General features: G+C 44.6%; 1 protein-coding gene across 1 annotated transcript; it reads left to right on the forward strand.

Moving 5' to 3' along the window:
* The first annotated feature begins 16,111 nt into the window (after window positions 1-16,111).
* On the forward strand, window positions 16,112-35,451 carry POLR1D (RNA polymerase I and III subunit D). The gene is made up of 3 exons (XM_052812763.1): window positions 16,112-16,290; window positions 25,909-25,983; window positions 34,082-35,451. Exons 1-3 carry the CDS (start codon window positions 16,265-16,267, stop codon window positions 34,365-34,367), a joined length of 387 nt encoding a protein of 128 aa, XP_052668723.1. The 5' UTR covers window positions 16,112-16,264; the 3' UTR covers window positions 34,368-35,451.
* The last annotated feature ends 36,379 nt before the right edge of the window (window positions 35,452-71,830 follow it).

Genomic DNA, 71,830 nt, shown 5'->3' on the forward strand with positions numbered 1-71,830 from the left:
TTTAATAATGCTAAAGCTTAGTGTATATATCCAAGTATTTAACTTGCAAGAGCTACCTTGTTTCACTATTTTATAAAATTAGTTTAAAAATCAAATGTATTTCATTACCATTCCTGGTAGAGAACCTTATTTAAATTTTACAAGAATAATGAAAATAAACAATACCATTTCATGTTTAAATACAACTTAAACCTTTAAACTTAAAGGTATTCACTTAAACAAATCATACTGCTTCTCACTACAAAATTAGATTCTTCCAGTACAGTAATATTGCTTTTTTGCCTTCCTGCCCTCCCTGCCACCAAAGAAGGCTTATGTTTCATTTCTACCACTGAACAGCCCTTCCATTTGCTGGTATTTCACCACAGAATGTAATTTTGGAAGTGGCAGCGCCTTGCCTTGAGCTTGAATTATTGCCGCCAAAAATCTCATCCTTACAAAATCAGGATGAACAGAAAAGTACAGTCAAAAGTGTTTTTCTCTGCACATCAGCGGTTCAACTACCTCAACACCGACACCTCTGCACAGGACCCGCTTTCATACAGCCCACTCAGATTCTTCAACCCAGCAGCTCAAACATTTGTTATCTTTTAGCAAATACCCGCTACTGACTATTTGCATTTCACAGCCTTTCCCACAGCTTCTGGTTGTAAGAGCAACCTTCAGGGTGGCTTTCACTAGCACTCTCTCATTTCATATTTCAGCAGACCAGGAGAACACGGATACTCAGCTTCCAGGGCTCAGCTGAGGTAGCTTGTAGCTCACAAAACCAGAACTTCTTACACCATCTCCCTATATGTCTGCTAGTGTCACAGCTAGAGGGTTATTTTCAAAATGTCTTCTGTATGTGCATTATCTGTTTCTAATGAAATAAAGAATGCAAGAAAATTATTCAAACAAAATATGAGACTATCTGCCATAAAACTGACCTGGCAGAGAACCTCAGAATTCCTTAGAGACAACAAAGTCCTTAAAGTCAATTTTCTGAATTGAGAGGAATCCATTCTACTGCTACATTTCCTAAGTAATTTCTTATAGAAGAATTACATTAGGAGTTGAGGACAAATTTAGTTCTTTCCACGCCAAAGCCTGCATTCACTTTGTGCCTTTATAAACTCCAGAATTGCTAAATACATGTAAACCTCTTAAATAAATAAATAAATAAAGCACCGAGAACATTTTTCTTCCAGAATTACTTTGCAGTGTAACTAGAATGGTACTTCTCCTTCGCTGCAATATTATGTCGTGCTACTAACTCAAGAGTTCAAACCGTTTTCATTTCTTTATTACCAGTAGCAATCTAGGAAATGCTGCCATCAATAGTAAATCTACATGAAGTCGCACTCCTCTGGTGCATTTTGTGCATAGCAATCAGTTCATAACGCAATCTTGTGTTGTTTAAAATTCAGTTTATTCTTCAATTACTCTGCTAGCCCAACTCTAATTTATTATATTTTCTGGTACATTTGATTTTGGATATTATGACATCCTGGCTCATGCCATTAGAGAGGAAACATAAAATGGTGAGGATGTCTAGGGACAGCTGAGAGTAAGATAGCAACAGCCTGGAAAATTAACAATATCACTGTCTCTGTGCTCAGCTAGACCTCTCCTGCATTAGCGCTAAAAAAAATTTGGCAGTATTTCTCCAATATAGACTTGACATCCAGGAATAGCCTCAGAGGCACCATAAAACCTCAGCTAGTGCGGCAGGCAGCTCGGGTGGTTGGGAGGGTGGATGGCAGCCTCCGAGTCTGCCGGGGCAGCTGAGCTGCCAAAGAAATGAAACACTGGCCCTGCCGCTGCTCATAGCCCACCAAAGAACCCAACACGATTCTAAATGCCACCGATACTATATACATTGATTTTTTTTTTTTTTTTTAGCTTTGCATTGTCTCTGTCCTAGCTACCCTTTCTTTTTCCCAGCACCCAAGGTGAAATGAGAGGCAGCAGCCAGAAGTCTTCTCAGAGCATCTTTCTTGAGAACCCTGGCAGAAGGGAGGGCTTCGCCTCCCCCTCCAGCTTGGCGACCGACTAAATTAACCTTCAGGGCATTATGCCAGCCCCACCTGCTTACTCAGGCTTTTGCCAGCAAGGGAAGCTCTCACCGCACTGATTTGTCCTTCGAAGACGATCCTCTTTTGCTTACTTCTCACTTTGCCCTCCTACACCTGGCGTTTGAACTCCTGCATCCAGAGGATGGAGGGGCAGTCCTGATGGGGAGACATCAGGCTCCTGTATTCATATCTGACCTTTTTCCCCTACAACAGATTCTGACTTCAAACATAAAAAATCCTCATGTGCCTGCACAGCTTGCTCTGTCCCAAGAAATTCCACATTGGGTTTTGAAAAAATTTATATTTCCCTTCTTTTCTCTGTTTTTCAGAAAGCCTGAAGACAGCTTGCCAAAACAATAAGCAAGAGTGAACGCTTTGCAGGGAAACCCAGGCAGCTGGACCCGCGAGAGGCTGCCAGCATTGGAAAGACCTTGCAGCAGGGGAAACCTGGCTGGACCCAAATCCTCACTGATCATTTTGTCCTCCAGAAAAAAAAAAATAAACAAGCAGACTACTTTTTGTCTGTAGGATAACAAAGTTTTCTCCTGTCTCTAAGCTGTATTGTAGCTCAGACAGTATTGCCAGCTCCTTCTAAACCTCATAAGCAGAAAGGATTTTACTAATGATGTAGTTGCTGCAACCATTGCAGTCATTTAAAAAGACAATGTCAAAAATTACATGTAGTAATGTTAAAACATGATGATTCAGGTTGCAAGCTAACTTATGAAATTAAGAAATGCCACTTTTTAGCTTACCCACTTTGAGTTTTCCCCACCCCTCCTGAACCTGTGTTGTAACCCAGCTGCTGGTTTCTGTTCAAAAGCTTTTTTCCTCAGCAGCCCAGTCCTGTGCAAAGGACAGACACAAAAGGGAGTAGCATGAGGGATGCACAAGCATGTTACCAACGTTAGGTTGCTTGATTTCACACTTTAAAAACCCCACTGAAAGAAAGTTATTGGTGCATGAGAAATACGGAGTACAATTTTAGCTTGTAGTCAGAGCAAGTCAGATCAGGCCACGCTTAGGTGGGATGGAGAACTGGGACGGAGGGGCCCTTGCCTCCTGTTAAGCGCTATCCCATGCCCCAGTGTATCACCACCATGATGAGAGAAAATAGCTCCTCTCATTTTGGTGTATGGGTACCAGGAAAACATACTGACTAAGTTCTTTAAAAGCACACAACAACATCAGCTCCAATCACTTTCTCTTCTGAATCCCATATACTCTTAAGTAACTTGTCCATCCTTATGCTGCAAATCAATGTACACGCTCCGGTGTCTGCCTGCACCTGCTGTCATCATCCATGTTTGAAAAAAACCACGAATTGAGACCGGAAACTCAATTTCACTTCCCAGCGTGCAGAGAATAATCATCAATAATTGATGTCAGTCGGCTTCATTTGGGGCACTGCCTCGGGCATGCAATGGAGACTTACGGTATGCACCAAGAAAAGGAGGATTTGTATATATAAAATGATTTGATAATCTGAAAAAATCCTCAGTTAACAAAAGAAGTTTACAGATAATCATATTAAAGATTAGAGTTGTTTTAAAACAATGCAGAATGTATTCGAGAACATCTGGGAAGAAAGATGGTAGTTTTAAAAGCAAATCCTTGGGGGAAAATATCTTTCCCCCCTCAAACAGAAAACAGTAATTCACTTTACGAAATCCTAATCCTCTCCAATTCATGTTAAGGCAAAGCATTTTTGCCAATAAAGAGTTTTATCAATCTATTTAAATGCAATTTTATAAATAAATATTTAAATACAGTTTTAATATCTGATTAAATGATCAGTTATTCCACCTTTTTTTGATTGCTTCCATTTTATTTCGAAGTCAGAAAACTAAGTAAGCTTAATATTAAATAAGGATAGAACTTAACCTCTGGACTACAGAAAAATATATCATGATAGCAAAAGCAATCTGATGGCTTCTTTTTATATGCACCTACCCATCAGCTGGAAAATTAAGAAAATAACTCCTTCCATCTTACAAATGTTATTATTTTTCCATCACTCATTTACTGTTTTCCAAATTTTTGTTGTGGGGATTTATGTGAAAATCCCCCAACAAAACCCATAAATGGTTCATAACGTTTTCTATAATCAATGTTCATAATCGATAATATTTACACAGATCTTCTATTCAAACAACACATTATTGAAGCTCCTCACTGCTATAACTGCTGACAGCACCAGAAGAATAAAATTACTCCACAACTAAGAAATAAAAACTACAGAATTGAACAATAATTAAGTTGGTAAAAACATATTGGATCAGATTTCTATAATGACTCTACCTATTATATCTCAACTTCATTCTTACATAAAAAATACTTAAAGCTAAATTCGGAAGGATTTCTAAGATAAGATCTGAAAAGAAAGAAAAGAGAGCAAAAAATTGTTGAAAGAAAAGAGTAAGTACAGGGCTTGCTTTTTTCCTTTTTATACTGCTTTATTTATTTATTTATATAAATTAATTTTTATATATATACACATATATGTAAAGTAAGCTCAATGACAAGTAGAATGCTAATCAGATTTGTACCAGCAGCAATTGAGCCCTAGCAAAGAAATCCCGTACGGGATGCTTTGCTATAACCACATCAGCACAGCTGTGGCGAATTCAGTGACTTTCTCAGGAGCAGAAGCAGGCAGAAGGACCCTCATTCCCACAAAGGACCCCATGGAGTCACCACTGCAGATTCAATTGTACGGTCAAGCTGTAGGGATAGCTAAGCAGGACTCAGCATGTGATACATCATCCGAAAAATAGCACATACAGGACAGCAACTGCTCCTAACGTGTGGATGCACTGTAGTGAAGTCCCTTCTCTCCTGCATTTCGGCTTAACTGCTTAGCAGGTTTTCAGGTATACACAGCCTCACCTATATCAACGCTTTAGAACAAACCATCTTCTTTATCCTCAAAGTCAGTATTGCAGCTAAAACAGGAATCTTTCCTCTTTGACCCTTTGAGACAAAAAAAAAGTCACAGTACAATGTTGACACTACTGTGTGAAATAAGTTGCCTTCACTAAACTTGAGACTTAAAGACAATACCTGTTGTGAAATCCGTATGGTTCTGATCATTTGAGCAGGTAACATGTCAAGCTGTACCCAAAGTTCTTCATCAAATATCTTCCACTTCATAATGGCACGACACTTAGTTACGAACATTTCCTGGCTTCACAGCTTTTCAAACTTTTCAAAATACAACTTAGGAAAGCATTACACTTCTACAGCATTTCTCTAGTCGATGGCACACATCCCTTACTAACAGTTTCATTTCACACTCCAGTAACCCAAAATTCTGTATTACCGCTCACTTTGGTGTTAATTTTCCCATAGATTCTCTTTTTCTGCTTACATGGCAAGACAGCTCAGGTCAAGTGCACAGACAAGCTGTGCTGCTGATTCTCGTTTTTACCACCACTGAATCACCTTCACTTTTGCTTCACCGGAAAGTTATTTTTCCCTGCAGAAAGCAGGAGAGCCACAGTCAATAGGTAAGTCAGCAGCTATCAGTCAAAATGGATTTCAAAGTGGGGAAAAAAAAACTCCCCACAACTAAAACCGCAGGTATTACTTATGCAGGATCATGCCCACGCTGTATAAATACACCACGACAGGTATATTTGCTGCTGTACATGCGGTGAAGCTTAATTCAGCTTGTGTCACTTCCAGCTATAGACACGTATCAGAAGTTACAGAATATAAAAGTATCAGTGCTGAACAGACACACTGAGCCATCCCCCAGATAACAGGAATGAAGAGTGGTTATTTTGCCAGACGAAGTAGAAAGATACCTTTTTTTACTGGTGATTTGAAAAAGAAACACATTTGGTGGTTGTCACTGAATTCTTATGAAGCTTTGTAATGTGTACGTGAAGATCTAACTTACATACCCTTTTAAGACATTTGGATGAAATGCATGATAGATCTACAAGTACACAAAAATATCTGTATTTTTAGCCTAATATAACCTGGATGAGATTAGCTTTACCTTTAGCATTTAAAAGGAATTAAAGTAATTAAGAAGCGAACCTAAATTCTGAAGGCATTCAATACTGAGCGAATAGCATTTTATACTGGTTTAGTATAAGGCAGGAAACCCTGTGATTTTTAAAGCTTCAATCTTCATTAGAAGCAGCAATGACAGCTTAGTAATGGACTACTTGTAAAAACAGTCCAGGAACTGGCTTGCACTAATTCTTAATTAACATAATTGCAAGATCCAGCACAGACACGGAACTATTTTACTAATTCACTGGGTGAGCCTTCACTAGCTTCTGTCAGTAACAGTAAGTGCCTGAGAAAACTCCTCTAGAGCAAACAAGACATAAAGACAGGAAAAAGAGGCCAGACAGAAGGAAATCCTAATCAACCTGCTCCGGAAGAAGCTCAACTGAAAAAGGTTTTTTGAAAGTTTAAAAACCAAGTTACTTCAATTAACAGTCAGGGAAGCCACAGGGAGCAGAGGGGGTTTGGATGACAGCTATGGTGCATACATACTGTACCAAGGGTACAGGTTACAGCTGTACAATCAGAATGGGGTTGATAGCAAACTCTTGAACATGACCATAAAGTTCATACAACACATTAGTATCTATGTGGTCTTGTAATGTATCAATCAACTTTCACGTAGTTATTTCAGTCTGGTTATATACAAATTTTAAACAACTTGATTAAAAAAAATAAAAAGGAGAAAACAATGATATGTGGCAGGGAAACATCTAATAAAAAGAGGCAAGAACACAAGGAAGGGTGGGCTATTGGTAAATAAATGCATGAACTTGGAAGAAACAATAAGGCATCCTCCTCTGCATGAAGTGGTAATAGCTGTTACTGATTTTTTTTTCTATAATTTTTAACCTCCAAATCTGTAGAAGCTACTTAATATGGTCCATATTTAAGTATTTAATCTATTGCAGATATCTCAGTGCACTATCCACGAGGCACACAAAGATATTAACACCTCCAGTGCCCTCCTTGAAATGTGACTTGCTCTGCATGTAGGCTACCCAGCCGTAAGATGGACTTTGAATGTACTGTTCTGCACAGACTGTCACTGAAGGCAGTGGAAAAACCAACTGTGGTGAAGTCAAAATGTGGTTAGCTTCAGAGCCTTGTGAGGCTTGTGGGTTTTCTTGTTGTTGTTGTTTTGTTTTTGCTGGCATAGCAGGCAGCAATGTCAATTAGGGGAATGATCTGAATGACATCGCCACACCCGCAGAAAACCCCAGTATAGGCTCTATTCTACTGCCTGCCGTAAGAGTACGTTGCTGATACAGCCCGTTTCATCTGGGGACTAATACAAGGTACGCAGACAAAAGCACATTCACGTTATGACAAAGTAAAATGCATGAACGAAGAAGGCTCACTTATACCAGCCAAGTTTTTTTTTTAAATGAAGACTTTGTTCAGGAATGCCAACTAAAACTTGATAGCCGGAAAAATCATGACACGCCTAGATTCAGAAATGTTGCTTTGTGTCAGAAAAAAACCCCACGGGTTGGTCCTTTCAAAGCAAACACAACATTCCAGTGGCAGAACATGACAGCTTATTCGAGCACAATATAGCAACCACTGAAAACCGCTTTCCACAAACTGGTTTCAGTACACAAGTCAGTGACATTTTACCTCCATTAGCTTTGCCTGAATTTCATTTGCTTCTGTTGTGCCAAAAACCTCTGCTGCACCAGCTTTCTTTTTCCTATGCGTGAACTCAGAAACAAGGATTAGCACCAATCTGAAGAACAAAGCCACAGGAAGGTAAGAGCTTAAAATCCTCCATCACTAGTATTCTTTGGTGTTTCAGGGCCAAAATTTTGAAGATGACACTGTATTAAAAGAGGGTTGTCTGTGGAAGGCAGCTCGGATTCAAGCAAAAATTGCATGCAGAGAAAAAAAGAAATCTACATCATGAGTACAACTGCAGAAGTCGATAAAAGCATCAACATATGGGAACACTGACTTGAACCCAATAATAAACTGTGCTTATTACCAATTGTTTTCTAATGAGCCACCTCCCAGGAATGCACGATGCTGGCATCCTGACACCTTCCACTGGGCTTGTGCAACCTGTTCGAAGAAGGTCATGGGGATACACAGTGGCAGTGCTATTTCGGGGGCTGGGGTGAGGAGCACAGCCTATCACTCCCACTGCAAAGAATGTACCAATGCAGAAGTATCATAGAATCATTTAGGTTGGAAAAGACCTTCAAGATCATCGAGTCCAACCATCAATCATGCCCACTAAACCATGTTCTGAAGTGCCTTGTCTACACACTTTTTGAACACCTCCAGGGATGGTGACTCAACCGCTTCCCTGGGCAGCCTGTTCCAATACCTGACAACCCTTTCAGCACAGAAATTTTTCCTAATATCCAACCTAAACCTCCCCTGCCGCAACTTGAGGCCATTTCCTCTCATCCTGTCACTAGTCACTTGACAGAAGAGACCAGCACCCACCTCACTACACCCTCCTTTCAGGTGGTTGTAGGGAGCGATCAGGTCTCCCCTCAGCCTCCTTTTCTCCAGACTAAACCACCCCAGCTCCCTCAGCCGCCCCTCATAAGACTTGTGCTCCAGGCCCCTCACCAGCTTGGTTGCCCTTCTCTGGACACGCTCCAGCCCCTCCATGTCTTTCCTGCAGTGAGGGGCCCAAAACTGAACACAGGACTTGAGGTGCGGCCTCACCAGTGCCCAGTACAGGGGAACGATCACCTCCCTGCTCCTGCTGGCCACACTGTTCCTGATACAGGCCAGGATGCCGTTGGCCTCCTTGGCCACCTGGGCACACTGCTGGCTCATATTCAGCCGGCTGTCGACCAGCACCCCCAGGTCCTTTTCCACCGGGCAGATTTCCAGCCGCTCTTCCCCAAGCCTGTAGCGCTGCGTGGGGTTGTTGTGACCCAAGTGCAGGACCCGGCACTTGGCCTTGTTGAACCTCACACAGTTGGCCTCGGCCCATCCATCCAGCCCGTCCAGATCCCTCTGTAGAGCCTCCCTACCCTCCAGCAGAGCAACATTCCCACGCAACTTGGCACTGCCTGCAAACTTGCTGAGGGTGCACTCAATCCCCTTGTCCAGATCATCAATAAAGATATTAAACAGAACGGGGCCCAACACCGAGCCCTGGGGAACACCACTTGTGACCCGCTGCCAACTGGATTTCACCCCATTCACCACAACCCTCTGGGCTCGGCCATCCAGCCAGTTTTTCACCCAGCGAAGAGTGCACTTATCCAGGCCACGAGACGCCAGCTTCTCAAGGAGTCTGCCATGAGAGACAGTGTCAAAGGCCTTGCTGAAGTCAAGGTAGATAACATCAACAGCGTTTCCCTCATTCACTAGGCGGGTCACCTGGTCGTAGAAGGAGATCAGGTTGGTCGGGCAGGACCTGCCTTTCGTAAACCCATGCCGACTGGGCCTGATCCCCTGGTTGTCCCGGACTTGCCACGTGAGTGCTCTCAAGACAAACCGTTCCATAATCTTCCCCGGTACCGAGGTCAGGCTGACAGGCCCGTAGTTCCCCGGATCCTCCCTCCAACCCTTCTTGTAAATGGGAGTCACATTGGCAAGCCTCCAGTCCTCTGGGACCTCCCCTGTTGACCAGGATTGCTGATAAATGATGGAGAGTGGCTTGGTAAGGACCTCCGCCAGCTCCCTCAGTACTCTTGGATGGATCCCATCTGGTCCCATAGACTTGTGAGTGTCCAGACAGCGTAGTAGGTCACTAACTATTTCCTCCTGGATTACGGGGGGTTTATTCTGCTCTCCATCCTTGCCTTCCAGCTCAGGGGGCAGAGTACCCTGAGGATAACTGGTGTCACTATTAAAGACTGAGGCAAAGGCTGCATCAAGTACCTCAGCCTTTTCCTCATCTCTGGTGGCAATGTTCCCCTCTGTATCCAATAAGGGACAGATATTCTCCTTGGCTCTCTTTTTGTTGTTAACATATTTGTAAAAACATTTTTTGTCGTCTCTTACAATAGTGGCCAGATTGAGTTCTAGCTGAGCTTTTGCCTTTCTAATTTCCTCTCTGCATGACCTAACAAGATCCCTGTACTCCTCCAGAGTTGTCTGCCCTTTCTTCCAGAGATGATAAGCTCTCCTTTTTTTCTTGAGTCCTAGCAAAAGATCCCTGTTCAGCCAGGCCGGTCATCTTCCTCAGCGGTTCGTCTTGCGGTGCATGGGAATAGCCTGGTCCTGAGCCATTAAGATTTCCTTCTTAAAGCAAGTCCATCCCTCCCGGACCCCTTTGCCCTTCAGGACTGTCTCCCAAAGTAGGTAGCTTGTCGCTCATTTTTCCCCACTGTGCTGAATAATATCTGACAGCACTACACCACTCCAGGCAACCTGATCCAAAAGCCCTGCTTTGCCTTTCTGCAACTACTGGGTTCCTCCCTTTGCCCAGACGCATACGGGTTCTCCTTTAACGCACACCACTTTCTGTTGTGCTCTATTGTTAGAAAAAAGATAATAAGTCATAGTTCCTTCTTAGTTTTCTAGAACTACTTATTACTACCATTTACAACATTTTACAACTGGATCAGTTCATATATTGAATATACTCCTTGATCAAATTGTATTTTGCTACAAGGGCTCTTCAGAAAAATTCTGTACAAGTTTGCTGATAACACCAAGCTGTGTGCTGCGGTTGACACACTGGAGGGAAGGGATGCCATCCAGAGGGACCTTAGCAGGCAGGCCCGTGCAAACCTCATGAAGTTCAGCAAGGACAAGCGCAAGGTCCTGCACATGGCTCAGGGCAATCCCAAGCACAAATACAGGCTGGGCAGAGAATAGATCGAGGAGCAGTCCTGAGGAGAAGGACTTGGGGGTGTTGGTTGACGAGAAGCTCAGCATGACCTGCCAATGTGCTTTTGCAGCCCACAAAGTCAACTGTATCCTGAGCTGCATCAAAAGAAGCGTGACCAGCAGGTCAAGGGAGGGGATTCTGCCCCTCTACTCTGCTCTTGTGACACCCCACCTGAAGTACTGTGTTCAGCTCTTGGGTCCCCAACAAGAAGGACATGGACCGGTTGGAGCAGGTCCAGAGGAGGGCCACGAAGATCATCAGGGGTCTGGAGCACCTCTCCTATGAAGACAGGCTGAGAGAGTTGGGGTTGTCTAGCCTGGAGAAGAGAAGGCTCCAGGGAGACCTTACAGCAGCCTTACAGTACCTAATGGGGGCCTACAAGAAAGCTGGAGAGGGATTTTTTACAAGGGCATGTAGTGATGGGACAAGGGGTAATGGCTTTAAACTGGAAGAGGGTAGATTTAGATTAGATGTAAGGAAGAAGTTCTTCACTGTGAGGGTAGTGAGGCACTGGAACAGGTTGCCCAGAGCAGTTGTGGATGCCCCATCCCTGGCAGTGTTCAAGGTCAGGCTGGATGGGGCTTTGAGCAACCTGGTCTAGTGGAAGGTGTCCCTGCCCATGGCAGAGGGGTTGGAACTAGATGGTCCCTTCCAAACCACTCTATGATTCTATGATTCTTCTCTGTGGAATGAAGGAAAAACAGCCAGGCAAAATGCAACATCTGTCACTCCATGCCAAAGTAAACCAACTCTGCCTGGGCAAAAATTAACTCTATATAATATTGATCTGACACATTTAGAATCTTACAATTACTTTTTTACCTGATTTGCTCTGTTTTGCTGTGATGACAGCAAGAAAATTCTAGACATTCTTAACAACATACCACAACCCAAGAGCAACATCACAACTTACTTACTTAAAACAAAAATGAGGCTGCAAATATTGAGCTACATTACCCCAAGCTTCCATTTTCAAAATAAAAATAGTTCCCACTAATTGGGTGGAAAAATTGCAGAAATGCAAAACAATTTAAAATCTTGCATGTTCACAAGTTACCTGATTTTATATCAAACAACTGCATAGTTAAGCTTTTGTTTTCACCATCTAATGCCCAGCTCAGTGTGAGAGACTCAGCAAGAGATTCCCTTCCTCTTCCAGCCCCCAAATTACTTGTAAAACTAACATCAATTGAAATAAACATCTACGAGAATGTACAGGATTGACATCGTGCAAATTTACATCACCAAAAATACTTCAGAAATCAAAGAGACGCCTGCAGTATTGCAAAGCACGTTGCAAGGGTGAAGTCAGCTCAGGTACGGCACTGCTACCCCCTGTAACGCAGCAGCAGGGCTGGGAGCATCTCCGTACGTGTCAGTAGATAAATCAGTCCCCAGTTCCAAAGCAGAAGTCAGCTACCTACATTATCTCATACAGAACAGTCGGTATGAAAACACATGACGGGTTTATCCCATGAACTTTGCGAACATAAATCCTGACCCTGAAAACATTTACATGCAGGCTTAACATTAAGCCTAAGAAAAGACGCACTAATTCCAAAATAAATACTTGGGTGTTTAAAATTAAACATATGTAAGCACAAACATCTACAGAATTGGGGCCAAAAACCCAAAAAGCACACTCCACAATATTATTATTTTTTTATTGCTCCGTAGACATCATGACCCAACAATTACATAATTTAATACTGATATTTAAAAGAATTTTCATCTTCAAAAGTCACTAAACGACAAACTCCACTGACCTAATAAAGCAATTAAGCAGCATGCAATTCAATGGTGTCACATTAAAATTGCTTCTGCAAACCAGATCAACAAAGAATTTTCAAATATCAGAGACAAGCCACTGCTCTATCAAATAGGCAACCAGTCTCCTCTGGTGCCTTTTATACCAGGGAGCATTTTAACACTGAATTAATGCTGTTTTCTTATTAATTACAGCTCTTAATGTCTAACAGCTCTCTAAACAAGCAGCACCTTGCTGATCCGAGACAATAATTTATATTAATCCAACGTCTAGTACACATCATTATCTTTACACATTTCACTTTGATATTGTTGGTATCACTTCTTCATGGCTGTTTTCAACTATTTTAAGATATTTTTTAAGAGTACAGAAAAATGGGATTTAAAAAAAAGAGGGGGATATTCTGAAGTATTTTCAAGTGGACAGTTTTAACTAATAGCTAACAAACTTCTGGTTTTTAGTGATACAGGCCCATAAATAATACCAAGATTGAGACTGACAGGCTGTTCAGTGCAGGTAGAGCCTTACGAAAAAAACAAAGTTTCACCAAGGTCATCAGTGCTTCCACAAGAGCAGACTCCAAACAAATGCCAAAGCTTGCAATGTCAAAGCCAACATTTTTGTAATTACACGACAGGTTTTAGTAAGCTTATTTTTTAACCTAACCTGTCTCAAGAGAACAGTACTTTTCCACCCAATCACCAGCTTACATTCCCCTTGCAAAGTTTCATCCCTAAATGGTAGCTTATTTTTGTTTTTTTTTAAATAGAATATTCGAGTCCTGTGTTAGGAAACCACACTGTGTTTGCAAATCTCAGCCCTGAGTCCAAGGCCCTGGGCTCTCTCTTGCTGAAGTCACTAGGAAAAGTTAAGGGTCAGTACAGTTAGAAATTCAGTACTGAAAACTCTCATTGTAAAATTATGCTTTTTTTTTTTTTCAATATCCAGAAATTTTAGAATTGTAATAATACAAGCACTTTAACACGTAACATTACATACCTTTTTTATTAAAAAAAAAAAAATCTAATGGGCACAATGGTGTTCTTCACAGCCTGCTGAATTTGGAGTTAATCATTTTATATTGCATTATGTTCAGGAAAGAGGATTCCTCCCTCAGTGAGCTGATTGTTTAAAAAAAACCCAAAAGAATAAATGATAAAGGACCCTATTAAGTCTTATGTTTCTAGCAAGTACACCGATACACCTTGCTTCCATTTTGAGGAAATTTGTTTTAATAAAGTCAGGGCAGCATATGGTACTAACATGTTTATTTTCCAAGCGGTAGGGACACTAACCAAAACCATCTGATGTTTCCTCCTAAGCCTCCTTGATCTGCTGCTGGATTGCAGCTTAGAATAAAGCATTGCGAAGCCAAAAGGAATTGGGTAGAGGAATAAAAAAAAAAATCAGTAATTCAGAGTGTTTGTTTAATGAGAGCCTAGCTCAGAACAGTTTCTCTTTTGAACAGGAGCTCAAAAGCATTTATGATGCGAAATCTATTTCCAGAGACTATCAAACGTACCCCAAAGCTAATCCCTACCAGACATTTTTTACTTTGCACACAGAGGCAAAACCAAGCCCACAATATCATGTAATTAAAAAAGGAATTAAATGAAGCTCAGAACTACTTAATAGTGGATTTCCACAGAAGTAAACAATCAGTGCTATGCATCAGAAACACGGCAAGAAAAGTCACAAGGGACTGTCAGATTTGTCACTACCACAGCTCCAGCAATTGTTTTCTCAATTAGCTGACGGAGTACTAACATTCTGTCAAGAGCAACGGTAGTTTTCAAGTATGCCTTGTTAAAGCTTAAAAGACACAAGGTTCTAAGTTTTTAAAGCACATTTTCAGTGGTAAGAGCTAACAAATGGGGGGAAAAATCGGAGAGCCTGGGTCAGAGCACCGAGGACTAGAGTTAACGTTTTGAAATAGCTGCCAACTACACAGCCTTCAGAGGCGTTTTACGTACAGCTCCGAGTTCCTCTGGCGCAGCTGTAAAACACATAACCTGAAACCCGCTCCTGCAGCAGGGGTTTGCTCGCAGCTGTTCTTCTGCCTCCCCCGCACGCAGTAATCTGACTCCTTTGCGGCCAAGCAGCTTCTTCAACAGAAGAGCACATACGCGACAGCAGCACAGGTGTACGTGGGGACCCCCAAAAACGGGCGCCTTCGGAGCAGGTCCCCAGCACCCGAGCCCACAGCCCGGCTTCGCAGAGACGCGCTGCGGCTCCAGGCGCAGCCCCCGCTCACCTCCGCCGGGCCGAGACCCGCCGCCGGCTGCCCCGCTGCCGCCGGCACCCGTTCTCCCGCCGAGGCCGGCAGGAAAACCCCCCCCCCCCCCCGCTCCTCCCGGCGAGGGCAGGGCCGCTCCCGCCGGGGCTCCGGGGCGGGGGAGCCCGCCTCACAGGCGCGCACACTCAGGCACCCGCAGCCTCTCCCGAACTTGTTGCCCCAACCCGGCGTCCGCAGCAGGCCCGGCCCCGCCGGGAGCCCCCCCCCGAGCGCCGCTGCCGGGAAGAGGAGAAGGAGGAGGAGGGAGACGGGGAGGTGTGCGGCCGCCGCCCTGCCCGCCGGCCCTCCCGCCGCCGGCTGAGGGGAGGCTGAGCCGCCCGGCGCCGCGGCGGGGCAGGGAAGTTACTCACCGCCGGCTCCGCGCCGCGCTCTCCTCAGCCGAGCCGAGCCGCGCCCGCCCGCTCCGCCTGGCGGGAGGCAAACTCCGGGCGGCACTTGGCGGAGAGCGTCTCCGCCGGGCCGGGTGCTCCCGCCTCCCCGCCCCGGGGCAGCGGCGCTGCCCAAGTGACAGCCGCGTTCCGCCACTCCGGCGGCAGCCCGGGGCGCGGGGCCGGGCGGCGGGGCGCGCCGCAGCCTATGGGAGCGGGGCCGGGGCGGGCCGCGGCGGAGCCCCGGGCCGGGGTGTCCCCGCCACTCGCCTGATCGCAGCTCACCGCGCGGGGCCGGGGGCGGCGGTGGGGGGGGGGGGGTGCGGGCGGAGATGGGGCGGAGCAGGGGCCGGCCGGGGAGCTGCTCCGTGCGGCGGCCGGCCCGGTAGACCCGTCCCCGCCCGCCCGAGCCCCGTGGCCTGGCTACGGGGCAAACCCCCGGGGGGGGAGCTCCGCCGCTGACGGAAGGCGGCAGCCACGGTCCCGCCTCCCTGGCGCTGGCGCTGCCGCCGAGCCCGCTCCCGCTTAGCGGCGGGCGGGCGGGCGAGCGAGCGGTTCCCGCCCCAACGCCTCCTTCCCCCGCCGTGCAGCCCGCAGCGCTCCCGCCGCCCGGGGCGGGGGTTTACGATGGGTCCCGCCGGCATGCAGCGGGGCGGGCAGGATCCCCACCGGGCCGGCTGTCGCCCCCGTTCTCCCCTCGGGGTGTGTGTGGGGGGGTGGTCCCGGGCGCGGCCGCCGGTGGCCGCAGGTGCCCGGCGGGGTGTGGCGGCGGCGGCTGCCCGGCTCGTACCGCCCCGGCTCCTCCCCGCCGGGGTCCTCGCCGTCCGCCGCGCCTGCCCCCGCCGCTCCGCTCCGCCCTGAGCCGGGCCTCGAGCGGGACATGGCGCCGGCCTTCGCCTGAGGAGCCGGGCCGCAGCGGGGGAGAGCGGCGGCCGCCGCCGCGCCGCCATGGAGGAGGACCCGGAGCTGGAGAGGTGAGGGGCGGGCGGCGGCGGCGGCTGAGCGGCCCGGGGGCTCACGGCCTCGGCGGGGCCTCTCCGCCGATCGGGGCCCGGCGTCGCCATCCTGCCCCGCATCGAGCGGGGCAGCGTTGGGTCTGGGGCCGCCTGCGACGGGCGACGGGGTCTGAGGAGCGGGGGGCGAACCGCCAGGCCCTGCGCGGGCGGGAGTCGGTCCCTGCGTGGCGGTGGGGCCCGGGCCCGCGGGGCGGGTGGTCCGCGGTGGAGAGGAGGGCCCTGAGCCCGGCCTGGCTCTGCCCGGCCCCGCCGCGGCCCCGCTCGCCGCCTCAGCCCCTCCGGCTGCGGGGGGGGGGGGGGGGGGGTGCGCAGCCCGGAGCTGGGTTGCGGCGTGTCCTCGGGGCAAAACTTCGGGGCTTTCGCTGAGGGAGGTGCGGGAGAAAAATAAATGGGATCTTCCTGCGCAATGGGAAGAGCCATGACTTAAAAAAAAAAAAAATCAACCGTTGTTGTCATGCGTGCTGGTACTGTGTAGAAACAAGACTGAAAAGTGTTAGGTGGCTCACCTCCCATCAGTTATAATTTGGTGAATAGGTGTCCTTGGTGAAGTTAACCAAAAAAAAAAAAATTAAACTTCTGTTCTTACAAATTTCAATTTTCAGCGTTGGAGATGGGCCAGCTGACTAATTGTTAAAATTGCCCTGTTCCTTGTGTGGAGTAATACAAAATGCGTGGCGGTTCTTTTGTCAAAAAATAAAATTGCTTTCTGTTTCGCATTTCGTTGGGACGAGAGGATTCATCTTGCTGTGCGTACTGAGTTACAGTGTTCCCAAGCAAACGCTGAGAATTAAAATGCAGATTTCTATATTTGGATACTCAGTCACAGTAGGCCTCTCTTGCTTTTGCTTTAGAAATAGACTTTAGGTGTTTATATCACAAATTTTTGGGGTAATAGTCCTATTTGTAGTTATTAGGGTTTGGGGGGGTTTTCTGCAAGCTTGTATAACTGCACTTTTCTTACGGCTGCTTAAAAAAAATGTTATAGTGAAGTGGTGATCAGAAGCTTTCTGAACTGTTCTCCACGTGAATCTCTCACTTAACTTTTAAGAAACTGTGTCTGAGAGCACTTATAGAAAATAACTTGTTTGTGCTTATATCTGGCAAGTATTTTAAATGGGATAAAAGTGATAACCAGTGGGGTGGTGGAAGGGCCAGATCATCAGTTTAATAACTGAAGCTTCTTTCTATATATGTGTGAATGTTATTTTTACTAGTGCCATTCTAAACTTAAACCTCTTTCATTCATAGCAAGTTGAAACCATGTCACTGTTCTTCCATGCTGTCTGTGCTCTGGCTGCTGTTGCCGTGCTGGGGACTTGGGGTCCTCCAGGCAGTTCAGGGCATAGCTGCTCGCTACCGGCTATAGCTGATGGCTCCACAGTCTCCTTCTGATGCTCTCCTTCCCAGGAACCAGACTCAAAGTTTTATCCTGCCTCATAGCTTCAATCTGAGTTGGAGTTTGCTATTCCTTTTCTGTGGCAGCATGGCAGATAAAGAGGATGAAGCTCAGTATTACTTATCGGGTGGTACGCGGTAGGGTTTAGCTGTGCGGTGTCTTCAATCCATGCTACTGTTCACCTCCATATGTGTTTAATCGTCTCTGAACACGTTATAAGTACAATATACTTGATGATTATCACTTTCTGTCCTGGATCCACCTATCATTAGTTACTTTTTCATACCCTCAGCTTTCATAACAGCTCGCTTTGGTAGTAGCACCCTGAATTCAGTTCATGCTGTATGCATTTAGATGTCATACTTGGGTATTTCTTACTCTAAATATGCTTCCCTGTACCGTCTTCAAGAGTCTAATACAGACCTTTCTTTATCCTTTGGTTTACAGACATTACTCCTTAGTTTCGTATTTGATGACCTGTTGAGCATACTCTCCTGTAAAGAGTACAGCAATGGTAGTTAGGGTTTATACTTTTTCAGCTCCTTATAATATGGCTTTAGCGTACAAATAGTGGCATTTCTGTTCTGTAGCCACAGTGTTAACTATTTTAGGTAGATTTTTAATGTTTGAAAATGGGTTTATTTGGAATATTTTCGGTAGTCTGTCTGAATTCTGGCTTGTCTTGCAATGCATAAATCTTAAATAACAGCTTAAGGTTTTTGTATGTGTGGTTTTTATTTAATTTACCACGGCAGAAAAAGAAGTGTAACTACTTTTGTGCATGTTTTTTCAGGGCTGAGGCAAATTTTGTGTCCCAGCATTCCAAACAGTGATCTGTTAAGACAAGTCAGTTGTCCTATTTTGGGGGGTTATTATCTAAGGAGAGCTCTCTTCATCTTGCTTGTTCTGTTTCATCATTACTGCCACATTTTCCTGCTATTATTTTTCAGTTTTACCGTGTCTGACTCTCTCCTGACCTTGCGTTTTCTGTTTTCCTCACTTTAATAGGAAGTGATAGTCGCTATCAAAGCTGAATACTAACTTGCAAGTTACCATATGACTGTTACGTACTCTGGATTTTAAAACTCTAAAAGCTGTAAATACCACAGGTGTGTAAAATAGTAATATTCACTACATTCTACTGAATTATTTCCTCTGCTCCACCTCACCCGGTAACCTTTGTTGGAAGTATGAACTGACATTTTATCCTGTGAACTTGCTGGTACATCAGTGAAGACCGAGTCTTGAGATACAGTGTGATTCTAAGAAAATTCTAGGCTAAATTCTGTTAATATATAATTAATGGTATTGTGAAGATACGACCCAAGAATGAGTAGGGAAAAAAAAAAAGGTTACAAATCAGCTGCTAGGAAGAGCTTAGTTTGTTTCCCTTGCAAGCACATGTGTGTGATTTTCTTAGTTAATTTCAACTAAATGTCCTTTGGGATATTACAGAGGTCACCATTTTCATCCCTATCTAAAAGAAATCTTTCTTCCCCCTCTCCTTCCTAAATTGTCATCATGGTGGTTCTTTGTGATTGAAGCACAGAAAATATGTCATTTCTCTGTGAATATAAAGGAAGTGGCTTTGTTATACTGTGTGTCCGAATCCTTCCATAATCCATTCTGTCTTTCAACAGCTATGAATATTTCACAACCTTGGATACCATACCTTATTAGAAGTGCCTACCAAGCTTGTTTGGAGCATCATTTACTTGGAATTAAGTGTTTCCTAAGGAGCTGCTGCTCTGAATCACAAGGAATGCCATGATTCTGTAACAAGAGGCCTGTAGCTGAGTTGAGAATCAATAGTCTCATATTTTTGCTGCACAGGCATCCCAATTACACTTTTTAACAAGTAAGCTTTGTGCTTTGCAGAAATTAGTTGATAGTTCTTACTGTTGTTTTTAACAGTCAAAATCGAAGTATCAGGATTCAGCATGCCATTCTTTCCCATGTTCATGGCACAAAAAGTGGTCTGCAAGCTAAAACTGGTGTTTGAAACGGAGTGGTATGTTTGGTACTCAAGCCGGTGAGAATATCAGCACAGAAATGTGCTGCAAATAGCACTCATGGGACTGACAAATAGAATATTTAAATAAGTACAAAGCCTCATCGACAAAGAATGAGAGCATGTCTTTGCCTTTGAACAAACGTTAGGAAGTCTGTGGCGTTTTTCATTCTTGCTTTTAATGTTGTGGCTTAGGCTTTTTTCTTGACATTCCTTTTCTTCAGTTTTCTTAGTAAGTGTGAGCAGATAGGACAAACCAGCTCAGAGGAGTTAATTATAAATAACACTGGCCTTCATGACCATTCCTTTATTGTAGAAGGCAGTATCTTCAGTCCTTTACTTGACAGAAGGTCTTGATATTATTCAGATGTAATCAGAATACCAACATCCACTTCTATTTCCAGTCCCGTGCATGGTTAAAAATAAGTTGTGTAGTCAGCGTAAAACTACTTCGAGAAAATTGCTTAATAAAACTGCTAATTTTTGTCCTGGTCTTGCAGCTTGCTGTCAGGACATAGAGCACCTCAGGAGGTAGGTTTAAGTGTGATTTTGGGGATCACAGTAGCCGAGCAGCCTGGCCTTTGAGCTCGAATAGTAGTGGTATAAACTGCAAGCAGTTATTAATGCTGTCAAGGTCTTTCACGAAAATGTGTTTGATAAAGATGTCCCTTCTCTGACTCTGGGAGATGTTGAATATGAACGCTGCCCTCCTACTCCAGGTCTGTGCGCTTCCGTAGCCGATTGCGTGCTGTGAAGCAATTCCAGTAGATATATTTTCATTAGAGTTCTCATCGGGATCTTTTAATAAGATGATGGCGTGGGTGGAGATGGCAGAGTTTGTTAGGTTATATGCCAAAAGCTCCCGGGCACACCCACGGGAGGACTGAAGAGAGACCATAGTGGATGGGGGAGCGCAAATAGTAGATGAAATAGATGAAAACATCTTCTCTGGGCCCCTCCCAGGGCTGGTCCCAGGAGTCAGCCTCGTCCTCCAGGTGTGACATCCGTGAAGATGAGTCAATGCTGGAGCGCCTTTGGGACTTAAGGGTGTTGCTGCCTAGGGGTGTGGGATGTATTATGGGATGCAGGAGAAGAGCATTTTGAGATTGCGTGAGGCTTATTACGGGGTGTGTAGGGGAGGAACCAAAGGCGGGGAAAGGGGTAGGTTCAGGTGATTTGGGGAGAAGCAAGAGCAGGAAAATAGAGGAATAAGGGGGTAAAAATGTCTGGTCGTGTGTGAATAGGCTGCTGGTTGGTACCCTTGTCTGGCTGTGCCCTGTGCCTGATCAGCGCAGTCTGTCCTGTCTTCCTGTTAAATTCCTTTCTAACTCTTTCTTGGGTGAGGGACTCTATTTGAGGGGAGTGGGTGTACATCTCATTGCTAGCAACTAGAGTCAAACCATGGGTCGGAGGGACTGTGTGTCCATGGTGCCAGCAACTGGAACCGGTGCAGGTCTGGATGCCAGCAGTTGGGTTGGGACCCTGGGCTGGAGGGCTGCATGCCAGCAACCGGGAACACTTCATGGAGCGAGTAAAACCAAGTGTCAGCCACTGGAGTGGGATTGGGGACCTGTTATTTATCTGTGCTGCAGTACTGGAGCAAGTGTGGGTGTGTGAGGGAGCGCGTGGCTGCTAGCAAAGATCAAGCTGGATCAGCGGGTGAGTGGGCAAATAAGGTGGGAGCTGGGAGGTGAGCGTGTATCTCTAAGAGCAAGACCACGGGAGGAGCTAGCTGTTGGAGGCACCAGGGAGTCCTGGCCGGCTGCTGGAGAGGCTGTCAGGTCAGAGGGTCTCCAGGGGTGAGACACGTGTGTGCCTGTGTGTCCCTATGGGCAAAACTTCAGTGGGCTTGGGTACTGGGGGACCAGGGAGTCCCAGCCAGCTCTGTGTGATGGTGTGTACCAGCAGTGCAGTTGGGCTGAAGCCTCGTGCGCTCCAGCCAGAGAGAAGAGCAGGATGAAGCTGTTGGTGTGGGCGCTCTGTGTGTCTGTGATCGGTGTGGCCAGTGGTGTATATGCGGGGTGTGTGCATCTGCCTGCTGGGAGTAGATTTTCAGCCTTGCTGCTGGTTGGACTTGGGCATGGAGCTGTGGCTGTGTGGCCTCGCGGCTGTCGGCTCCAGCATGATACGTCTTCTCCTAACAGAGTGGTCTATAATTACAAACATTGGGTGGTCTCTGTAATGACACGGTGTTTTCATTGCCTGTAACTGTATCAGACATACCTCTTTATTACCAATTATTCATTTTTCAGTCTGTATGATCTTTCGGAAAAATGATGAAGCTCTTTCCCTGAGTGAGGAATAGAAAATATCTCTGGTTTTGCCTGACTTCGGAAACTTTAACGTTCTCCCATTCTTTGGGCACATGCATTTGTGATGCAAGTTAGGATTTATGCAACGGGAGCTTTGCCTGTAACCTTGGAATATAGAGGAAAAGGTCTAATCCCTCAGAAATGTAAATAGGTCTTGGGTGATACTCTTGAAGATAAAAACATCACTGCTTATACCTTCATGTTACTGTAATTCTGCAGCTAAGCTTGATTGCTCAAAAAGGATTGCTATAGGAAGTTTTAAGTGGTGCTTGCTATAAAAGGTGCCAGAATGATGACAGTGTTCTTAAATGTGCCCCTGTCCCTAATTTTCCTTCCTGTCAGTCCCCCAGTGTTTGGGTGTTTCTCGCGTGAAAGCTGCGTGCTGTGTTGTTCCCTTTGCTCACGCTGCTGGTCTTGGAGTTGAAGCTGGCAGCCACAGGACTGCTTGTATTGTAACCAAGCTGTAAAAATGAAGAGAACAAGGAATGCAAAGTCCCAAGAGGCCTCTAAAAGCAAATGTAAAAACCTTGTTTGCATAGCTTTTAAGCTTTTGGCTTACTTGTGTAGAGGATGTAAGTTCAGTGAGTGGAAACACATTATTTCAAAGAGGATCTGAGGATTTTTTTCATTTGTCTGTGCAAGTCGAAAGGGCTTTGTGTAGGTGCAGTGAATAAGATTGATGTTGAAGGACCAATATTAGGAAACAGCGTTTGATAAGAAAGGAAGGTGTTGACTGATAAGGCTACTAAGATGGATTGCAAGTCAGTCTGATCTTTGATATAACCAGAGGAAAAAAAAAAAGTCTCAAATACTTAATGGCTTATAATTCCTACCTAAGTTAATAGAATTGGTGTCACCATATTAATTTATTGTGATGTTTCCCCTAAAACTGAATCATAGCTGCTTAAAAAATGTGTGTGTGTGTGGCTTTTATTAGTGCTTTGTAGCTCAGATACTTTGGTTTATGATTTTAATTATAAAATAATGACAGGTTTTATAACATAATAATAGTGACAGGCTTTTCATCTGCCTCCTAGTCAGGTTTCTCAAAACAGAATCACTAAGTTTGGTAACTGCGGTAAGTAAAAGTCAGACACTTTTTTTTTCCTCTTTCCTCCCCTTTGTCTGACATTGCTGTTTGAAGGCTCAGGACAGGCTTTTATAAAGGCCACGTGTTTCTGCTGTCATTACTATAAACTAGCTCAGGCTGCTCAGGCAGAAAATTCTCGGTCTGGAGAAAAAATAATTTTTGCCATAACTTCCTGGAGACCTATGTATGCAACGTCTCCCACATTCCAGTGGTAGAGCCTGTGTTTCTTACCCTTTTTTTTGTTCTTGGCAGTAGCTGTCCCACATACGCCACTGCTCCTACCTGGGAAGGCAGCAGTAGCTGGTAAGGTTGCTGATGCTGTATTTCGCATCTAGGTGCAGGTAACTCAAACAGGTTACCAACTCAAAACCTGGGCAGATGCTCCATTCCCACAAATGCTCATGCTATGACTGGATATGCAACACGTCCTTGCAATTGAATGTATGCTTCAAAAAGGATTCGAAGTACCCCAAGCCCAACTGCTACTGAGACTAATAACCTTATATGAGAGAGAGACTTCTGTGAGGAACCTTAAACCAATGTGCCATTAATAAACTAGTGCACAGAGAAGCAATACTACAATTTTTGGTGCGTTTCTCTACTGTTGTTTCTGTGGAAGTCTTGGATGCTTTCCTTTGCAAAGCCCTTCCTTTGGGAGTTTGCATTTGAAAAAGTTATAGCCTGTGACTATTTGCATGTCTGTCTGGCACAGATCTCAGCTTTTGCTGGATGGAATGGTTTCCCCTTGGAACAAAGGGGGAATATATATATATATATATAAAAAAGTTTATCAAGGATTATTTATATGTTCTTTGACAGCTAGTGACAGACTCTGGAGGCTTGTTTAGGAATATTTAGCTAAAGTACTGCTTGCTGGAAACTACTATAAAGTGAGGAAGTAGTTCCGTGATAGCTGGTTGTAAGTATAAAATATGAAAACTATATCCAAGCAGAACTGCAGAGTAACTGTAGAAAGAGTAGCTACACCTTGATGCACGTTACACTTGTACTCATTTAGCACCAATTTGTTTTCTGGTACCAGGGAAAACCAAAGCATGCCCAAAAGCAATACAGACAGAAGAAAAAGTGTGTCTGTGTTTATAAAATGTCACCATCCTGTCCTAATGAATGAACGAATCCACGATCACAAATGTGAAGGGAGCCAGTAAAGGCTTACGTTAAGACCATAACAAACTGAAGAAGGTTAGATCTAGACTGACAGATGTAGGCTGCCCTGTAACTGCATGACATTTTCTCATTAGCTACTGAAGGAAATTCTGTACTGCTTATTTTCATTCCCTGTTATGCACATGCACTGTATGCATTTAAAGCTAAGACCTCTTGTGTTTTCTGTGTAGACTTTAATAACCTAAATGGTAATAAACCACTCTGTTAGATGTTCAGAGCCCAGCAATAACTTGTTAGATCTTCACATGGACCTGCCATGTAAATTGCTTGCTTTTCTTCTCAGACCTGCTTCTGCTATTAGATGATGATTCTTGACTTCTCTAGTCTCAGTTTTGGCTTGACAACAAAATGGATACTTAGGCTTTTTTTAATCTGTGGCAAAGCAGCAAAATTCTGCTATGCTAAAATACCATAACAATGTGATAGGACATGGCTTCCTTGAAGTTTGAGTTGAAGTCTGTTGGCAGTTACCTGTTTTGCACAGTCTACACACACACTTGTACTATCAAGATGATTGTGTTGCTCACGTGTGCCAGAATGGCTGCTGGCATTTGGACTATCATAGCTGGGAGAGCTAAACAATAAATACCCTTTTTGTTACCTCCTACCTTCAGTTCCTCAAGCCTTCAGTCTCACCCGTGTCAGTGGTGTTAATGCTTAGCTTCATATACTGGGTATTACAGCCAGGTGCATAGCTTTCCTTTTCTGTCTTGCAGTTATTTTTTGGTTGACATATATAGTTGCTTACAGTTAACTAACTAAATTGTTAGTTTATGCGTTCAATTTATATAATAAATGGCTCGCGTTATCCCTTCGTTGGTTTTCCCATTAACTTCAACCATGTACTGTAGAGCACTTAAGTTTTATTTGAGATTGAAATTAATTCATAAAGAGAACTGAAAGACTGACATTGCAGGAGTTATCTATAATTTGCATAATTTACGCTCTCCGATGACCTTTTTATGTGAGCATAGTTATTTAATCGCTTTAGTGGTAGTCTCGCCAGTTTGTTCTAGAATATGCTGATAATGTAAAAGTGGTTGTTTTGGATGGTGGTGGATCATAGTCACAAAGATGAGCTCTTTTCTTCCACTGTTACACAAAGCTAGTGCAGTTTGACGACTGGTAGTTGCAGGGATTTTACTGTCGTCTGACTGCTTGCTATTTTACTGCTGGTGTTCAGCTGTGCTCAAAATAGGTCTGCTGTGGTTGAAAGACTTCAGGAAGAACCTAAGTGAAGTGACAGCAGGGAAGAGCATTCCCAAGGCAAAGTGATAGGGACTGTGCTTTTCAGTGTAGTACACCAGTTTTGTACACTTTATTTCTACTCTTCAATTAATATTGCAATTGTTGTATTTGCAACAGCTTTAATTGCTTTTAATATGTCAAAATGTTTCTTTTAATCTTGATGGATAGGAATCTGAATGCTCTTAATAAGAAAGTCAAGGTGATTTTGGTAGCCTCTTTATTGCTGAATTCATTACAGTGAAGAAGCTCTCCACTTTATTTACATAAGTGCATAAAGTGGCAAGTTCTTGTGTTCCGCAAGTGGTAACTTTTTTCTTTTCCTTATATTTAGGAAGGCTGTGGAAGAGTTACTCAAAGAGGCAAAACGTGGGAGAACCAGAGCTGAAACAATGGGAGCTATGGGTTGGTAAGTTGTGCCAAGAGGAAATGAATTCTGTGACCGATGCCAAAATAAATTCTATATTTAATGTGTGACAGAAGTCTCTATCTTTTAATTTGCTTCATGTTTAAATAATTTGTCTTCATCCATGTATTAATTTGTCTGGGCAAAAATTTGAGTCCAGATAAGAAAGAACTTCAAGTAAATTCTGCCTGCATGAAATTGTGTGACTGAATGTGTTGAAGTCAAAGCAATTGGAACACTGTAATAGTGTTTCCTTATAATAGATGGAATTGCAAAGTTTGAATTGGAACCTCGTGAGTCTTTAAAATACTGGGTAGTTTCAGTGTGCATTTACTTACATACTGGCCACATGTTACTGGCTTAGATTCTGTTTAAGTTAACAGAATTCATAACCTGACAAAGAAACCTAAACCCTTAAAACAATAAAAATAATAAGTGATCCTCTAGTAGAGAATCCATGTGTAAATTGCAGCCAAAAATGAACTCAAAGTATAATCCAATTTTGGAAGGAGGTATTTTTTAATACTTAAAAAAAAAACCTAAAACCCAGGGGCTAATTTGTGTAGCAAGTGGGAGAAGAATCACAGTATTTAAATCCTAATAGAAATACAGTATTAATTCCTCAATGCAGTATTTCAGTGTTTACAGCTAGATTATTATGGAATGTAATGCATGTAATTGTAATTAAAGAAGTAATAACATGCTGAGAAGAGTCATTCATCTTAAAATAGTGTGTATGACTTTGATAAGAAGCTATTGGATCTAGGGATGTTCACACAAGTAGTACACCAGCTGACTGCATTAAACTCATTTGTAGATAAGGTTTGGCTTCCTCCACCAACAGTAGTAAAAGATAAGCCTGCACTGTTAACGAAGTTCTCAGCTGATTTCTTGGCTGTGTTTGTTTTAGTAGCTCTGAAGAGATTAAAACAGCGTCTTGCTGAAAAAATTTAATCCTTTATGTTTTCTAAACAAGTTTTGGGGTTTTTGTATATTTTACCCAGTATTTCTGCTAGGGATGCAGTTTACGCTCTTTATGTTAAAATAGTTAAATTGGTTTAATCCCCTGGAGTGGTTATAGCTATACTGTTGCAGCATGCTTTTACCCTGTCAGCCTTGCCAAATGGCCAGTAAACCAGTGCAGATAATTAGTTAGCACTGTGAAGTGTTGCATGCATCCAGTTACTGTGAATTTGCAAGTTAATTCCAGGTATGGAGACTAAAGATTTCTGTTGGGAGATAACCAAGCATCCCTGTGGAGCTTCGCTGCCGCTTGTGCAGTCTGGAATACCTGCCAGGAGTGCATATGGGCTTCTGCTCCTGGCTCTGGCTACTTCTTATTCCTTCTCTGTAAAAGAGTAGTGGTCCTGCGCAGCTGGCTGTGATGGTCACCTCGGGGTAACATGCAGTTTGCTGAAGCCTTGTGCCCAAGACCTGCCAGAGGAGGGGATAGCCAAGGGTGACCTGTTCTTCAGAACAACTGCAGATTCCACTAGAGTGAAATAGTGTGTGGCTAGGCCAGGGTTGTGTTAAAGGCGTAGGAGGAGAGGATTGTCAAGAAGGCTTCAGGCAGAGGAAGAGTGTTGACGTAGGGATTGGCGTGGTGATATCCTGAACTGAGACTGTTGAAGTAAGGATCCTTTCAGCTGCAGAGGAACGTGAGAATAGCTATACTGGGTCAAACAACGGATCCATTTCTGCAGTGCCCTGTCTCCATCAGTGGCCAATACCCAGCACCTAGGAAATGGAGGAAGAAAAGTACAAGAAAGTAGCAGTATTTCCTCAAGGTACTATCCCAGCTTCGGGCAGCTTGCAGCTCAGGATATCCTGCACTCAGATGATTTTTTTTTTTTTTTGTATATGACGCTTCTCCAGGGATTTTTCCCTCTCTGAATTTATCCTTAAGAGAGACTGGTAGTAATCCCATTTGTCACAAACCTGCTGCCATAGAGTTTGGCATAGGCTAGTGTACAGCTGGTGTATGTGGCTGTAAGGAAGGTATAAAGCCCCCCATAGGCAGGCTCCCAATAACCTTTGGTGTCTAGTTCTGCAAGCGCAAGAGAACAGCAGCTGGAAGCTGCCACTGCTCTCTTCCCTTTAATATTTTTCGTGCTCCATTGTGCTGTTCTGGTCCTTCTGAACTGGCCCAACAGCTAGGTATTGCATATTTACGTGGGAGATGAGATAACTAGTAAGATATTTGGAGGGAAACTTTAACTATGCTCAGCTGAGTATCACACTCCAGCAAAATGCAATCAGATGTAACTGATGCTATGGTAAATCCTGAAGGGCTTCAGAGATTAGATCCAAGACTGACATGTAACCTTGCAACTGTAAACTACTGAGGGGAAGGTAACTGCTGCTCTGAGCTCTGTGGATAGCAAATGAAATGAGCAGAAAAGTTAGATCATGAAAATGTATATTAGTAGACCAAATCCAGGAAAGCATAACTGGTAGAAGCAAAGAGACAAGGTCATCACCAACTTGTCTAAAAGCACAGTCTTAACAGGTGAAACGCAAAACCTTCCTTCCTTGCCAAACTCAAAATGCTTACAGGTGTGTTTCATGAGGACTTCTGGGATTTCCTCAGCCCTTTGTCAGAGGAGTCCTGGAGAAGAGATGCACAAACCCTGGAGACATCTAGTGTAAGGCCATCAATCCTGCATTGGCACTGGATAGTTGAAGCAACTCGGCCTATGAAGAAAAGATTTGTTCTGCCATCTGTCTTTGGGTAAGGAGAAGCAGAGGCTGCTACTGCTCATACTTTGCTGATTCCAGTTTATGTTGCTCTCCAGCAGCTGTTGAATACTGGGAAATACATTTCTGGAGTCAGTGGCATTTGACAGGAATTGGTTAAAGGGAGGTGCGTGGGGAGGTGGCATTCCCGGGGAACTATATTGTACATACCATTACAAAGGAGTAGTGTCTCCTGGTGGGTGTTGATGGCAGCAAAATCTTAGCCAGTCTCTGAACACTGTTTTGGGACTGCTTTCAGGTTCAAGCCACTGCTCCATTAGTGTCCAGAGTGATTAGTTCTCCATAGCTCAAGTGCGCTGTTTGAAGAAGTTCCCCAAGCACCCCTACCGAACTTTTTGCTGCCTCCTCATGCGAGATGGATAGTCAGCTGCTGTTTGAGCCTAAATTACAAGCATCCAAGCTAGCATAGCTGACAGGTACTGAAAAAATGTACCAAGCAGTCATCCTTTAGCCCAAGTCTCTAGTACAAAGACTCAGCCTTGAAATATGGGACAGTGTTTCTTCCAGTTTGGGAATGTTTTGCCAGTGTTACATTGTCTTACAAGTTTGCTGTGGATGATGTGGGTAGGTGCTGCAACCTGTAGGGGTTAGATGCTAGTAGAAGAAAGGCTTGTCCCAAACAGGGAGGTTGGTGGTGATATCAGGCACGAGCTTATGTGTGAAGGGAAATTATCTGAGGCTCCCTGGACACGGAGCAACTGTCAGTATCACCAGTGGGCTACATGAGCTCTTAGTTGGTTAGGAGTCTTAGCTCACTGGCCTCCATGCTCTCAGGACTGCTCAGATTGGCAGTATCTAGGTCCATGGCAAATTAATGCAAGAAATACTGGATATTCTTATTTGTAGATACCACGTTGTTGGCTCTTGAGTATTGACTTATTCCTTGGATGTCCTCAAGATTTTTGCTCTGAGCACTGCCGTGTTTCTAGTTCCTACAATGCTCCTTTTGTACGTACTCTATGGCCATAGTGATTCTTGTTGGGGGTCTCCTACATCCTTATGATACCATGTGGTGTAGTTCCTGCTGATGATGTATCTGGTTCAAGCGTTAGTAGAGCTAATCACAAGTAAGAACATGTGTGAGAGAAGAGAAAAGGAAAGGAGGATCCTCTTTTGAAGGTGTCTTAATCCCGGAAATGTTGAGCAAAAGAGAGCAGAATCTGTGGCTGAATCTCAGTGATGCTGCTGTGATGCTGGAACTTCTGAGATGAGAAAAGACATCAGAGCAGCTGTCTGGAAGTTAACATTTGAAGGGCCAGCTGGATCCAGGATGGGAAGTTGTGGACAGATAGTGTAAGAACACTTGAAATGGTTAGATAAATTTATCCTTAATTCATCAGAGAGTATTGGACACAGATGAAATAAAGCTATAGGATATTTGGGATTTTCCATCATGTGTCTAGGTAAAATCAAACTAAAAGCTCAGCTTTCCTTAAGTGTTTTTGTTGGTCCTGTGTACATAATTCATAAGCTTCTTTATAGCAGTGGAGTTAGGTCCCATTTTAAATGGTTCTGCTTTAATTGAGAAAGGCAGTTAAAATGCCACAAAAGCTACTGTGTTCTAGAGGCTTTTTTTTTTTTTTTCTCCAAGGTATCGGTCTGGTCTTCAAAGATGCTGGTAGCAAGTGCTAAGGCTGAACCGAATGTAATCTTCTCGGCTTACTTGAAATGCTTACCTAAAATAAGATACGGAAAACAGGATATTTTGGGATGGTTTGTTCAGCTCTGCATTGTAAGAGCAGATGAAATTGCAAAAAGAAGATAAATTTTGGAAGCATTAAATTATTTTTAACCTGATTTCTTGTAAAGCAATCCTAAAATTGCTTTTGTTCCTACAGATAGCTTTCTGTTCAATACCAAATCTGTTAGAAGTACTGCAGAATACAAAATAATGAAGATGAGGCCGAGGTGTTTGAGGGCACCGGAACTGCGAAATGCTGTGTTGCACCTTGTCTTTGAATGGGTGTTGCATGACTGTGCAGAAACACTGCAATGTGATTCCGCTACATCTCTTTCATTTGAATGTGAAGAGGAGGAGAAACAGGGTGCAGACAGAGATTGCAAAGTAAATATGTTGAAATCTTGTGATCAGAGCACCGGTTCCCATCCAAAGTCCTGCCAGCTGTATCTAGCTGCCAAGTCCATACATAAAAGCTTGCCGTGTCCTCCCAGGCATCCTGTTTTGTGAGATCCCCTGTGAAAGGGTAACAGCCTAGATTAGTTAGTTTGGCAAAACAACCTCTAGCTGCTTTTTTTTTTTTTGCCTTCAGTCACTCTTCTGCTAAGTACTGTATTTTCCATGGCACTTTGGAAGTGTTAGAAATGTACTTGTAAGTTCATCCATAATGAACTTTGTTTCCTAGAAAGATGTGATTTACTCTATATGCTGAGGCTGACGGTGCCAAACCTGTTTGATATGTGCAGTTACCCAGCAGAGAAAAGACTGTGGTGCATGGGACCGTACTCTTGTGTCCTAAATGGTGTCAGCATGTTTTACTGTTAAGAATTTGCATGGTACACTTCTGTGTTGAACTGCACTGCTACACTTGATAACAGGTATTGGCTGGAAATTCTGTGTCATTGCACAGAATTTGGCTTAAAATGTCAAAAGTAGAGTTAAGATTTGACCTATGTTCTCAATAACAGATTTAATCTTTTTTTCTTGCTCAAAATGCAATGTTGACTCTTTCTCATTGCATAGTGGAGAGATTTTTGGGGCGTGGGCGACTTACCTGTGGAGGGGGACAAGGTTATGTGGGTAAGAATAGCTTGGTTTAGCTTATTGGAACATGCAAAGCAAAAAGTGAACCCTTGCATTGAGGGGCTATGTTGTTACAGAACTGGAGTCCATTTTGTAGACAAGACTGCTCTAGAATTGCAGGTTGTGTGCTTGCTTTGGTCATGCCTGCAGCCCTGCCTCAGGCACGTTCCAGTTCGGAACTTTAATGTTCTTTTAAATTTTTTTTTTTTTTTTTTTTTTAAGAAAAGCTTTTAAAATCTGTTCTGTGGCACTGTTTACTAGTCAGCAGTACTGTGCTCCACCTTGCACAGGCTGAGCTTGCCTCCCAGCCCTTCAAAACTTACATTGAGGGCAAAGCTGTCATTCAATTGAGCGTTGCAGGATCAGACCTACAGCAAGCCAGAGGCTTGTCTTTGGGGAGGTCAATTTTCTCACCATTAGAAATGCTCTCAAAGATATCAGTGGATTAATACAGTTCACTTTCAATCTTCACAGTTCCATATATACCATGGATATACGTAAACATTATGGGCTTGTGTGTGTGCGTATGTAATATAGCACGTGCCATACATCTCATTTCCTTTAAGACTTAAAGGCAGAATTTGCTTTGTTGAAGTCTGAGGTCAATAAAACTAAAGACTAATGTTTCTCTTCAGTGCCATAACTTACTGCTGCTCTGTGAAAGCCCGGTGGCTCTCTTTTATCACTGTATGGTGCTGAACTAATGGCATCTCTTAGCTGAGTCTGAAGCCCTGCATTTCTCATCAGTTTGCATTCTTAGTATAGCTCAGGCAGCACTCATAGTGCCAAAAGAAATAAATACTCCAGCAAGGTGAACTTATTTAGGGCAGATTGTCTCATTTTGGTGCTATATATATTAGTCAATATATATTAATCAATGCATTAGCTCTTAAGAAAAAGCAAGAGGAAGGAGACAAATGTGAAATAGTTTTTGTCTGGATGTGGCCTGGAGAAAGCTGCCCTTCTTGGTAGGAAATGTGGAGGTACAACAGTTTAATGCTGGCATAAGACATACAGAGGACTTAAATGTTGGCTGGTTTGTGTTATGTCTTGAGTGTAACCTGTGCCATGTTCAGCACCATGTTCATAGCTGATACAGCTTGAAGTAGAAACCCTATTCTACTGACATACATTAGCCTTGTATTTTTACTTCATAATACAATTAATGGATAAATACTGTCTCCCTAATTTACAAAACAGCTATACTAGATAACAGCTGTAGAGGTTTGGGGTTTTTTAAGATTTTTTTTTTTAATCAGGATTTGAGCAAAACAGTGTAGATTTGTATGCAGAAAGTTTAGAAAACTCTAAAATAACTATGCTGTAGAAATGTGTCAGGAAATACCGAGTGGAAATAAAACAATGTGGCTGTTTAATGTATACTTCTAAAATTACTCTTGTAAGTTCTTTGAGGATTTAGGACAAGAAAAATTATCAGTAATGCTTAGTAGGCAGACCTGAAGCAAAACATAATGGTATATGCCATGTCCAGTTACAAGTCATGAAGTATGCTAAATAATCAGACGTGATCTTCACTACAATTTTCTTGTTGTTCTGATACCTCCGATTTTCAGAGGTGTCAGAGGTTTTTAAACGGTCAGGGTATAGTTTCTACACAAAATACTCAAGTAGAATAGATGATCTTAATATTGTGGTGTTAGGATTCATTGACTCCATAGTTGATTCAGTAAGGGGCACTGTGATCTCCAACAGCTCTGCTTTTTTAGAGTAATCCCATAACCTTATTAGTATGCAGACTCAAAAATGTTGTGAAGACAAACACCACAGTGGCTCCCAGTATAAACAAAGTCTTCAGAGTGATTTCTGCTTACTGCAGGAATATATTCAAACTTGTTTTTTCTCATTCCATTCTTTAAGAGATGAAATTGGGAATAAGTAGAGTACAGCTGATATCTACAAGATAAATGAAATGTACAGTACTTGTTCACTAAAACTAGCTGATAAACTATGTGCAAAAGTGTTAAGCTGCAAGAGGAGAAAGTCAGAAGCAATGGAGAAGAGTTGGATAAGTATCCTTTCTGTTTAAGAAAAAGAAATAAAACATTTTGTTTGGTGGTTGCCAGATAGAAGTTAAAATTGGTATGCCTCATGTTTATGTTTTATCGCTACAGCTGTTTGGTTTTTCATGCAAGTGTATCTTTCACTTTCTGAATATCTCAGTTCATTAGATAATGCTGACTTTAGTAGATTATGATCTTGTAAACCGTTCCAATTTGACTTGGAATATGTTACTAAATATTTGATTCCTGAATACCCACATTAAGCACTGTCAACCTTAAAATATATTGTCGTCCTCTGCTTCCCCCTGCACACACTACCTTGTGAAAATCATGTGGATTTTCACTGTGTTGGAGTAGAATAATTTTCATCCTATAAAGAGTAAGATAAAAGGAGAATGGAGATAACCTTAAGCATATCTTTCTGTACTGAGAGTTTACACTAGGTGGCATGCAAGGAAAGCCAAAAGCACAAACCTGTCTTAAAATTATTTAAGTTAAAATCTCAGAGTTGCTTCAGGATGTTTTTATCTTGTCCTTTGATCACTTTTAAATGTCTTTACAGGTTGAAATGTCCTCTTGCTGGTACAAATAAAAGATTTCTTATTAATACCATCAAAAACACGTTACCGTCTCAAAAAGAACAAGACCAAGAACGTGAGCAAAAGGAAGACAGTAAGGAGCCTGAGCCAAACAAAAGCAGGAAAGAAGAAAAACCAAAGAAATGCAGAATTCACCCATATACACCCAGCTTTCAGTCCAGAAGGAGAGTCAGCTGCTCTCCTCCGAGGCACCGAAACAGGAACCAGCACACAAAGGATAAGCATGAAAAGCGGTCAAGCAGACGATGAGGAGAGGAGAGTGACGAATACGTGTTGTTACAAGCCACGAATGTCATTAAGTGTCAGACTGCAGGGATGTCTCAGTTTTTCAGGAAAAGATGCTGTTCAAAATTGAATTTTGAACCAACTTGCTTGTGTGAGAAGTAACCTTGAGGTAGCTTTAGAAAACTTTTCTTTGGGACCTTTAAGAGAAAAACAAAGTGCAGCATAAATCTTCCCGTCGTTTTAGAACAGACATTCCTTTCCCTTTGCTCCGTTCCTCTCCCTTTCTGACTAAGCTTAGGGTCTTGGTGATGGAGCGTGATACGTGTGTCACTGTCCAATACAACTCATTTAGTCATGTCACTCTTTCGGAAATAAATTTAAATTAAGCAGAAATCTATTTATTGTGTAAAGTTCGCAGAACTTCTTTGCTGCTAACCAATAAAGAAGTTTTGCATGTTTGCGTTAGTTTAGTTTTACAGAATCTAGAAGGGAAAGCTGGTCTGTGCCTGGCCAAGCACAGGCATTTTGTATAGAATATAAGAGTTTGCTCTCTTTAGTATAAAAAGAAAAAATTTAAAATGGGCAGTGCTGGTTTTGCTTTCCGGGAGGAGCTACCAGGAAATACTGATTTTGCTTGTTATTGTATATTCATAAACCTGTCATAGATAATAATAAACATTACCCCTAAAAAGCCATAACTGCAATAATTGTCTCTGTTTAGACTTCCCTCTGTAAGGAAGTAGTTTGAACAGTCTGTTGTCATGGTGCTTTCAAAACAAGCCTTGAAGACAAAATTATCATGTTCTCTATCCACTGCTAGGAAGTTTCCAAGTAAATGTGTAATACTAGAAATGCAGAGGTGATACTTAAAAACAGTCAAATGCTCACTTTCCAAGCCCGTGTGACAGTTCTGTAGTGGTACGGTCCTTAAACTTGTGACTTGGAGCACATACAATGCGCATCGGCATATTCTACGTCTCACTTCTGTTTGCGTTACAAACTTCCGTGTGAAATACTTTGTATTTCAGTACTCTCAAAAAGAATTGTTTTGAACATAGGTTTCCGTTTTTAAGTGTGTTGACAATAAAATCGAAAATGTTCATTAAAAGTGCTTTGTGGAATTAATGCTTCTAATGGGTTTCTTCGCTGACATGGGCCTCTCTCCTGTAAGGGAAGGTGAGGACCAGCGCTTCGTGGTCCTTCAGTGTTGTGTCAGGGCAAGAGTGCCACCTATAGGCTTATCTATACCTCGTCTTGCTATACTTACCTGTCTCTCTTGGAAATTTCATGTTAGCTAGGAGATGGGGAGACCAAAGTGGAGATCCTCTGTGGCTGAATTTTGATGCGTGAGCTGGGAATTACTCTTCTGAGTAATGAGAAGGTAGTTAAGCAGGCGTTAAGCCCACCGGTGGCTGCCAGGGTCAGTGTATCCAACGAAGTAGGATACTTTTACATTTCCACTGAGGATAGCTTCTCTGTTTCCCCGCAGGAACCATAGCACTGGAATAGAAGTCCCAGCCTTTCAGAAAATTTCCAACAATTTAAGCGGTATCAACGAAAAAATAGTATCTTTGGAGAATGTAGGACTATCTTTGGTTTAAATAAACAGATGTTGTTGGCAGTCCTTATTTTGCTGGACACTGGTTGTGTTCTCCTTAACAATCCTTTTTGGAAGGACAGCACCTATAATACCGGCTGGGCTCTGCTGCAGTGACAGTGCTGGATGGATGTGGCTTTGCAGCAGAGCATTCATCTCACAGTTGGTCAGGATTGGGGCTGGAGATGTTCCACAGAACAAAGCCGTGTGAATTCTTGCTGGTCTGGCTTCTGGGGATAATATGGTGTCCTCAGAGCTTTCCATGCTCAGGCCTTCAAACACCACTTTAGGATAAGTGCTGCTGTTGATGCTATATTAATTTAAGCCAGGCTTTCAGGTAGGGAAAGTGATTAGAGTATGCTTTCAAAATCAGTCTGGATTGTTGATAGAGAGTGCTTCCATACTAGAAATGCTCAACTAGAGGATCTGACATGACCTAAACTAGATAGCTGAAGAAAGCCTGTCTTCATCAGTGGTGGTAGGTTCAGATCTAATTCCACTCTTTTCTGACTTACGGAACATATATGAATTATTAATCTTTCATTGGTCGATTCCATATTTTAGTGGTTTCATAAGTGTACATAATAAAAACAAAAAACTGCTTCTCATTAACTGTTCTTAAGGCAAATCTTCACCTGCTGATCACTTTTTTAATAAAAAATTGGGTGCATAAAGCCAGGTTTGTATTGTGTCTGCAGTTGCTCATACTGTGCAGCACCAGCATCACGTTTGTAAGGTATCTTAAAGATAGGATTTAAAGCCTGAAACTTAAAGCTTGAACATGACTTTTCAAAATGTGTTATTAACTGCTGTAACTCAGAACACCTGTTACTCATAAAAGTGCCCAGTCCTCAAAATAAATACATACATACATAAATAAATAAATAGTATGTTCTTGGTCTCAGCTTCCCATAGCAGTGTGTTGCAGCCTAGCTGCTTACATGGGAGGGGACTGCACCTTACGTTAATGTTGCTGCACTGATACTTCAAAGGTGTTTCTTGTTTATCTGTGAGCTACTAATGTTGTCTTTGTTTAGTTTCAGTGCGCGTTGTATGGATAACAGAGTTTATTCAGGTGAGGCTATTCTCTTGCCATAGCCACAAGAACTTGTTAATTAGACTTTATTATTATGTTGGACAGAAGTCCTCCAGAATGTTCATTTTCATCAACCTGATGCTGAATGTAGATCACAAAACAATGTGAAAGAGGAGGAGAAAACATTTTATGATTGGGCTTTATGAAATACTTTTATTAGTTTTGACTGTCAGGGATATAGTAACGTGCAGTTCTTAGGTTCATTGTACAGCCTCGCCTCTTTTGTAAATCCAATTTGAATTATTTACAATGAATCATGAACGTCCAAGAAAAGCCCAACAGATTTCACATATAACACGACTTAAAGGCAAAAATAGACCCTGTTTTTCAGACTGATCCAGTCGAAAACAGAAGTTTCTTAAGGTGCGGTTTTAAGAGTGTTCCTCAGTGATTATGAAATTTCTACAGAAAACTAGTTAACAAAGGAGATGTAAATGTTTGTAGATCAATAGAATAATGTAGCAGGAGGGGGTTGCTTTTCCTGCACAAACAGAACTGGTTTTTGTGTTGGGGCTGCAAGTTGATCACTGAGGAGCATGTTTCCTCTCCTGCCCTGTCGGAGCGCTCATTAATAATTATGTGTTTTCAGTTAATTAAACTGGAACAACACAAAAGTAGACTTGCTTGGGTAAGTAGCAAGAAAACATATTTGGATTGTGTTTGGAGAAGGATTTTATTCATTTTGTCAGTGGAGTCACAGATCCACCAAATCTTTATTCATGTGAGTGATCTTTGCACTTGCAAATAATCCTGTTGTAGCTCACATCTATGAATGAAACTCTCATCTGCATTAATATACACTCTTTGTTTTAGTGTTTATCAATAGGAAATAATCAAAAGTAAATGTTAAAGAGGGCATAGCTCCAATTAAAAAAAAAAGCCTTAAAAAATTTTGCAAACTATATATACTCACACCCTCATTTCCAGATACGATAATCTTAAGACAGAAAAAAACTCAAATACTTTTATGCCAAATATTTAGCAGCCTCTCAAAGTCTCAAATGAACACTATGCATCCATGTTCCTTATTTATTTTACATTGGTTTGGTATTGCTTAGACTCTAAATTTACCAAATATGGTTTTAGTAACTCTCAGGCCATTACCCCCCACCTTATAAAATGCTTCTAGAAGGCTGCATCTATATTGAATCTCAAAACATTGAATTGCCATCTGTATGCAACAAAAATAAACATTTGTAAGGGAAAGCAAGAAGAATATGCTGTTTTACACAAAATTGCTGTTCATACAATATTAACCTCTACCCAAAATGATGAGCCTTGCGTTAGGACTGGAATGTTGAGCCAAATAGCTTAAGCTAAGGAATGGTGCAAGTTTTGCGTAGTTCTCCCAGGAGCGTCCTGTGTCTTTTATATTGTGATCGCATAGGGCAGGGGATATAGCCCCCTGTAATATTGGTATAGGTCTCTGGGGAAGAGAGTTAAGTTCCCCATCTACAACTTCCATGTAGGATCTTAGGCAGGTTTTCTCATTGGTCTGGGTATGTCTGTACCATAAAGAATAGGTTTTGCGTGGTCGTAAGCACTGTAGGCTCTGTTCCTCGCCCACCTTCTGTCCTCTTGGCTGCTCTGCGGATGGCCATCAGCTTCCCAGCGTGGCCGTGTTCGATAAGGTTTGATAAGGTCCCACGGGCTTCTGCAGCCCTGTGGCCTCCAGACCCGGTGGGCACCACTGCCACGAGCCTTGACTGTAGACGCGGACAAGCCATGGCCACCGCGGCTTTGGCGGTGAGCAAGGCAGAATTGGGGCTTAGTTTCTTCCCCGAGGTGTGGGAATACCCAGCATAGATGCATAGGGACGGTTTGAGAAAAAGGCATCACAGCCTCATGGCGATAACCTCAGGCGCTCTGTGTCGCCCGTGAAGCACCGTTACGGTCTGGAGTATGGCGTGACACACAGACTCGTGGTCTGCCATCTCCGTGTCATCGCGGGCTGGAACATGGTCAGAGAAAGAGCGTTGCAGGGATGTGACACTACAGTCACAAAGGCAAAAATCAAAACTTTGTCAGAAAGTGAAGGCAATGGCATCTTTGATGGTGTGGATGAGAAAAGGCTGTCTCACAGTAGAAAACCAGTGTAACTGGGGGTTGAGTTGGACTTTACCAGAGAGCCGACACAGGCTCTTGCTAGCGAGGAAATCCTGCTGCGCTCTGCCACTCTCCCACCTGCACCAGTTCGGCTTTGGGTGGGAGGAACTGTGGCAACCCCATTGCACCCAGTTCATGTTCCCTTGGGCAACAGACGCAGCACAGTGAGATGGCAAAGATCCTTAACGTTTGTCAGCTTTAAGGCTAAAGGCGCAAGCCCTGGAACTTGGTAGAGTTGACTCTGATGCTTGTCACAAAAGTACGGTGATTAGAATAATTCTGATGCTTGTCACAAACGTACGGTAGTTAGAATAATAACAAAAAACTAAGGTATACTGTAGCTACTTAACCATTGATCCTTTAAAATTCTACATTTAGCAGTTTCAGTAAAGTTCACCTTGTGGAGATCCTTCCTTGGTTTGTGCCTGCGTGGTCACAGCTCCAGCGGGTTCAGCTTGGGGGAGTTGAATTTTGTCATGGAGGACCTGAAAGAGGAGCATGAACGTAGGGCCATGGTATGAAAGGGAGAATGCAGGGACGTGGCTTGGTGTTTGCTTGGGCAATCGGCAGCCAGAGTAGTCTTAGCACAGTCTCACTTCTCCCTCCTGCCGAGCAGGAGCACTCACGTTCACCTCCAGCCAGGCATCTCCCTGGTCCTCTGCTCGCCATGAAGCCCATGGCCCAGCCAGGCCGTCTGTGCTTTCCTGGGGCACGCGGACGGGAATGGGGAAAGACTGCAGAAAGTGCTACAGGAGCAATATTACATGCAGCTTAATATCAATTGTGTAAATACAACCAAAGTCTGCTTTTGGGAAACGTGGGTGGGCATTCTGCTTGAGACTCTGTGTCTTCTGAATTCCCCAGCTTTTCCTGGAGAGGAGCTGCCTGTGTCTTTTAAAACATCCCATGAGGGATGAAAGTTTGCCCGCTAGTCATCCAAAATGTCTCAGAGAGAGAAAAATGCCAGCAAGCATCTAATCCATCAGGAACACCAACGACAGACAGTTCCTGGTAATGAGCTATTGTTTAAGTTCAATAATAAGAATATTAAGAAAGGAGTATAACACATGAAGGAAAGCAAGGCTCTACATGAGCTATTGCTTTGTCTGAATTCTGTATATTATATTCAAACACAGTTTTCTTCCCTACCGTGTTAGCAGACACCAGAGTAATAGCAAAAGCCAAAAGGAAGGTAAGCAAAATAGTTGGTGTTGTCAATCTGGATGTCTAAACTTGGATGGCTCTGCCTACAGCAGACCCCTAAATCCACTGTGTTGCTAAAGCAGCGGAGAGACGGTGTTGCTGGGATTTCATGGCATTGCTGGTTCAGTTTCTAACGCTCCTCCAGCCAGTGCTGGGTAGTTAGAGCCTCTCTGAACCCCTCCATGCAAAGGCGGCACTTGCAAAGTCCTTGGAGGATGGAATATATTTTTTCTAGAAAAGAGTTCGAGTTTATCTCCTCCTTTCTCTCCTGGTCTCGACTTACTAAGCTGGGGGATGCCTCAAGGAGAGGCAGGTGAAGTTTCCCATGGTCTGGCCCTGCACCTCCCTCCCTGCGGGCCCCAGCAAGACGCCGTGTGGGGCTTGGCTACCGCAAAGACCCCCTTCACGTCAAACACCTGAGACCGTTCTGGTTAAATAAATCTCTGGGAGAAAGCGTAGGCTCCTAGGAAAGCGGCTGGTACCGTGTCGATCAGTAAATCCTCACCTGGTACGAATCGGTGAAGTCGTGCTGCCGTCAGCAGAGCTGAGCTGGTTTGCGCCAGCTAAACGCCTCGCTCCGTCTCCATCGAGGCAATGACGGGTAGGTTGAAGTGGGAGAGAAGCCAGCAGAGCAGTGTGGGATCACCAGGAGCTCCGACCGGCCCCAGTTTTTCCCTGAGGCTCACAATTTGGGCACTGCTTCCCCCAGCCATCACAACTGCCTGTCCAGCAGCAGGATTTCGCATCCCCTTTTTCTTGCGGAGAAAGACCGCGAGGCTCGAGGCAGGTTCTCCCTAAACTAAAAAGGAAAGGGGCTGCAAATGTATTTTCCCTCCCTATCACCAGGCTTAGATTTAGGGTGGTTGGTTACCTTCTTGAAAACTTTGTTTCTATAGTGTGCTTTGCAAATACACGCAAGGGATCGCAGTCCTCCATGCTAACGCCCGGCATTAGCGGGGCGTTAGGCCAGAGAGGACGGAGCAGCTCAGGCTGAGCGATGCTGAGCGCGGCTTTTGGTCTGCCCTCAGCTCCTGCGCGCACCCTGCCTGCAAAAACCACTGTAGATCTGCAGGTAGACGTGCAGCTCCTTGCGGCGTCTGCCTGGCAAAAGGACCGAAGATCAGCCCCGCGCGGGGGAATCCCTTCCTCTGGGTCTGCCTCACCAATGGGTCCCATTTGGACTTGGATCCCTGTGGGAATCTTCTTGCAACAAGGAAGGGACTAGGAAGGCATGGCGCTACCTTTCCGTACCAAGCCCTATTGCGTCCTGCCCACTTGGCTCCCTGCTGTCTGAGAAATGAGTGAAACTAGCAATAAAAGTCCACAGGAATGAATTTTACCTAAACTTCGTTTTTCTTTGCCTGTTGAAAATAATTTCCCAGGCACCTCCGCCCTTGGGAGGGAGCAGAGAGCCCCCACCGTGCTCTCATTACTCGAGATTCACCTCCAGCCGCCGCTGCCAATTTTTTTTTCCTTTTTTTTCTCTTTTCTAGGTTGAGGTCTTTAATAATTTTGTGTCTCTTTCAGCCTAGGCTCCAGCCTGGGAAAAACAAACCTGCTAGCCTGGCGAAAGCCAAACACACACGGCCCAATTACCAGCTTCCCCACTGTTCCTTTGGGCCGGCTGGTATTCTCCCTGCCTTTGTTTTCCTGCCTGCTCCCTGCCTCCGAGCAGCTTCCTTTGACTCCACTCCACGCAGCCGGGCAGAACGAGATCCAGCAGGTAAACTGAGGAAGGGCTATTGTCCGGCTACCCCTCGCCTGCGGACCGCTGCGGTTTATCTGCCGGCAGAGCTTCACGCAGGCGTACCTCTGTAAAGAGCTGCTTTGCTTTTTAATTAGGGAAAAACCTGTTGTTCCTTTGCACTTAAAATACTTGGGCGCGGGGAAGGCAGCATTGATGTGTCTCGGTAACAGCAGACCGTGTATCGCAGGTTGGGTGTTGGGGCCGGGTCGCACCGTTTCGGCTCTGGCCGCGTGGTGGTTGTCTGTCCGGCAGCCAGTGCCTTGGTTGGCGTTTGTCCCGGCAGCCTTGGGAAGAGCCGGGGAGGATGGATGAGGCTGCCTCCGCGGCCGTACGCTCCCGCAGCTCTCCGGGACGAGGGAATATGCACGGGAGCAGTGCTGTCGGGACCTGGCCCGGCTGTCCTGCGGTGGGGAGAGACTGGTGCCCGTTGTTACCAGTCAGAACAAACTGGGAGGTGGGAACTGGCAAGGATGAGCCACTGCTGACCCCCAGGGTAGGTGCTCACCACGGCAGGGTCTCGGCTCGTGCCGCCGCCAAGCTCCTCCTCTGCAGCTGCAGGGACATCCACCTCCCATTTTAGAGGAGGACAAACTATTCCCCAAACATGCTTCACCAACTGGGGTCCCCAGAAGAGCTCCTGGGGGTGAGAAGGAGGAGCGGCCAGTCCTACGTCCCTTTCTCAGGCAGCACCAGCTCGTCCCTGTGCCCCGGTTACCCCGTCTTGCCGGGACCCGAGCGCCCAGGCTCGTGCCGAGGACCGGCTTTCCGCAGTTAACATCTGTGCAGACCCCCATCCCCAGGGGCTTTGGGCTCACATCTGTCTGGCCGCAATCCTTTAAGCAAAGCAGCCCCGGGCAAGCTGCCCACCCTGAGCCCGGGCACCCAACCGGGGTGACACCAGCCGGTGGAACCAAAGCCGTGCCAGGGTGGCACTGACCGAAGGCAGTGCCAAAGAGGCAGGATCGGGGTGAGGTGGGTTTCTCCCGCCGACTCAGCAGAGCAGGGTACGGGTGCGAGGCGTGGGGCACCCAGCTGGCCGCTGCGACCCGTCCGCGAGAGCAGGATGCTCCGGGAGATGCGGTCCCTGGGATGCGCAGCGGCTGCGCGGCTGCTTTTTGAGTTAACGGCTAAAACTTGGCTTTGAAGGGTGAGAACTGACCGGAAACAAAATATCTTGCTCGACTTTCTTTAGCACGGCTGTGGCTACGAATGCGCTCACCCTGCTCAAAGGATTTACAGTTCGCGAAGGATTTGTGTGTGGGGAGAGAGCCGGCGAGGCGAGCACTGGGGAGAAGCTTAAAAGTGAATTGTTGGAATATATCTCCATCTCGGTGCTCAGTTTATAAAACAAATTCTTCAGGCAGGTGCTTGAATTCACAGCCTCTTTAGAGGGAATTTATCAGCCCCAGGAATATGCTGGTTAAGAAAAAAAAAAAAAACAACTATGCCATCAGCTGCTAGAAGGGAAAAGCTAATCATCTAAACTTTACTGCGGGAGAGGTGCAGCTGTCAAAGCAATAAGGTAAATGAGTCTGAGGCTGAAATGGTTTTTGCAGCAGAACTCTGCTCCCTGCTAAATAGGGGAGATTGAACTATAGCACCATTCCACTATTCCCTGGTAATGCACCATTTTGGGGCTGACTGGGTGGTCTTAAGTCCATTGCCACAGTGGCTATATCGCTGATACCAATCAAGGCCCCGCAGCTGAGACCCTGAGTGACCTGCTTCAGCAGCTTTTTTCAAACCCCAATTCACTCATTTGTGTGGGATGCTTTTCTGCTACTTTATTTATGGGATTACATAAATGAGCCATTAAAAATGTAAATCTTCAGAACAGTTGAATAATAAAGATTTAAACAATAAGCTCAGGGCGGTACAGTACAGAAACTTCCCCGAACCAGCAGTACTGCACCATCGTGGCTATGGCAACAATAGCGGGTTAAGGGAAAGAGAGAGCAAGGAGGAAAATAAAACGTCCCGGCATTGTTACAGTCACTGGCACCACAGAAAGATTAGGGATTTTTTTTTTTTTGCAGCGTATTAGAACAATAATGAAGATGTGCCATTATACGCCACAAAGGAGACCATGCCATCCCTCACATAGTGCAGGTGTCAAAACAATCGGGCTGGCCACAGAATTGAGTTTAAGTGAAGTTTGTCCCACCTCACCACAAAGCGTTTAACCCTTCCCGGGCCAGAGCCAGCTACAGACGTGCCATGGCCAGCGCAGGCTCTTTTCTCCTCTCTCCTGTGCTGTTAGGCATCTGGTCTGAGCATCTTTCTTCATCAGCAGCGGCAACGAAGCTGTACACTGTATCTTACTGAGGAGGAACTGGCTGCCGGTTTTATTTGGCTTTCCTTGTGCTTATATCACATTAAAGTACCTGGCGAGACAATAACACAGTGAAGAATCGTACTGAGGTTTAGTTAAGTCCCACTGCAGCTTTCTCTCTGCAAAGGACAAAGTGATGGAAGTAGCTTCTAAGCTCTGTTAAGCTCAAAATTTGTGAGGCAAAACAGCAGTCTACTGATTTTCCCTGTGCAGCTGCGTATTTTAGGTGTCACATAATAACCTTCACATGACAACTGTAGTGAAGAAGACTGAGGTTCCCACGGCGTTTTAGACGTGCACACCTTGAAGGCAAGCTCTGGACCACATCAGTGCTCTCCCTAGAAGGGGATTACAGCATGTGATGCACTATTTTAATAAGTTTTTCCTTTTGTTCGGTTCTGGGAACTGAGTAGGTATTTTGTATAAGTAAATTTGGGAGTTTATTTGGGAGAGTAAATTTGGGAATTTATATAAAAGACATATTACCTTCCTGTTCCAAAGGTCAGTGCTCTCTGGATTTTAATATTTCTAACCTAGAGGCAAACTTATACCCTTACCATGCTAATTCCTGCACCGTAAGAAGGGTGAGGCTGGGGCTGAGCATCCATTGCTGCCCAGTGAATCACAACTCACTCGCAGAAAAGACGATGATCCCACCAAACCTGAGCTGTGTTCATAGGTCTGACCGTGATGAAAACAGCTGCACTCAGCTACAACATTTTGAATTGCTTGGGCTTGTAAAACTTATAAATTAAGTGCCACGTGGAAAAAAAAAGTTAAATTCTTCTGCAAATAACATAAGTAGGCAAGATGTGATATGGCTTGCAAGTGAAGTCTTCTACAACAACGGGTTTTCATGATGACTATTTGACTGACCTTTAAAACATCTTCTTATTTCAGAGCTATGGGACTTGGGCAGGATTTCCTTCTTACATCTGTGCAAATCCAGAGACATCAGAAGAGTTACTGTGAATTCATGCTGGTGAAAATTAGAAGTGAAGCTGTTTGGTAATCTCTGTTATCCTTAAAGTTCAACATCCTGTGTCAATTCTTGCTTTCTTTACTTTCTGAAGACTATTTATAGTAGTGTCCCAGTGTCATAAGGAGTTTTTAGCAATATTATAATAGCCAGCATTCAACTTAGCATCACAGAGGGTTTGAAGTTGGCAAGCACCTCTGGAGGTGACCTAGTCCAACCCCCCTGCTCAAGCAGGGCCACCTAGAGCTGGTTGCCCAGGACCATGTCCAGATGGCTTCTCAATATCTCCAAGGAGTTGTGAGTATCTCCAAGCATCCTAGCGTTACATTATCATATTGTGATGATTTGTTATAGGTGCAGCTTCTATTGATAACAATAGGACTGATTTCACTGTGTGTAGGCAATGGACATCATAAAAGCACGCCAAGCCCCTAAAGTTTTTTACCTGCTGTAAGGGGAGAGGAAGAATTCCTGGTAGTGGGAACGGGGAAATATTTAAAGAATACAGTAAAGTCAACTATGATAGCGTGATGAAGTTTATTTTCTAAATGGTGGCTCTCCCTGTGGGGTTGTGTGTTTGGGGCAAGGGAAGGGAGAGATGAAAAGGGAAAATGGATTTATTGGCAAAGTAGAGAGGTCACAAGAATGCTAGATGTAGACAGCTTTGTGTTGAGGAAAGTCTTTCATATGGGTTGCATATGAGACTTTCTGAGATCACTGGATTTATCTCAGGGCAGAATTGGGATTTTAGGATCGCTAGATCCTGCCCTCAGTCAGAGTGGTGAACGTGGTGGTATTTCCAGATGCTCCTGCCTTATAGTTTGTGATGCTCTAAGGTACAAGTGGTTACAGTATTGGTTTGTGCGGCCGCGGGCACTAAGAAGGCAGGTCATGGACAGCAGCTCCATCCAGTCCCAGAGCAGAGTGACCAGCCATGCCCACTCCAAACCAGCTGCCTGTGCGTGACAGAAGTCCTCTCAGGTGGAGCAGAAGGATGTGATTCACACCTGAAGCGTATTCTGTGTTGCATTTAGTTTCCACATTCATGTCCATGCAATGGGCAAGGGATACAGGGCTGCTGGAACCCAGTGCAAACGCAGCCTCGTGCAGTGCCACCCACCAGGTGGGTAGCACGTACAGAAGAGGTGCACATGTTGGACAACCCCTTCGGAAGTCCCCACATTAGCTTTTCCACTTCTGGGCACAAAAGCGAGGGGGCAGCGCAGAGGAGAGCTGGCCTTGAGGAAGATCTTCCATGGGTTGATGAGTCATGTGTTCGGGCTTCTTCTAAGATATTGTGGCCGGAGTGGTCCGGATCCAGGTGCTTGAGCATATTTAAAGTAGTCATGGGCTGCAATCCTGTTTGCTTCAGGGAGATAGCTGAATATTAATCTTAACCTTTACAATCTGAAAGCAGGTTCTTCATGAAAAAATAGATACTTAAGAAGTTCAGCCACTCCATCATCCTAATGTACATGATTTTCTTTTCTCTTCATTCTACATCAGCTTAATTCCTTTATTTCTGAGAGGGGAAAAAAGGCTGATCCTGCAGTAAACGTGACCAAAGAGATTCTTCCAGTGTCTTATCTATGAACTCTGTGTGGCCAGAGATCCTAATCCCCATTCTGGTTCTTAGTGGTGTGACTTGTAAGTGCCTGCAGGGCCACGGGGTGAGCTGGCGAGCTCCCCGGCATAGGGTGCTGCCTTTCTCGGGGGCTGGCTGGGTAAGGAACTGCAGGGGCTGGCAGCTGGTGGGCAAAACCAGCTCAGTCCAGGCAGCTCCGTGGTCAAACAGGTCAAATGGGTCATGGCCGTGGTCGCACTCCAGCCTGGTTAAGGCTGAAGCCATGTGGCAATATGGGACGTGCTCACCAATCTCTCAGCTGTGAATCCACTCTGGTATGGAAAAGCAAACCGAACCAGGTTCCAAATTGATTAACGACATATACTCCTTGCAAGAAAAATCTCTCTTTGAACCACCAGTTTTGGTTAATGATGGTTTTGAGTATTATACCATTGCTTCAGTCTCTATGTGAAAGCAAATAATTTTATTTCATTTCCAAAGTTGGTAGAAAGATACCTGCAGTCTTCATCGTCTTCTCCTACATCTCACTGGCAAACCAGGATTTAGACCCTGAAGGTATTAGGACACAGGGTTGAAGAAGGTCTGGTTTACACAAATGGCAGGTTCGCAAAGTGGAGTGCACAGTGAATTAAATGTTTCCGAATAGTACATATGTCTAAGATTGTAGCCCCCTTGGTATCATCAAAATGGTTCTCCTCTTTGTTCCCTCAGTCACTAGCACTGAAGGAAGATTTCAGGTCCTATCTAACTTGAAACCTCTCTTATGATTAGGAATGAAAAGTTTGGACCTCACGGGGAGGGAGGGAGGGAAGGAGGCAGCTTTTTTAACGACCTGATATTGTGTGAGGCAGCTTCTCTCCTTCAGGCAGGATCTGATACCAAGCTCCAGGTCTTTGCTGCGTGCCAGTGTCACCAGGAGCACCCTCCCTCCTCATCTTACTTCTTCTCCAGGCAGCTGTGAGGCACTACAGAAGATCACCTGCACCAAACTGCTTCATGCTGCTGTCCTGGGTCGGGGCAGCTCCTAAATATGAGCTTCAGTGGGGGAGAAAGATCAGGGTGACTGTCTAGGAAATATTTCAGGGAAAAGAAAAGCCAAATTTCACCTCTGGCTTTATAGAAGGGAGGCTTCCCTTACAGTCTTCCCAACGTGCAAGATTTTAAGTATTTTGGCTGGTATTTAAATGGAGCTGGAAGTCTTCAGTGAATGCAGCATCCTAGGTCGGAGAGCTGCATCAAGATAGGTCTGGGAGTCTCTCGAAGCCCTTGCCGCAAGAGCAAGAAAGTCCGGAGAGGATCTGGTGGAAACGTGGGACTTGCGCCTGTGTCCCGAGTTCCTCGGAGGCTTCAGGGCAGCCCTGGTGATGGGGAAGGATCCATCGCTGCCCAGTTAAGCCACGGTCAGCTGAAAGCCGGGGTGCTTTGGAGTAGCAGCAGCCGTGGTTAAGGGGTGGCCTGGGGTGGGTGCACGCAAAGCACAGTGTGCAGGGAGCGGTGGTGTCTGCCGCAGCCTGGAAATACGGGAAGATCTTGGAGGGGCAAGTCTTTCTTCTGACCCAGAAAGGAGACAGAAACCTTCTCAACCCGAAGTCTGCAGCTCCTGTTTCAGGTCTGAAGAAAAGCTCCTGTGCTTGAAAGTTTCTGTCTCCATCTCTATCTATTGGTCCAATAAAAAGCTTCCACTATACTGACATAAGATGCTGCTTTGCTTCTTTCTCCTTTCTTTTTTAACCTGTTTGCCCCCAAATGAAAGTGATAATTTGACACCCCAAATAAAGTTGGATTTCCCCATCATAAACGGTGAATGTAATCGCAGGAACAATGTTGACAATCACCACACGCTTAAAAAAAAAAAGAATCAAACAACCAAAAATAACCAGTGTGAATTCAAAGCGAAAATGACTGGAGTCTGCCTCATTCATAAATGTCATACGAGACTTCGGTTAAAAAGGCAAGCCTGTCATCCCAAGGCCAGCAGCTGTTGTTATGTTGAACAAAATGGATACAAATGGGTATTATTTTAAAGCGAAATGCTTAATCCCAGGCCTAACAAGCCCACTGTCCTCTCTGTAACCCTGTGTCATACAAGCCATGATCTCCAGTAGAGGGCTTGATTGCACAGGAAATAAAATTCCCTGGCTGTGCCCTACCAAACCGACAAACACCCTGGCAATGTTTGAGTTACTATGGCAATCGCAAAATAGGAAGGCCTTTTCTTCTTTTCCCCATCTCTGCATGCAGCCGCAGGCTGCTCCTGAATAGCTCACATCTGCAAAAAGTTTTAACACGGTACTCAAATAAAGAAAAGGATCCCAAAAATGGGCATTGACCCGTCTCAAAAAATGTTGCAAATTTTATATACAAGAATTGGGGAGCTGTGCCACTTTGCGCAGGTTATGTCATAATGTGAACAAAAAGGGATAAAAGCTGATGAAGGCTTTTGCTGTCAAATATGGAGAGAGGGGAAAAAGCAGAAGTAAATGACAGCTTTAATGCAGATGTAAGAAGAAAAGTCAAAGATGGGTGACAGAAAGTTGCTGGTCAATGAATAAGGGAAAAATTTCGAACACAAAAACCAGACAAAAGAGTAAAATACAATAAAAATCTCACTATAGAGAATACTGAGAAAAGTCCCAAAAGCACAGTGAGCAAAATCTTGGAGCTATCAAACCATGTGAAACAGACATGTGGTTCTTTAGAGCGGCCCATTTCAGGCATTAATAGCTCCCATTATAAAGGGGGAACCTGATCTCTGGCCTGGAAAGCTTTCAAGAAGCAGACTTTTTACAACAAAATTGAAAAGCAAAACAAAACCGAACCTTTCTGCCTTGCACAAATTAACTAGGATTTTGGTCTTTCTAGACAAATTTGGTCCTGCATAATCAACTGTTACACATTTTACCAGTTTTCCTTGGACAAATGCTTTCTAGTAATGGAGAATAATTATGTATTTAAATGGAGATTTGCTTTCTGGCAATCTTACGATCGTGCGCTTTCTGACAGTACGCTTTCCACCATTAAAATATATTTATTGTTGATAATAGAAACTTACCTTTACCAACAAGCTGATTTCAACCACCTAATTTAGATGCCTGCGTAGAGTACGTGAATGTGTGTTAAGCGCCTGACGGTCTCACTGGGCTATTTAATCCCGGTGAGAGGAAAGGTATGAATCCAGAATTTAACATACAGGTCTGCTGCTCTGAGCTCGTTTTGCCTCAGATATCTCTATCTGTGGTGTGGGAGCTGGGAAGTGCCACCACCACCTCCACGTACGGTAGCTCCATCTCGCAAGAAGGTTCAGTAAGAGCAAATTTACTCTTAATTTGTTCTTAATCTTAGGTTCGATTGACATGTTATAGCTTCTGAAAGTATCATTGCACTTTAAAAGCTCTTACTGACAAGTCACATTAATCACTAGCGTCTGAGAAAGGCTTAATGGGGGGAAATGAATGAAAATGGCATAAACAGTTCACAAAAAAAGTCCAAAGGGCCGAAAGAAGCCCCAAATCCAGTAAAAGTGGGACTGCATTATACATTCATTGACTCTTGTTCTTTTGGGGGTGTTTTGGTATGAAAAGAAAGAGACAATAGAAGACAATAGCGGTACCTTATCAAAGTTCATTCAAGCAGCTATTTCAAATACTTTTAACGGCTTGTCACTGGGTCTTGCAAGTCCCCGAGAGTCTAAACACTCTGTCACATTTGTGTACTAACCACTTAAAGTGCTGCTAAAGCCTTTTGACCTGGACTGACTCTCCTTTATCTAGGTCAAAATGCAAGGCAAAGCTTTTGTGTTCCACAGCCTTCATTAAATTCATTGATTTGACCTGTATTTTAAAGACCAAAAGTCAAATGGAATGGGAAGTTAAAGTTCCCATACAAAATCTTCCACCGAGCACTTCACTGCCTCCTTGAACTATGTAACGTTCAGAAAAGGCCATCTCACGGCCATTTGAAGTGTGGGCTATAGCTGGAGTGGCAGTTTTGTCCAGTTTTTTCAAGAGCATTGAAGGGATTCATCAGAGCTTTCCCTCTCTTAAATGAGGACAAAAAAGTTGAAGCTTGCAGACAGTCCCACTGACCGTTTTTTCTTGCTCCGAGTCATCTGTTCAACAGGGCATAGCAAAGTTCGGGTAGATAAATATTATTTAAATCTCTTTAGCATATGGACAGGCAAGGATGAAGTTTGTTGCTTTACATTAGATTCTTGATGTGCTCATGGTCTACTGCGCTATCGGGGAAAAAGAAGCGATCAGCTTTTACGTGTCAAGAAATAAACCCTCTTCCGCGTTTGGAGACCAAATTTCAGAACTAGCGTTTACTCTTCCTGGGAATACAGCATCAAACCCAAGGCCTTTAGAGAAAAAACATAGGTTTAAGTCTTAATTTAGTTTTCAGCTAGGTCACAGACATCAAAAAGCTTGAAACCTGGGGGTTTCAATCATCCTTACTAAAGAGTACAGCCTCGGACCAAGAGAAGTTTCTGCATGTGGGTGACCCAGCTGATGTTGCGGGTCGGAGAAGGAAGAGACGGCTTGTAAACTGCCAGGGGCAGTCCAGGCTGACCAGGGAGGCAGGTCCTGCCCTGTGGGGATGCGGACGAGAGCAGATGCCAAGGGCCCTGGCTTGCCTTTGGGATGCCCTTGTGCAAGGCTGGAGCGGGCTGGTCACCTTGCCTTGCCTAGCTGAGGTTCATGGCTTATTTACAACAGGAAGAGTGGAGTGAAAGAAAAATAAATTACAAATATGAAAGTAAACTTTAGCCAAATGACAGGCCACACAGATCTTCCAAAACAACAGCTTGCCTTGAGAAGATCTGCAAGTTTATAATTCCAATAAAAATGACCATGCATGATCCAAGTATTTGGCACAGCTTTCCAGAAACGATTATTTTCATGACTGGCATTAGGAGTGGGATTCAGCTGCCTAGAGGCGTTAGGTTATGTGACTGAAGGCTCATCTCTGTCAACACAAAGAAGCACAGAGGAAGGGTGATGACAGGGCAGGAACCCCCATAACCTAGTTGGAGAAAACCAAGATAACCTAATTGAGAAAACCTGCCTTTCCCAGGGCTGGCACAGACAAAGCATCAGCCCCATGGTCTGGGGGTAACAGCCCCCGACCGGGAGGCTCCCTGCTCACCTTACAGACTGGGGGGGTTGGTGCTTATGGGGGCGTGGGACTCCATATGGGAAGAGGGGGAAGAACACTTCAGAATTGTACAAAACTTGCTGCGGGACCTATAAGGAAGGGACTAAAGGTGAGGACAGAGAGGGATGGAGGTGCTTTGGGGAAACAGGTGTGGGAAAACGGGGAAAGAGAATAAAAAGGGCTGGTTGTGTGTAACGAAGCTACTGGTCTGTCCGTGTGCCTGATCACCGCAGCCTGTCCTATCTTCTCTTTAAACTCCATTTCTAGCTACTCTCCTGGGCACGGGGGCTCTGTGTGCCTGGGCGTGCGTGGAGGTCTGAGCACCAGCAACCGGAGCAGAGCTGCGAGCCTCCCAGCCCATCTGCTACCAACTGCACCAGCATCTCAGATAGTCCTGGCCACCTGAGTCAGGCACCTGGATAAAGCCTTGTAGCTATCTGAGCGTTGTGCCCAAGGCTGGATGCAAATCTCCTCCTTGCAGCCGGTCGGGTGCCTCGCCGATATTTCCACCCCCGGGACGTGGGGTGGCTCACGCGTCCAGCCTGCACATCGCCCTGCACACAGGGTGACTCGCAGACTTGCGGGATGGGCAACGGGATGAATGCGGTTCAGAAATGTGGGTGAGCCTTACTGCTGAAGAAATCAGCTGGCGCCTGAAGAGGGTGGCTCTTGGAGTATATCTTCACAGGATCTGGAGAAGCCGATTTTCTTTTCCAGAGACCTGACCATTCATTTTCCACATCTCACCCACGTGAATCTTGAGAGCTGTTTGCAGGCACGAGCAGCTCTGAAGTTAAGAGATGTTAAGGCAGCGTGGAGTCTAGAGACACGGTGGTGGGAAGACAGCAGAAGGAATGAGCGGACGGGAGAGGTGTGGGCAGTGGTGTTTTTGGATTCCTGCTCAGCAAAAGTTTGGCCATCCCACCCTTTCTCCTCTTCCTCCCCGAACACAGCTACCTGCTTTTGGTTCCTTTGGAGCAGCAATGCTCTCAGAAGCTTTGAAGTGGTTAAAATGCTTTCTCAGGTGCTTCCAGCAGACTGCATCCAGCTCTGAGCTGATGCAGAACCAGGGCAAAGCGGGTGCTTTAATCCACAAAGCAAATGAACTCAGTAAACACGGCAGCTCACACAGGGATCACTGATGAATTATAATGTTCAAAAGAAAGTCCAGGAACAGGTAAAATCCTCATCTAGCAGTAGATCTCTGAAAGAGTAGGTTCTACTTCTATTTCTAGGTTCACATAATTATGATTCTACAGATCTCACCACCTAAAAGATGTAGAGGAAAGGAAGCAGCAGGAACAACGCATGGAAAGCCTTTGGTGTTGGGTAGTGGCAGGATGTCACCTTACAGAAAGGCTGGCTGGAAAAACAGTGGAATAAAGGTTTCTTTGGCTTTTGGATGAATTCTGTAGTTCCCAGAAAGGTCAGTCTGACATCTTCCAAGGGCGTAGTGTTCATTCAAAAGAAGCAATTGTAAACTTAACAAAAAAACCCAATCCAGATCTAAAATAGCCCCCTGAGCCATTATTTTCTATTATTCCAATTTTGCACAAAATCAAGATTCTAAAAGCTAGAACAGGACTCCTAACCAAGGCTAGTATATTTGACATTTTCTTGTTTGCAAAATTATATGTAAGAGGATTGCGTTTGTCTTATTTATTATTCACCTGTAGCGATTTGCTCAGCAGTTGGGCAGTCTCTGGATTGTCTGCAGACTCCTTGTCTATTGTTTTGTGCATTCCTAAGATGCTTTATTTTTATGTTTTGTGACTGGGCCATAATTGGTAACTTAGAGACACTTTTTTTCTGATGTCCGATTGGGCAATTCCTGGAGCTTTGAAGATTTACCAGATGATCCTTTCCTACTGTGACTCTTCATGGAGGAGCATGTTTGCCAGAGGCTCTGTGTCCATGAACATCCTAGCAAACCATGTTGCCCTCACATCTCTGGAAAGGAATGAGATGAAGAAGGAGTTGAATGCCACCAAAGCAGACTGATTATTTTGTATTTGGGAAAACATTTGCAAAAATCTGTTTGGAGTTGGCTGTAAACAGAGTCACTCTAAAACAGTGTCTCTATTAAAGGGGTATTGTTCCCGGCCACCAAAGCAGAATAAAAGTAACTCCAGGACCACATTCAGAGATGTGGGAACCATCTAGTCCATGGCACGTTCCCCCTTCCTGCCAGCCCATGGTGGTCCCTTTGCAGTGAGACCTTTCTCTGGGCTCTGGGAAGAGCAAGAAGGTGTTGGGGGGGAGAAACTGCAGAAGGTAAGCTTGAGAAACACCCCGCTGGGTCGGAGCAGTGGTCCCCTACCCCCCTACTCTGTCTCCGTTGCAGTAGGAGCTGCTTTGAGGGAGAGCACAGGAGTTTTACCACTTGCTGTAGTCCCTGTGCACTGCTGGGAGCCCCCAGCCCCGGAGGTGATGGGATGTTACTGGGAGGGACCTGCCCGGGCTCCTGAGTACCACCTCACGAGCCTGCTGTCCACGGATGTGTCTAATTCCCTTGTGACCCTGCCGACACCATTCACCTTTGCGGCCTCCCATGGACGTGATTTCCAGATGTTTGCTACCAGCCATGCACTGGCCTGTTTTAAACCGATCTTCCCGAGTATCCCTGAGTGCTCTCTGGTGCTTGCTTTAAGGGCTTTGGTGAACAGCAGTTCCATGTTGACCTTACCCATCACCTTCATGGTTCTGTGAACTTTGTACATATCCCCTCAGCCTTCTCTCCTCTAAACTGAGGATTCTTTTTAATCTCTCCACATAAAGTGGGCGCTTCACCCCGCAGTCATTGCCATTGCCTTTTTCTATATCTTCTGACTTCACTACATCCTTCTTGAGATGCAGAGACCTGAACTGCACCCGACACTCAATGTATGGGAGAAATAAGGTTTTCAGCCTCTCTTCATTCTAAAAAGAAAATGAACAAGAATATAAAATGAGTTAAATGCAAACCACATTATGCACTAAATAAAGAGGATTATGTTATACCATGAACTATAACATAGTAGTCTCGCTAGTAGTGTCCTGTGAGTAGCCTTCGTTCAAACAAGGCTCCCAGTGGGAGAGACTTTGTCCAGGCGAAGTCTGCCAGGTGCTCTGGTGGCTGCAGCACACATAAACTGCCTCCTGAGGCAGAGGCTGCTTAAAAATACGAGCCTGATTAACAACCCCTGAGCTTAGGTCACCCATCTCTCAAGTACAGATGCATGGGTAAGCTTCACACACTCCCCAGGTAGGATGTGTGGCTGATAGGCTAAGCTTTTTTTTCCATTTAAGATAACAATTTTGATGTGCTGCTTTATTTTAGTACTTGCTGTCTTTACTTGGAAGTTTGAAGTCTACATGCTGTGAAGATTATAGCTAATTCAAACTATGGCTGTTCGAGGGTAGAAAGGAAAAAATGAGGCATTTAAGGCTCATTTTACTCTGACAAACCACAGTCAGCACTAGAGGCATGTTATAGTGATTCAAACACGTGGCAGGAAACTTTCCCTGCTCGAAGAACTTGCAACCAAAATGGGCAAGGGAGGAAGAGGGGGAACAGGACCAGCGAGATGAAGGGTGATGCCACATGGGGGACCAGAGAGATGTAAAACCTGTCTCTTTTCTTTCCAGGTCTGTAGTCTTGAGAAGAAAGATTTTACACACAAGGAGAGTATCTTCAAACATTCCTACCTTTTCCCTCCCTGCCCCCCCAATCTCCTTGTCAAAGCATCTCACAGCTCTTTAGAAATGCTCATGCGCCCTCCAAAGTCACCTGATGAGAATCCCACAGTTATTCCTGCCTTGCAGAAACACCCAGCAAAACGACTCACTTGGGGTGGACCTGTAGCTCAGACTGCTAACCCCCTTCATCCAAAAACACAGCACTGCCAGGTCCGGTTCCCAGCTCCCCGGGCTCAGTCGTGGTCCCAGTACAGGCTGGTGCGGCAGGGAAGTGGATTTTGGCCGCAGCAGCCGCCCCTCTGCTCTGCCGGCGTGAAGGCGAGGGTCACCTTTGAAACCACGCAACCTTTGAAACCATTCAACCACTGCCTTTGAAACCTGGCATGGCAAACAGCACGCGGGACCGTAGTGGCCGTGGTCACAGGGATAACTGCACCAGCAGCGTCTCTGGGGTTGCTGGGGGTTTGTACCGGTGTTAGAAGAACAGGCTTTTAGCTCTTTACAGACCCTTAGAGCTTTCTCTTTCGCCTTGGTTTCTCTTCTCTTTTTGGTCCCTCTCCAAAGGTATATGGTTGTACTTTTACAAACAGCAATCAGCTGTGTACAAAACCGGCCATCCTCTGCAGTGTACCGACACATGAGAGAGTAGCTCACATTTTCAGTCCAACAGCAAAGCAACAGTGCTTGAATGCCAGCATAAGCACCTGAAATGGTCGTTTCGGGCTGTGCTGCCATCGTGGGAGTTCCCACAGCTCCCGCTCCCCCGTGCGCATCCTCCCAGGCCGCCTGCGGCAGCCTGGACGAAGCCCAACAGATACCGCAGAAGCGCAAAGCCCAGTTATTTTACCTTGTCACCTTAGCATTCACAAGGGGAAGGTGCTCCTTGCGAAGCCCCAACAGGTGGGAGCCCGTGGCTTTTTGTATTAAGGAGTTCAGGAGAGTCGTATTAATCCGCTGAACGGCCACGTCGCCTGACAGCCTTGTTTGCCAAGCTGCGAGCGAGCGAGCGAGCGGCACGAAGCGTACCAAAACCTAATGATGTACTACCAACATCCACGCCAAAGACAAGGCCATTTAGAGCAGAGAGACAAGCTGAGTTAGCATAAAAGAAGAGGCATCAATCACCATTCCCCCAAGACAATGGCGATAATTTAATGGCTGTTTTTTAAGAAGAACTGACGCTATACAAAGATTGAGGAGAAAGGTCTGGTAGGCTTCACCTGCAGCTGAGAGCTATTTGTTCCCATTGTGCCAACCAGAGCGAGGTTTGAAATGGCAATTTCTGCAGCTGGCATCATATGCATCAAGATATGCTTGCAACTAAGGGTTTACTTTAAATTGCTAGATTTTCTGGCTCAGGCTGTTATTAGTCAGGCTTGAGTGACTTTACTAATGAATTAACTTTCTGTTGAATTTTAAGCTAAACTACAGAGTTCTGTAGCATGATTTTTCATCTGTTAAAATCATTTAGCTTTTTGGAATTATTTCCCTTAATCTACTAATTGACACTTTTTCTATCAGGTTCACAGAGATTGAATTCAGACTTAGGATAAGAATTTGAAAACCTATTATATTTAGCTGAGTTGTATCCACATACTGTGGCCCTGCATTTGACACTATTTTGCTTTTTAGAGGGATGAACCAGTGCAGACATCCTTACACATGGGTATAAGGTGACTCTACATAATCAAACCAAAAGTATCCAGAGAGCAGAAGTCATCAAAGTAGATTCACTCTGAAAGGTTACAAAAAAGCAAAGTATCAGAATAAAGCTGGAGGGGTTTTCGAGCGGTCTTTTAGTCCAGACCATTGTCACAAGACACTATCCCCCTTACCTGTCAGACAGAGGTTTCTCCAAGCTGTTCTTAAAGATTTTGTGTGATGGACAGCACACACCTCTCTAGCGCAGCTCCACTCCTTCACTGTCCATACCATTAGCAAGTGTTTCTAGTGTCTTACTTGAACCTCTGCACTGCACCTAAGTATGTTATTTCTTGTCCTATATGGGCATGAAGAGCACTTTACTCCTTCTTTGCAGCAGCTCTTGACGTATTTGAAAAATATGATCAGGAAATCCCTGGCATACACTAGAGCAACCCCAGTTCTTTCATTGCACGTCACACTTTCTGGACTTACTGTCATTCTCCTTGTCCTCCTCTGGGGTCTCTGTTTTGCCCACAGCTTCCCAGATGTGCAGGTCCCAGGCTGAGCTCCAGTGCAGCATGGACCAGTGCTGAGCAGGGAGGGAGGGTTAGGCAGGGTCCAGTTCAGCCTGTAGCTCTCCTTGCCAGACGTTTGAATAAACATTTCCTGTTTTGCCTGAGACCTTCTTGGGATTTCAGCATAAACAACAAATTTGGGCTTTTGCAGTCTTCAAGGAAAATGTGGTAAGGACACTAAAATGCTTTGAAACAAACTGAGAAACCAGCAGCTCTCGGGGTCCTGCCGTGAGAGCCGACTGGACTCACCAGTCCCAGAACTGTATTTAGTTTATCTGACAGCTTTTAGTTTTATTCCTAACTGTTCTTCAGAGAGCTACACTTCATACCTTGAACGGAGTCTTTGCATTTCCTCCGGCAGCTATGGCCTGTGCTCCGGTAACCCTTGTTAGTGATCACTGCTGGAACGCGTGCCAAGAAGATCACAAGCCTCTTTAAACATACTGAATGATTTCTAAAGAAATTGCTGGTTTTCACAGGTGTTTTTATTTTTTTCAGCTTTTAACTTCCATTTCTACTCTGCTCATCCAAACTCCTCCAGCAGGAACTTCATGAGCACGCTGGGCCGGAGAGCAAGCTCATCTGCCCCGATGTGGCTATGGGCATCTTGCAGGGCTTAAGAGTGGGACCCACAAGGCCCAGCCTGCTGCTGCTGTCATGTATGGTACGTTGAATTCAGTCCATCTACAGACCACAGATACCCCAGACAGAGAGCGGCAGCAACAAGGCGAGTTCATGCAACATTGAAACGTGAAACGGGCAACTTGGTGGTGAGCATCTCACCCACACTGCAGATGGGACAGCACTGGGTCAGCGGTGGTACCGCTACAATTAAAAAGCTCCAAGTCCACCTCAAAATTCTTTCTTCTGCCTTTTCAGTATGAAGAGGAGGCGATTTTGGGTTTACATCTGGATTTCAAGCACCAGTCAAAATGTAGCTTAAGCACTGCCTTGGCACCAGGGCCTGCCACATAACAGTTCTAGCACCGAGCTCCTATTCAGTTGCAAAGTTGGATTGTATCTGCACTGAGAAGACTCCAGAGAAGACAGAAACACCCATATCTGTGAGTAAATTTGTTGAAGTGATGTCAAATGTCCATGCAGATCTTTCTAAGTCCTTCACTCTGCTTCATTGCTGAGCCCACTGCTATTTCCAGGGGAGCATCCTGCAGTGAAGCCATTGCTACCCCCACTGGGAAGAGTTTTAAACTTCCTCGGGGGGTTCTCATGTGCTTTAGGATTTAATGTAATCAGTGCATCATCTGAATACTTCAGCCCTCCATATGTTCTATCAAGTCCTCTCACCTCCAGGCACCTAAACGGGTAGGAGAATGCATGCAAATAAAAGTGTTTCTTAACCAGCTTGTTCATTCAAGCAAGCCAAGACCACTCCTACACAGTGTGTTCGACCCCTATGAGAGAGACATTGCCCACAGTCAGCATCCTTCCCTTCTACAGCAGAGGGCAAGCAGGAGTATTGGAAACCACATCGAAAGTACTGATCTCTTCCTGTTTTCCAGAGATGATAATTCAAGGACTTGCAGTGCCTCTGGCTCTTTCAGCCACCTTCAGCGTGGACAGTGGCTATGCATGCTGCCTTATGGTTCTCAGGTATGATTTTAAGGTGTTAATCTAGAGTATTTGGTCTTCAGAACCACATAAATCTTGGCTCCCTTATAAATATTTGTCCTATAAATTGCCCTAGGTTACTAAAGAAGCCACTACCAGGTCAAGAAATGGAGCTAATGACCTATCATTCTTCCATTCTTTCTTAGCTACTGAACTGCTAACAGGGGCATTAGGAACAGTTTGGGACTTCTGACTGTGCTGGAAATGTAAATCATCCCAACCTGCTTTGCATAGAGGACTGTGGACAAGTGCTTTATGTAAGCTTTCTAAAATCAAAGCTCAAGAGTGACTGTCGTAACCATCGGAAGGAACAAACCTTGAGATAACTCGTGGTTGAATCACTGATGCCTTGGAAGAAAAAGACCGGGTGTCTGTCTGGCTTGTAGCAGGTATGTTTGGGTCACCTTGGTGGTGTTCTCATGCAGCTGCTTAGCAGTTGAGCTGCCACAAGTTGAACCAACTGCAAGTCCTCAGAGAACCAGAAGGAGCTGAAAAATCCCAGATCTTTCTGTTCCTGCAGGAGCTGTCAGAGTGCCCACACCGTTGTGTGGCTTTGTGGCTACCTCAGGCTCTTTTTATCACATTTCCCCAAAGACAGAATTCCTGGCATGAAAACAAAAGACCATGTAAGCCCAGTAATCCAAGGGGGTTAGTCCAGATTTACACACACTTTTACGCAAGAGGAAATCGGCAGCAATTCCCCTGAAGCTGCTGGGTTTGGTTCCCCAGGACTTGCACTGGGAAGACTTGCGTGTGCATGTTCAATAACTATCCAGACCAGAGGGGTTAGCACACTGCTGTTTGAGGCAACATAACTATCTAGCAAGACTGCTTATACAAGGAGATGAAGCTTCACCCTGACTAGAGTAATGCTGGTAGAAATGAAAGAGGTAAAGGGCAGCACCTTCCCGGGTGCAACTGGAAGATAAGAGATCCCCAGCCATTTGCTTCAGCTCCCTGTGCTACTGAGGTGTCATGACAATTTATGGCTGAAAGTTTGCCCTTATGAAAAACTTGGTGTAATACGATTACAGTTATGTTTCATATCTTCCAATGAAGTAGATATGCCATCAGCTGGCCCTCCATGAGGTTGTGGCAGTCGCTCTGAAATGTTATAATCTCTAAGGTTACAATGCAGAAGTAGGTGGAATCTGAAGTGCAGTCATTTTTATTAGAGTTTTAACTAAGCTTTCAAAGCAAAATAAGTGAAACCATGAGCAGATGGTGTGGAATCACACATCACTTGTGCAAATATCTAAGCTTTGGCCAAACGAATAACAGTGACACCAGTATTGTTCATTTGAGCAAACACATGGAAATATTTGGCTTGGACAAATGCATAGCAAATCATTTTAGCTTTTTCTAAGGAAATTTATCAGATTTAGCAATCAATCATCTAAGTTGACCAAGGATACAGTGTCTTTGCAATAAATGTTCATGCTTGTCGTCATTAACATCATTTAGATTTTAGACTTTTTCTAATTAAGAAAGGTTCCCACCAGCAACAGCAGAAATCCCCACCACCTCTTTCATTATCTCAGCTTTTCTTCCCTTTAATTACTATTGAGCTCCTGGCTGATTAAATTAGGGTTTTTAGGTCTTTTCTGAAATCTTAGGGAAATTATCTAAAAATCATGAAATCAATTCCCTTACGCTGTTTTAATCTTTTATGTTTTGGGCTCCAAGAGGGACGGGCGGACAAGTGCAGCCCCTCGGAAAAGTGTGCAGCACTAGACTGCTTGCCAGCCTTCTATTGCCTTTGTGGACCATCTGGGTCAATTTCCTTCCAACTAAATGAAATGCAAATAAAAATTCCAGCAGTTTTTCAGCTGCAGGCTGCCCAGCTGATTAGCATGACAGAGGCCGGGAGATGAGGCCTGACCCTGTGCACTTCCCCTCATCTCATTAAGTTGTAACTCTACCGTGGCTGCATTCATGGTGTTTATTGACGCTGAAAGGCGTCTTTATCCAAAACTAGCTAAATTCACATTCAGAGTTTTTCCATGAAGGCTTGCCTGCTACAGCATCCACATGAAAGTGAACCTATTGTAGCTCGGTGATGTGTCCTGCTGATTCCTTAACAATCTGAGCTTTCTCCAAAAATGTTAGATTCACAAGTTTAAGTTCCATTAAAAAAACCCTAAACCCCAAACATTTTAACAACTTCACAGTTTAAAATGTTAAGAGTATAAACAAGTTTCATTCTGGTGATGACAGTGTGTACATTATAACCCATGCATGAGGAGACAATCCAGCCAAAGTACAGTAGCAAGTGGGCGCCTGTATCATGTAGGACTGCGGACAACGGGGTATTATACTTATCCTCACATCCATCAGCAAGGAGAAGGATATAAGATTCAAGGAGGCAACATCTTCAGCAATTTATAGTGCTCTGAGAGTCACAGCTGGACAATGGAGAGAAATACACCTTCCAGCTGCCCAGTATTTCATGTCTTGTCACAACTCTACATTAAAGAAAGGGAAATACTGCGGAACCAAATTCTGGTGGAAATGAGCATAATAATGATTATGATCCTTTCACCTTTCTCTTGAGCGCTATAACTAGCAGCCTAGCTGGATGACAGCAGTTGCATAGCTAAGACACTGCTGCTAAAGCTCTAGGGTGGACAGGTCTGGTGGGCAGTGCATTTTCTCTGCTGTAATGTTTGAGGGCCAGGTGGGAACTAAGGTAGACGGACTGTTTCCAGGAGGCATGGAAAGGAATAGCGGCTGCTACGGTTTTCGGAAAGGAATAGCCAAATGCTCACGCCCTCCCTACCATTTGGTCTACAGGGTGTGCACAGTAAAGACTAACCGTTCTCTTACGGGGCTCCCAGACTGCAAACAAGAGTCAGGGAGGGTCCAACCCTGACACCGATGCACCCCTGGAGTCAAAGCCTCAGTTTTAATTATTTCTGCTCATGGTAGCTGGACTGGAAAAAGAGGACAGGGGAATTTTTTACTGGACCACTGCCAAGTCTCTCACAAGGTGTTTCATGATTTCATTGGGAAGGAGAGGATGTGCTTTTTTTTTGTTATGGAAAACAGCTTTTTTCGCTTCCACTGTGCCAAGGCAGATATAGGTGAGCAAATGTAGGGCAGTCAGTCAGAGATCGACTCTTTGGATGAGGTCGCAAGAAGAAGTTACAGGGCTGTGAGCATCTCATCAAAGTGATTTATACCTGTGCAGGCCTAAATGGTGAAGTCAGTGCATAACACAGACTGGCATCACAGGCTGTGAGAAAAAATAAGGAAAAAAATTACAACATCTCTACTCCATTCAAAGGTCACATGGAGCAGAGAATGCTGAAGGGGATCTCTGTTTGATTATCCCATGAAGAAGAAATTCAACAGTAATTTGCCCATGGTTCCTCCCTAGACTTTCCATCTCATGAGCTAATGGGTTCACTCTGCTTCATACAGACAGGCTTGGACAAACATTATCTTGCTCTGAGAAGCGATACACAATGCTTGGGCAGGAAAATTCATTTTTTAAAGTTCATGGTACATTAATGTCTTCCCACTGGGCCACAAGTTATTATGAACATTAAAATAATATTTTGGATCATTTCTCATAATCCTACTGGAGTCAGAGATGTTCTGTTAATTTCCATAGGGTTTTGATTACATTCTTTGCTAGTTTGGCTTAGTTAATTGGTGCCACAACTCCATGTAAAGTGGTAGACAGCAACTGAACAAACATTTAAACGCTTGGCTTTCCTGTTGCTCCAGGTAAGTGTTTGCAGGATAGATGAAAACCGCTCAAACGCATCACGGCTCCCAGTTGTGTTGTTCAAGCAGGTTCTTTGTTTAGGGGCATGTAAACAAGGGTTTGACTATAAAGGCTTCTACCTGAAAGTCAAGAAGGTGAATATGTGGCAGAGCAGTGGGAGCGTGATGTGTTTTGACCACTCGTGTTTCAGCTTCGTGGGCTCTTGGAGAGATCTCCCTTCTGTATATTAGTTCGGCCTCATCAGTGACAGAACGCGGCTAAGGCTTGCCTGAAATCAGGAGTTTGAACTGGTTTAGTGAAACTGGTGGAAAGGCCTTGTGAACATCCTTTGTTTTAAATGGGCATCACATTTTGACTAAAGTTAATGAGGAATTAATGTCATTAAACCGAAACCAAAAAGCTTAAGCTGTAGTGAGAGTGTCTTCAGTGCACCTTGCCTTGGTGAACGTAGATGAGTTCAAACACTTTGGTGTTTTATTAGGCAAATTTCATGAAATTCTGCTTTTCAGAAGTAAAAAGAATTTGGAAAAGCGACAGAGAATTACCTTTTTATCTACTCTGCTCTGATGTGATCTTCATTTGCTTCTGCGTTTTCATTTGAACTGATATGGTTTTAGCAGTTAAAATCTGAGAACAAAGTGGTGACTTTCCCATCAGTGGCTATAACACGGTTTGTACTTGATGCATTTTGTTATCAGCCACGTCAACTTTAAAGCTAGCCTGTAATGTTACTGGCAGCTTATGAAGTGTGTTTTTAAATAGCAAGTTATGACTGCTACCTGTATAAGGAGTCTCACGATGGGTGGGAGCACACTCGGAGCAGCGAGGAGCCGACTGCTCCGTTCCGAGGAGGGTGGAGGAAGGGAGAGGAATGCTGTGGATACACCTCACTGGTTGGCATTTCATATTGAACTATACCCAAACGCAAAGCCAGGACTTTAAATTTCTGCCAAATGCACATTTGAATTAAAAAAAAAAGTGATTTAGGATCCTTGAAAGATTTTGCTTTGGTAATTCAGCACATTTTCATTTTACAATTTATTTAACTTCTATAAAGTGAAAACTTTATAAAATAAAATGTTAGGTAATGATAAAACATATGTGTTACAATAATACCAGTACTGGAATAAAAATATCAAACCATTACATTTTGACTTTATCAAAATGGAATATTTGACAATATTATTAATATGGATTAATAAAGTCAGGACAAACCTTCTCAACTTCTTCTAACTGAAAATTTTTCAGGCTTGGTATCTTCCTTGGACACATTTTGACTTTGACAAAGCTGTCTTTATGACAGAAAATTGTCGTTAGGAATTTTCATCCAGATTCAGTTATCACTGTTATCCATTCGACAGAATATGGGAGTTTGGGGGTTGTTTCACTTGGGAAGGTGAAAGCACTAATTGTCGGGTTTTTTTTCTTTTATGTGTCAGTTTATTTCTTTGTGAAACAAGAGCCAAATACTATTTTTTACAGCACAGCAGGAAAAAGAAAGGAAAGAGTAAAGAAAGAAAAGTGGAGAAAAAAATAAACTTCGTTCAGAGGCTGAATTATGGTTGGAGCTGCACTTGTCCTGTAGATGAGAAGCAGAGCAACTACAACCACAAGCCTTGAGTCCAAAGTGACAGAAAGGAGAGACCAGATGAAAAGGAGCAGAGAGAGAAAAGACTTGGGGACACGGGGTCAGGGAAAGAGCCCTGTGTGGGGAGTCTGCAAAGGGACAGAAGGTCCTCGTCTGGGTTACTTTCTGCCAGATCGGCACAGCAAATGGGACAGGCTGATCTGACAGCAGCAGCAAAAAAACAGTGAACTTCATCATTTGCCAGGTTTGGCAGACTTGATGAATGTCTCGTGATTTCTATTTTGTCTCAGTGCCAGTTCCTACAGTTCTGAGTTATATGATGTTCTCGGCTTGAGCTAAGAAACAACCATAACATGTTGCATCGTGTCCAAATTGTAGAGAGGAGTTTGAAAAGGTGGCCACTATTGGCTAAAACACAGCAGAAGCAAAAAAGGCAAACTCAGATTTATTATTACAGACATAATTTCTGGGAGCTGGACATATTATTCACTAAGGTCTGGAGCTCTCTATATTGCTAATCTTGGAGATGAGATGCAGCAGTGATGCCTACCCTCATTCTGAACCTGAAGAGCTTCCCGAACCAGCAAAGACACCGTCTTGTCAGGAAATCTGAACTAACTCCCCAGCATACAAAAAAGGGAGTTTGCAGGTGTATACTTCACTGCAGTGGCGCTGATCAAAAGGAAACATGCAACAGAAGACCTTAATGCCTCTCAAAATACACGGGAAAAAGAAAGGAAAACTACAAAGCCAGTCTTTGAGTATTCTGGGGAAAAATGCCCAGCTTGATGGGAGATGCTTCAGGATTACACAGAGGAGTCGAGAAACCTGCACCAGGATGGCTGCAGAACGGGTTGCAGGCAGTGGCCGACAGCAGTAGCTCTGAGGTCCCGTGGCCTTGCAAAGCTGTTAATATAAATGCCCCATTGGCATTTCTTACATCTTGGTCTTGAATCAGGCCGGCTAATGTCCTTGTGCTTGGAGACTGTTTTTATTTCCTGCTGTGTTTTTGAGGTCCAGATCAATGCAAACATGTTTGTTTGCATCAAACCAAACATACCCTGCCTGGGACTGGATCCAGGTTTCTTATTCCTCTGCATTCAACTTTGGCAGCCGTAGGGCAATGTTTGCAATGAACTGCAATTTAGCAATTCATGGGTCTGAAGTGTGCTTCTTTTGCCCTTGCTTTGCACAGAGTGCTCTTCAGTACGTACATGAGGGTATCAAGCCGTGCTCAGAGTTCGTGGCAGCTTTACCCTTCAATGTGTGCCTTAGGCACAATGAAGGAGCAGAAATTCCCTTCTATGGTAGGATGTTAAGGCTCTTCTGCCCTTGTCTGAACCCTTCTGACCATCCTCCTCATCCCATTTCTCCTTACCACCCCGAATCACACTTTCTCCACATTTTCTCCCCGTTTTGTCTCTCTTCAAGCCCTTGTCAGTCATCATAACAGGCCAGTGACAATGTTTCTGTCACAAGCTCCTCTCCAGCCTCGCTGGCTAAGTCCTAGACTTTCTGATCCAGACTCTGTAGCTGCCCAGGCTATCCCATGTACCAGCTCACAGTCCTCACCTCTCCGCCATACATCCAGTCCTGCCTCTGCAGCATCGCTGGCTCAGTGCGCTCCTCCCAGCAGTGCCCTCCTGCCCACTTCTTACCCAATCCGTTCTCCACCCCGTCCTTCTTGGATGCAGCAGAGTGAGCCCACAGACATGACTGAGTCTCTTTGAACTTGTATCCCAGGACCTGGCCCTGTCTGGCCCTGGGATGGAGTTAAGTTCGGTAAGTAAGAGTTGTTCAGCCCTGCAAAGTCTACTGAGCATGTCCAAAATGTGTTCCTTAAGAGCCTGGGGCAAAATGAGGTGATAGGTAATAGAAAGAGCAAAGGCATAATAACACCCCTTCTTCTCCTTCCTCTGGGGCAAATCCCCAGTCCTTTCTCCAAAGCACATGGTACAGCTTCACACCGAATAAAAATGTTGCATCAAATCATGGGCAGGAAAATGTATTTTTCTCAGAAATGTCCAACTTGCTATTATTTGACCATGTGTAGTCACACATGTCACACAAGTTTGGGTAGTCCATACTTCAGGGTTACAGGGCAGCGGGTTGACAAGAGGTAGGACCGAGGGTTCTTCAAAGGAGAGGTGCCAAGCAATCTGTGATATGGACATGCCTATCAGTGAACTTTCCTGCTAGCAGGCACAGCAGACTGCATGCAGGACAGCACACTTCTTTTAATTTGTTGGGTTTGTGATACATTCCACCACTGTGGTTTTTCCCCTTTGAGATCTGACTTTTGAATCTTTGCATACATTTCATAGGACCACGCTGCCGTAAGTGGCTGGGCAGGAGGGTCAGATACTTCTGCGTGGGGGTCTCGCCCTGAGCTCAGTGTGAGTGGAGATGTGCTCAGTACAACCCTCTCATTCCTAAACTCAACACTTACATTTGCTCCTCTTGGATCACTGTTGATTGCTGCCTCGTCTCCATTTTTCTTCTGGCAAAGATTTCCTTTTTTCAATTGAGCTATATACCATTTTCAGGCTGGACCTGGACCCCATTGATACATACATTTACAGAATCAAGGAAGTTAGGGATTAAAAAAAAGGCCAATATTCTAGGAATACTCTAGGTCATCTATCTGGCCCATTACACAGGATAAATTTAATCAAATAAGATAAATTGAATCATTCAATTGAACAAAGGATGAGTCCTTTTTAAAGACACTCTGACTTCATGGAGGACAAGAGGAACTGAAAGTTGTCTTAAAGGCCCTCTGTCTTCAGTATTCTCTCTGAGAACTGCTGCTGAATTGGCAATTCTGGATCAAGTAAAACAAAAAAAAATTTATAAACAAATAAGGATTTTTCTCTCCTCCTCCAAACTTGGCTCATTTTGTTGGTTTCACTGACCCACACATTCAACCACAACCTGAAGATGGTATATGGCCTACCTGTTGCATTGTGCAATGTATGCAAATTGTCACATGTAGCAAAATTAACAAAAAAATTATGTTAATATGAAAATGAATCAGCTCAAGATCATTATAGTGCTCACCGTATGACCTCGGTATTGCATGAACCTATTTATTTTCATAGTTTTTATATAGGATCCATACTAATAATTCAGTATCATTAATTTAGTTATTGATAACGCAATGACTGATGCAAGTTCTTAACTTCACGTGGAAGTTACCACACGCTCACGCGTGGAAAGCCAGGCACGTGCAGGAGAGTTTGCAGCCTTGGGTAATGTAACTGCAGTGTGGTCACGGTCATTGCTCAGAGGTGGAGTGTGACTCTGCCAGATGGTATATGTGGTTGAGTTTTGAGGTGGGATCCTAGGGAAATGAGGTTGCCCTGCCAAGGGATTAGTTGCCAGCTGGAGATGCTTACCTCTTTCCACGAGCTACAGCAGGAGCCCAGTTGACTCGCTTCCTCTTGACTCCCACATTCCGGGCAGCCAGGGGTGGATGTGATGACTCCCATCCTTACGTAGTCAATGAGCGTGCCAAGTGTTTCTGGAGGCGTGTGAAGGAGGTTTAGTACCCGCTATGTTTTGGTAACTGCCAGGTGGAGGAGAATTCCCCTGTACTTCCAGGGAATGGCTGGGGCCACCTTCAGAGGGTATCTACTGCTGGTTCCTACTTGGCAGTGAGGGTCAGCTAGCCTTCCCCTTTCCAGCCTCTGCGTGTTGGAGATTGTATGTTTGGTGGTTTATTCCACCACAAACCTAGTCAGTGCTTGTTCTGCCAAGCCCGTGCTTCGGTGCCTTGAACTCCCACTCGCTGAGGTGCTTTTGCCGCGTCAGGGCTCTTTACTTACCGTGCCGCTCTGCGCCGTCCATGGCCAACAGCCGAGACAATGGAATGGGCATTAGCAAAGGGCTGTTACTTTGATTTCACCTCAATCCTCTTCAACATCTCTTTCCCTCCTGCCTCCCACTGCCCACACCACCAGCCCCATCTCAGCCAGACCCAGCTCTGGCCCCGGTTGCTTTTGCAGAGACGGGTCCCCTGTGACCGAAGCTGTATCAGCCGGCCACTCTCCTCGCACTCAGGCTTGAGGGCCCATGTATCTCCAACATAGAAAATTCACTCAAAGGATCGATGCAAACATGACCCACACTCAGCTAATCTCTCTGAATTTTTTACCGCCCAGTTTTGGCACCTGTTTCTTTCTGAAGTCCAGGAGCAAGGTCCCAAATGTCCCACCATACCTGTGCGTCTGAGACCAAAGCTCAGAATACCTCAGAGGCTTTCTTTCCCGTGCTGGTCAGTATTCTTCACCCACAGCCCCTCGATGGCCATCCGCGGAGCAAAGGCACAAGCTGTCGTTACCTACCAAATGGCTGTTCTTGCTCTCCCAGCAGAGCCACCAGCAAAAGTGCTCTTGTTCGCGTTCGGTTGCCAGCCAGACCTTCCCATTGCCTTATCACAGACAGCTGATATTTCCTCTCCAGTCTCCATGAGTTTTGTCCATCAAAGCAGCAGCCAGTGTTATTTTATGATGTGTTGTAAAACTACCATGCTACCCTGAGTGTGCTCAGCATGGCTGCCTCATTTATCACTGCTCAGCCTTCACACTGGGACATCATCCATCACTGCCTCCTTAGAGCTAAGAGTCAGAACCTGGTCCGTATTGCTGCCATAGCCCAGAGTCGTGTGAACACTCATCAGCAGGTCCCTTTGTCCTCAGGCTTTTTTTTTTTTCAGGAAATGTGACTTCTTCTTACATTTAGTTCCCAACCAAGAGTCCAGAATAGAAAACCAAACTTCAGAATTCAATTGACTGTGCCTAATGGAGGGGATTTTAATGTGTAGCCTTTGACCCTTATCTATTATTGATGGAAATAAAGACTTTTTTTGTTCCATATTTGAAGTTAATGGTAAAAGAAAAATTTGGAGGTTTTAATTTTTTGATTCTAATAGTGACCTCCATGTCCATTGTGAAACCATGAATAATCACTGCTTGAGAAAGGCATTTCTATGAGCAATCTAGAAAGTGGACAAAGGAACCTTTGAGACAGTTTCATATGCAGAAAAAAAGCTCAAGAATATGTTTGTGCCTGGTTTTCTTCTTGCGCTATAGAAAGGCAAGTGTCCTTCCTTTTATTAATTGCATTAATGAATTGCATTGCACTTATGTCCTTATCTCTCACAAAGCTGTTCATTGTATTCTAATGATAAAACTAATAAGCAAAACCTGTAAAATGTCAGTCAATGTAAAACGTGTAAATTCAGAGCCTTCTCCTACTCCTAGCCTCATCAAAGGTAAAAATACCATTGATTTTACCAAGTCTGTATAGTAAACTGAATGTATTGTACTGGACTTAACATGGAAATGGGTCTTCAGTTCTTTCTGTGCTTTAATACCTTGTCCTTCAGTGCTTTCCTACTTCTGGGTGCACTGCTTTGTCATGGATGAGGAGGTTGCAAACATGACTCAGGCGCCTCATAATTCTCTCTTTGGGATTTAGCCTCCTGCGTTGGAAGACACAGCATATTGTGCGCAGCTTGTGGGGCAATTGTCCTCTAGGAGAAGCCATGGCACATAGCAGCAAGCGTGTACTCTGCTTCATGCTCTTCTTTTGGAGGTGACTCTTCAGAAAAGTGACCTTCCAGGAAATAACCACAAATGTGCAGGTATAGGGGGACAGGCCATGCACTGATTGTGGCTTCCTCTGCTCCAGGACTGATGTGTGCATTTTGAAAGTCACACTCATGGTTGTCAGTGATTTCCCAGCAGAGAAAGCTGAGTTTAGAGCCCCAGATCCTTGTTATTTGCTCAGCAAAGTGGTCAAAACCTGGACACTTATCAGGAGTAGAAAAAACAGTATTTAGGTTTTAGATGTACTGTTCTTCCATTGTAGCTCAGCTTTCCATCCACTTGGAAAGCTAACTTGGAAACAAAGTCACAGACTCAGCACGGTGAATTTGGGTGGCCTGGCTACGGAGGATGCGCTTGTCCCCATGGGTGGATGCCCTTCGCCTTCTGGGGCTGCGCCCACCCCAGCAGTAATGCAGCGTAGTAGGGGCAGGTGTGTAGCCTGAAGCCTCTGGTGCTGTGACCCCTTCTTCTACATTCCTTTTCAGATGAGGGGCTATATTCTGAACAAGCTTTGGAGTGGTCCCCTAGATCAAATGTCTCCGCTGTGCCTCTGCTTTGTTGCTTCTCGAGGGGCCAGTAACTGGTTCAGATCCTCGTGTCCACATTTACAGGTTGTAGCCCACTTGGTGTGCCTGTTGGGCAGAGCTTCTCATCTTGCTGTTCTCCAGAAAGCACCTGGCTCACACACACTCAAGCCCTTGACCAAGCCCGAGTGTGATATGGGGAGATGGTCAGGGGGGTTGCTTCAAAATAATGCTATTGCTCCCTACGGAAAAACTAGTGTAAACACATCCTAAGCAAAATATGTTACCTGACATGAGCTCCGACCTCGGATTTAGTCGCAGAAGACTTCCCCTGGTCTGGAGGCCCCCTAAAGTTCTTGGCAGCTGCTGTTGTTGCTGTTGGCACTTTCAGGACACGGGGAGGATGGTTAGACTGTGCTCCAGGGACCCCCTGATGTCAGACTGGGAAAAAAAGCTTTGTGAAGATGAACCATGAAGGGGAAGGACGATCAGAGACTTCTGAACCTTATTCCTCGTGCTGGTGTGGAGAACAGCACAAAACAAATCCACTGAAGGGTGGACAACAACAAAACACTGGAAAGCATTGCAAGGTGATAGGTATTCAAAAACTGTTGGAAGCAGTGGCAGTTCTTCCACTGAGTTCAAAGCACAGTTGAGCAGGAACCTGAAGCTGTGGTAATATTTAAGAAATAAAGTTTAATTTGA

Source organism: Harpia harpyja, chromosome 17 (genome assembly GCF_026419915.1).
Source record: "Harpia harpyja isolate bHarHar1 chromosome 17, bHarHar1 primary haplotype, whole genome shotgun sequence".
Taxonomy (NCBI): domain Eukaryota; kingdom Metazoa; phylum Chordata; class Aves; order Accipitriformes; family Accipitridae; genus Harpia; species Harpia harpyja.

What these genes read in the sequence shown, in the direction of transcription:
- POLR1D (XM_052812763.1), top strand. Translation starts at nt 16,265, where the DNA reads ATGGAGGAGGACCCGGAGCTGGAGAG. An exon ending in GAGGACCCGGAGCTGGAGAG is followed by an intron (nt 16,291 to 25,908) that starts GTGAGGGGCGGG and finishes CCTTATATTTAG; the next exon opens with GAAGGCTGTGGAAGAGTTAC. An exon ending in ACAATGGGAGCTATGGGTTG is followed by an intron (nt 25,984 to 34,081) that starts GTAAGTTGTGCC and finishes ATGTCTTTACAG; the next exon opens with GTTGAAATGTCCTCTTGCTG.